This window comes from Monodelphis domestica, chromosome 1 (genome assembly GCF_027887165.1).
Source record: "Monodelphis domestica isolate mMonDom1 chromosome 1, mMonDom1.pri, whole genome shotgun sequence".
In the NCBI taxonomy this organism is placed as follows: domain Eukaryota; kingdom Metazoa; phylum Chordata; class Mammalia; order Didelphimorphia; family Didelphidae; genus Monodelphis; species Monodelphis domestica.
Genome location: NC_077227.1, coordinates 657,175,135 through 657,247,223, shown reverse-complemented (window position 1 = coordinate 657,247,223; position 72,089 = coordinate 657,175,135). Strand labels below are relative to the sequence as shown.

Below are 72,089 nucleotides of genomic sequence, written 5' to 3'. Positions count from 1 at the left end.
ATAACTACAGATCTCCAGATGAATCTCCTTCTTTCTTCAATGAATGCAAGCAATGCCTGACTTTCAGTTTTTTTTCTCCTCCACAACATATAGCTTCATACTAGGAAACTCCAACCTATATATTGACATTCTTGTAAATTCCCCAAACAAAACCCCTCAACAAAATCACTGCCCCTTGTCTCCTCCTTGATTACTTCAGCTACACATAGAGGTAGTTGGTTATGCCATAAATATTTATGTTGATGGGCTCTGAGATTCCTTCATCATATAATCTGTTGTTATTCTACCTTTCTATTTGCCTTACAGCTCCCATTCATGCTTTTTTTTTTCTTTTTAGTATTACCAACAATACCTCTGTACTTAGGAATTTCTCAATATATAATCCTTGAACTGGTTACGTTCTACTTTTCCTATATTAACTCCTTAGTATATCTGTTCACACTACTTTTTTTTCTTAAGTCTCGTGCCTCTTTAATCTATTTAAGATCTTATCCTGCTAAGCAACAGCTATAAGTTATTTTCACTACCTGTGCTCCAATTCATGTGCTGGTAAACAAAGTTGGAGAAAAAAATAAGAAAACCATGATTACCAAGTGATTCCACTGCAAATTTATGTATGTGATTTCAACTGGGCCCTGGATACAATAAGACAAACCTGCACTTCTCATCAATTTTCTTTTATTTGTTATAAATTATAATATTGTTTTATTATTATAATAAATTCATAATAATCCCACTCACCACAGAGATTTTCCTAAACCTTTTCATTTCTTTTCAAACCTCTCACAACTCCCTTTCTCTTCTACCCTTTCAGCTAAAGACCTTGCCTCATATTTCACTGAAAAAAAACTGAGGCATTGCCAAAAAATTCCTTATTGCATCCTCCTTCTTGTCTCCATTCACTGATATCTTTTGCCACCCTCTCTTTCACTTGTTTCACATGAAGTGTTGGCCTCTCTTTTTTTAGCAAAGCCAATAGCTATACATGAATAAGGAATCCCATTCTGTCTCATATTCTCTGGCAGATATCTCCTTTCTACCATACTCATTTTCTCACTTATATTTATTTTCTTCTTGTCTACTATATACCTCTCTACTACCTATAAAAAGTTATATCTCTCCAATCCTCAAAAATCCCTCATTTGATCTTCTTAACTATTTTCCTAAATGTCCCCAACCTTTATGGCTAAATTACTTGAGAAGACCATCTTCAATCCATAACTCCAGTATTTTCTCTCTCTCACTCTCTTTTTAATTCTTTGCAGTCTGATTGACATCTCTTTGTCTAGCTCTGAACTCTCCTTCCAGTCTGAGATCTCCAATTGTCTATTGGACATTTAAAACTGAATGTTTCATAGAATTTACTTAATGTATCCAAAGCTGAACTCAATTCCTTTATCTCCCAATTCTTTCCCTCTCACTATCTTTTCTATGACAATAGGGAATATCACCATCTTCCAAGACATCCAAGCTTAACATCTAGGTATCATCCTCAATACTTCACTCTTTTACCCCTTTCCCATATCCAATCCAATGGCAATCCCAATCCAATGCCTATTCTACCTTTGTAATATCTCTTAGATATGCTTCTTTTTTATATTACACTAATATAACCATTGGGCAGGTCCTTAGTCACTATATTTAGACAATTGCAATAGATGTCTGATTGTTCACCTTCCCTGAAGTCTCTCCCCACTCTAGTTCATCCTCAACTCAACTTTTAAATAGATCTTCCTAAAGTATAGATCTGCCTTGTTACCTTCGTACTCAGTGATCTTTAGGAATTCCATATCATCTCCAGGGTCAAATATAAAGTCATCTTTTTGCATATATATTTTTAACCTTTGTTTCTCAATGTCTCATTTTCAAATGAAATATTTGTAAAGCACTTAGCACAGTGCCTGTCAACAGAAACTATTCCTGTCTCCTCCCACTTCTTTGCATGTAAATTGTGATCCTTGACTCTGGCCTCCTTACTGTTCCTCCCACCTGACATCCCCATCTCCCAACTCTCCAAATTTTTACTGTCTTTCTTCTATGTCTGGAACTTTCTTCATTATGATGTCTGTTTCCTAGCTACTCTGGCTTTCTTCCTATCTCCACCATTTATAAGAAGCTTTTTATGCAACCCCTAGATGCCAAGTCCCTACCTCCAATGATTCTCTCCAATTCATAATGTATGCAGTTTGTCCATAGCTATTTGTATGCTTTATTCCCAAATAAACTTGATCTCTTTAAGTGCAGAGCCTAGTTGATATTGCTGTTTTTTTTTCTTTCATTGTATTCTCAGCACTTAATAAAGTGCCTGACACATATCAGATAATTAATGCTTGCTGACTGATTCATTAGCAAAGGAAAAGATTAGAATGAATACCTCTTACAGTATTTAAAATCTGACTTATGGAAGAGAAACAAATGTATTTACTTATAGTACTGAAGTAGTATAGAATGATGGAAAGTAAAGAGAAATAGATTGTGTCTAATTTTATGGGAGGGAAAGGTCTTATCAATTTGAGGTGGCCAAAAGTGAAGTCAATTTTCTCAGGAAACACTCTCCTAGTAATAGACATTATCAGGTGAAAATCTGATTGCTATGGCATTTTTTCTTGATTCTGAATAATTCTCTAATTATTTACTTCTAAATATTTAGTGACCTTTTTCTCTTTCTCTTATCTTCCTCATTCCACATGGGAAAAAAAAACAACCTTTTATGATATATGGCTAATAAAAACAAACAAATGAACAAATTTTCACATTGACTATGTCCAAGCAAGTGTGGAGTAATTTAGGTACAGATAATACTAGATGACCAGAAATGCTTCCTCCCACTCTGAGATTTTACTGTTCTTTCCCTCTCTAATACAAGACATATGAGTTCCAGAGTCAGAATAGGACTGTGGCAGAGGTGAGATGGCTGGGGAAGAAATAGCAATTGGCTTCTCATTAATTGGAACTTTTGAATGTCTATGAGGGGCTTCCACTTCTGGGAGCTAAGATGTTGGAGTAAGGAATGCACACAGCTTGTCAAAGCCATCTCTAGACAACAATAAAAATCTAAAAATTCCTCAAAATGAATTCTGAAGCAGTGGAACCAAGAGAAGACAGGGTGAAGCAGTATTCCAGTCCAAAACAGCATGGGTGGATAGCAAAGAGAACCCATATCAATGAGGTATATGGGGATCATGCAGTCTGGCAAAACTTGAATGTACCACAACACAAGCAGGAGGGGAAGGAACACAGCTGGGTTCATTACAGACTCAATAGAGGGAGAGTAGAAACCAACTGAATATGATGCAAGTGGTAGTAGGAGGACAATAGACCAGCATAATCTAGCTGTATCTGAGACCAGCAGAACCCAGGAAGGATAGCAGTGGGAGAAATTCAGGTTTCAGCCCAAAAAGATCTAGCTACAACAAAAGAGGGCAGAAAATCACTCAACCTATTGAAAAATGCAAATGGAAGGAAGAGCAGCAAGCCTTTCCAATATAGGCCAGCCAGGCCCATTCTTCAAAGTGCTCAATTTTGGCTGAAGAGGTCAAAGAGGAAGCTGAGCCAATCCCAAGCACTGAAGCAGATCACAACAGAAGTTCAAGACAGTATTTCTTCTATCCTAGTAATGGAGTTAAGCTTCAATATATAGGCAATTTTTAAAAAAGTCTTCCCAAATAAGCAAAGGACAAAAACAAAACAAACAAACAAAAAATCTGACCCTGGAAAATTACTTCAGAAACAGATGACCAAATGCAAGCTCAAAAGAGAAAAGCAATACAAAAATAATAAAAACATGGCAAACTTCAAAGAAAAATATGAAAGGATTTCATACTCAAAATGAACTCCTGGAAGAGTTCTAAAAGAGAATTTAAAAAAAAAAGAAAGAGAGGGAAAAGTAGAAAATAAAATGGTAGAAAAAATCAGCAGCTTGGAATAAAAAAAATTCCTGAAGAAATGGTTCCCCCCCCCCCAAAAAAAAGGAAGCACAAATCTTCAAACAGGAAAAGAACTTCCTAAAAATCAAAGTATAAAACCTTAAAGAAGAAAATAATTCTTTAAAAATTGGAGTTGGACAAGTGGAAATGACTTTAGAAAACAAGATAAATTCAAAAGAGTAAAAAAAAGTAGGAGAAAATCTGAAATATCTCACTGGAAAAAACTGACCTGGAAAATATACCAAGGAAAGTTAACCAAAGTATTATTGACTAAGAAATCTACAATAGAAAAAAGAGGCTGGAAACCATATTGCAAGAAATAATTAGGAAGATCTGTCCTGATATACTCAAATAAGAGGAGGGGAAAGAAATAAAAATAATCCACCAATTGTAAGCTGAAAGAGATCCCAAATTAAAAGTTCACAAGACTATTATGGCAAAATTCCAGAATTCAGAAAATACTGCAATAATACACCCTCCTTACCTCCAAAAACAAAACAAAACCAACAGTTATATTGTGGAATCATAGTTAGAATTATATTGAATGTAGTAGCTTCTACATTAATGAATCAAAGTAGAGCATAAAAAACCAGGGGAAGAAATTTATATTTATGAAAATAGAAGATTTCTGGGCATTCTTGATGACAAGGCCAGTGTGGAAAAGAAAATTCAGTAAAGTAATTTGACACTCAAGGGAAGCATAAAAAAGAAAATAAAAGAGAGAAAAATCAAGGACTCAGTAGAGTTAAAACTAAATATATTATTTTATGAGAAAGTGATAACTAGAATACTTAAATATCTATGTTATAAGAGATATGGCACTTATGGCACTTAAAATAATTAAAATACTTAAGGTACTCAAGGGAATCAATGGGATTACATTGATTGCATTACTAGATAGGAAGGTGTTATCAAAGTTATCTAAGATAGTTAAAATAGTTATGACATGCAATTGTACTTAAGGTGCTAAAAGTACTTAAGATATTTAATGTACTAAAGGAAATTAATGGGACCAAATCGATTACTAAATGAGAAAGGCAATAATTAAAACATTTAAAATATCTATGATACTTGAGTTAACTAAGGTACTTAGGATACTTAGAGTACTCATGATACTTAATAACTTTACACTATTAGGCAGTGAATAGAATCATACTTAGAAAGTGCAAGGGAATAAGATGAAAAAGATGGGATACTATTATTATAAATTAGCCTTGCTAGACCACTGGAGAAAACTCAAGGCAATAGAAAGAAATATACTTTTTTTTAGCAATATATAGCACCTTCTCAAAAACTGACCATATGAAAGGTCACAAAAGAATCACAGTCAAATGCAGAAAAACAGAAATATGAACAAATACTCTTCAGACCATAATGCTTTAACATTTACACTCAACAAAGGCTATATGATAATGATAATAGTAATAATAATAATAATAATCAATTATCTACCAAATAACCTTTTCATAAAGATTGAATGGGTCACATAACAAATCATAGAAACAATAAACAATTGCATTAGAGAATAACAATAAGAAAATAACATATGAACATTTTGAGGTTTCAAGTAAAGCAGTGCTTAGGAGGAAATTTCTATTTCTAAAACATTACATCAATAAAACAGAAAAAGAGCAGATGAATGAATTAAGCATGCAATTAAAATAAACAACTAGAAAAAGGAGAGTTTATGGTCATTTGGATATGGCTTGAAACTGTTCCCTGAATGATTGTATCAGTTCACAGCTCCACCAACTGTGTATTTGTGTTCCATTTTTCACACATCTCCTCCATTCATCTTCTCCCTCTTTGATCATATTAGCCAATCTGATAGGTGTGAAATATTACCTTAGGTTTGTTTTAATTTTCATTTCTCTAGTTAGTAGTGATTTGGAGCATTTTTTCATATGATTACAGGTATTTTAAATTTCTTCATCCCAGAACTACCTGTTCATATTTTTGGATAGGTGTTGCATTCATTTTGTTTGTACAAATCTTTTTTTAAATTTAATATAGTAAAAATTATCTATTTTACATCTTCTAATGTTCTTTATGACTTGTTTGGTCATGAATTCTTCCCTTCCCTTCCACAGGTGTGATAGTTAAACTATTTTTGGGCTTCCCTAATTTTTTATGATATAATCCTTTATTTATAAATTATGTATCCATTTTACTTTATTCTGTATATATGTATATATGGCATGAGGTATTGGTCTCTGCCTTGTTTCTGCCATACTCTTTTTCCAGTTTTTTCAACAGTTTTTTTTTGTTGAATAATGTCTATTTTTAAAAGCTTAGATATTTGGGTATGTTAAACATGAGGTTACTATGGTCCTTTACTACTATGTGTTGAGTGCTTAATCTATTCCATTGGTTCACCACTTAATTTCTTATCCAGGACCAGATTATTTTGATGGCTGCTGCTTCATAATGCAGTTTGAAATCTGGTACAGCATAATTTGTTATTATTATTATTTTTGCTATTCATGCTTAATAACAGTTATCATAAACTCTCCTTCAGCATCAATCGTGCTCTTTATTTACGCAGGTTAAGTCTCAAGGGTGTTGAAAGTATGTCCCAATTATGAAGCATTTGACTTTGGAGGTAGCCATTACTTAGCTACCCCCATTGAACCAGTTAATTGAGAGTGATGATTCTCTCACAGCACACCCTGGTAATGTATGTCATTCACCAAATAGAGAGTGTAAGTTGACAGCAGGAAGGAAATCATTTTAGTGATTATTTCATGCTTTCTAATATGCACACACCCTTATCTATGATGTGCTGACTTAAAGTTCATCTCTCAAAACTCTTAGTCCTCAGAGTTGGATCTAATGGTTGGGGGATGGGATGGGGATTTAATTTGGGCACTAAACCTTGAGGAAAGCCTAGAGATGGAGAGACTTCTTAGGTAGATTTCTTTGCATGTTGAGGGAACTTCTATGATCTTGTTTTGAATACATATGGAAAATATATAGGACTTCCCTTTGCTTTCTTTAATAGTGTGCACTTTACTGGATAAACATCTCTTTCTACCCATTTTATGATCTGAAGGTCATAACAATCAATAAATGAGAATTGTAAAATAGAAGAGTCTGTAATAGAACATTTTATTGCTTCTGAAAAAATCCCATTTGCTTATATTTTCATAATATCCATCTGTGTGGACTCTGGCTCCAGAAAGTTTTAAAAACTCATTTTTCCTACATCTTCTATTCTACCTGCCTTGACTGGACAGCCACATTAGATAAAAAAAAAAGGAGGAAGAAAACAAAGTGGGAATTGGAAATAGTTTTCTCAGGAGGCAGTAAAAACTACTATCCTAAATATATGGTATTTACTTGCTAAAGTTCAGAACTGGCAAATGGATTTTTGTATATGATAGCAAAGAGGCTACACTTCTCTACCCAAGAGCCCATCTCCTCCCTTTTGGAAGGTAAGTGCCTCCCACCTAAAGCATCAGTGGGAGAAAAAAGAGGATTCTCAAAAAAAAGACATTATTTTCCTTTCTTTGGTGAGAACAGGGAGTAGATTTTCTGAAAACTTAAGAGCTTAAGTTTTTCATAATAAAAAGTTATTTTGTTCTAGTCTTACATGGTATACTAGACTTCAGATAAAAACCCAGAAATGTAAGAGTTCCACATGTTTCTTGAGTATTTAATTCAAATTAATCCAATTCAATTAAAGAAGCATTTATTATCCATACACTGATACAAGGCATAGTGGTAGTTGTTGAGAATGTAAAGATAAAAAATGAAAATGTCTGTCTTCAAAGTCCTCTCATTATACTTAGGATTGCAAGAAACATACAATTTGTCTGTAGATGAGTAAATATCTTTCTCATCTTGACACCCTCTTTCCAGACAGACAAAATCCATCATGGGGCAATGGAAATTGTACCATTACTTTAGTGAGGAGAGAGGTATGGAGCAGAGCCAAGAGTTGACATTTAAGCCTGCATTTCCAATAACTTTCTATATTTGGGGGGGCAAATAACTTAAATAGTTCCTTGCTTTACACATGCTCTTAGTATGTATAAAGTTCTATGCCATGTTCTGCATTGAATATGATAGCTTAACCTTTAACAGCTACTAGATCAGAGCTAAGATATACTTAAGTCTTCTAGTTCTGTACCCTATTAGTGTTCTTCCCACTACAATGAACCTAAGGCATAGTCATTTCACCTACAGTGTAGTTCAGGAGAAAATTGTAAAACAACCCTATGAAGCATAATATCGTTGGGTTCAACATAATTAGAAAGAGACCTAAGAAATCGAGAGCAGATAAGGGGGATGGGATAGAAATGTTATGCATCAGAAACTGAAAGACATCTAATTTTACTATGCCAAGAGAAGGAAAGAGACTCCAGACAAGGAGACCAGCATGAGCACAAACCCTAAATGAGGAATATTATCAGTGTTATTTCCTTAGAGTTGGTTTTAAGTACTAATCCTTCCCCTACTCTATTCTTGCTCTAAACTCTCTTCTCCATTCTCCTCCTTACCTTTTGTTTCCCTCAATGGTAACAGTGGATTTTAGAATCCAGCTCTCTCTGTGTGTTTGTATGTATCTGTATTCTTCCCTCAGCCCAGTTTAGATATGAATGAGGTTCAAGGATCAGCCTCTCTCCATATCCCTCCTTTGTTTGTATAGATGTTTCCTTCCACACCTTGATTATGTACATCATTTCCTCTAATCTTCTTTTATCTTTCCCCAAACTGCCTAACACTGTGTATTTTCTTCTTCCTTTCTTTTTTTTCTTTTTAAAATATCAACAAGACCTACCAGAATCACTCAGATTTTGTCTAATTAGATACCTTCTAAGACCTCTGATAATGATAGGGTTTCATTTTCCCATATATGCAGTTTGTTCTTGTTTAGTTCCTTACAAAGGTTCATTTATGTTTCTTTTAAACAATTTTTCTCTTAATTCCTGTATTTGACATAATTCTGTTTCTGTGAAGCTCTAGATGTTCATAATTTCTTTAGAGGGCTATTTCCTCCTCATAGGTGAGCTTGGTAACTTTTTCCAGATTATAAGTCTTTATCTTTTGCTTTTTTGCCATATCAAATCCCAGACTTTCTGCTCCTTTATTTGGGGCTATTGTTCAGTTGTCTCAATGGTATATAACTCTGTGACCTCATTTGTGGTTTTCGTGGCAAAAATACTAAAGTGGTTTGCTAATTCCTGCTCCAGCTAATTTTACAGATGATGAAACAGAGGCAAACAAGGTTAAGTGATTTGACTTCTGTCACAGAGGCAGTAAGTATCTGAGCCCAGATTTGAACTAAGGAAGATAAATCTTGTCTTTCCAACTTCATTTCCAACTGAGCACAAGATAAGCATTATGAAAGGTATGGATGAAAAGAATGTACCTCCTAGAATTTGAATCCTTTCTTTTAGGTTGTTAGTAGTATTTTTTCCTTGACCTGGAAACTTGGGCTATAATATTTCTGCAAGATTTCATTTTGGGGTAACTTTCAGGAGGATACTGTAAGATTGTGCTTTGCTATCTAGTTTTAAAAGAACTGGGAAGTTTTCTTTTAAGATTTTGTAAAATATTATATTTGTGGTCATAGAATTCTGAGAGTATAATAACTAAAATTTTTTCTCCTTGATCTTTTTAATCTTTTCAGTTTTTTTTCTAAGAGATATGATACATTTTATTCTATTTTTGTTTCTTCTGAGTTTGATTTTAATATTTCTTTTTATCTTATGGGGTTGTTAGCATTTCTTTGGTTCAATTTAATTTTCAGGGAGTTTATTACTTGTGCCAATTTTTGTATCTCATGTCAAGCTGGTAGTTTTCTTTATAATTTTTTATTCCATAATTCTCATTCATTTTCCAATTATTCCTCTAGAGCACTTATTTCATTTACAACAAACAAACAAACAAAAACCCTAGCCTTATTTTTCTAGGAATTCTAAATTGAAAGGGTGGCAGGAGGGCCTAGGTGGAATTGGGAGGTTAAGGGAGGAGAAGGGTGGGAAATATCTTGATTTATTAGCCATTAGTGATCAATAGGCAGCTCCAGAGCAGCCCTCTAGCAGTATATATCTCTCCATTTATCTCTCATCTATCTCCATAACAAATAGGCATCCCTGAGGTTCCCCTAGCAGCTCTCTAGTCACAGTCACTGCCAGAGTATCCATTACCACAACCAGAAATTAGTCCCACACAGATTATCTATTTTATTATACTAAGCTGTTGATTTCTAGATGATTTGTAGAAATTATCTTTATTCTGAACTTGCTTCTTGAGCATCCCATACACCATAGTATCTTCTCATAGTGGTATATATTATTTTGTTTGTTTGTTGGATCATTCATCTAGGCTACTTTCTGACTTCAGATGATGTTAAGTTTGATGGTACATATCTGGAAGGAAGGTTCAGGCTTGTCCTGTTGCCATTTTCTGAAGGTGAATGCATTTTAAAAAATTAAATTATCTTACATTCTGTGGGAATATTCCTGAAACTAACATATCCATTTTCCATAAGCTTACATTACTCTACAGTTGCCCTGTACACAGAATAGGCCTATTTGCAGGAAAGAACCAATCAGGACCTTGTAGTGAACCAGAAGTCTTGCTCACTCCCAAGATGCCTTCATGATGTTCATGGGCTAACCTTGCAGAACCATCCATTGTAAAATTTACCTGAAGCAGACTAAGTTGTCTTAAACCAACCTTGTGGACTGCTGTTCCTACCAAACATCCTCAAACATCTTTCTTCTGTGTTCTACCTTTCCCTGAAAGAGACTGACTTTTCTCTAACCTTGACTCTTCCACAAGCTACCTCTTGTAGGTTGTAAGCATAAACAGTCCCATTCCCTCTTAGGCTTTGGGGACTTCATTCTGGATATCCACCCCCACAAATATGTCAAACACATTTTCTTTTAATAAATAAATGCTTTGAACTCATCCAAGACTCCTCAATATTTAAGGGATGAGTTTTTAAAGGTTGACATGTATATGGTATATATAACACATATAGAGATGCACAAATGGTTTGTGTTGAAGGAATGAGATGTTTTCCAGAGGAGATGACAGCTGTGCTGAGCAGATGATAAACATTATGAAAGGTATGGATGAAGAGAATAAAAGTATAGATAAGAAATATAATAATAAATTCAGGGAACAATTGTTATCCCAGTTATGTTGGAATTAAGAGTTTGACAGGAAAGAATATGAAATAAACATAGAAAGGTAAGTTGTATCAAGACTATGTAGTGTTTTAAATAGCACACTTGGGATTTTGCATTTGATCTTCTAAACAATAAGGAGCCACTTAATATTTTTGAGCAGAGAAGTGACTTGGTTAGACCTATATCTTAGAAACATGGTTTGGTAGTAATGGTGAAGATACATAAACAAAGGCAAAGAATGAGAATCAAGAGGAAAAATAATTGGTTATTAAAATAGTACCCCAAAGAGGTAACAAAGGCTTTAACTGAAAGAATGACAAGAAGGAATGACAAGAAAGGAAGCATATATGAAAGATTTAACACAGGAAATCATTGGACTTGGAAACTTGGAAACTTGGATACTTGGAGGTTCTGGTAGCAGAAAAGCAAGGGTTAAGTTTGGATTTAAGACTGAATTCAAGTGACTTGAACAGTGATGTCCTCAAAAGAAATAGTGGTTTATAAGAATGAGTTTGAGGGAGGAGAAAGATGTTAATGCTACTCTAAAATACCCAACCCTTTCACTGACCACACTCAATATCTGCTCCATAAAGAATAAACTGATTTTATCTTAATTCATTTTCTTTCATGTTCCTTCTGTCTTCTAGCACTCATGGAGAACTGAAGGTCTCTAAAGACACAGCTGGCTACTGTTTCCAGGACTGGTTGCATATACCAATCCCCAACTCACTGATAATAATTACTTCTTGCTCTAATTTTCCCCTTCCAGGTTCTCATCTACCACCATCATTAAGAGACTTCTATTTCTTTAAAGTGCATTCAATTCATATTTGCCTACCAATTAAGATTCTTGCAGTTATTGTCAACAGACCTCCAAGACCCTCTCCTTCTTATATCGAAGAGTTCAGTGCTGGATCATAGTCCTTCTATTCTCCCCAACTCCTGTCATCAAACTTGGGGACTTCCATACATATAATATTACTCTTTCAAAGACATTAGCTGTTCACCCATCCCATTTCTTAACTTACTTATCACTCCTCTACCGTACTATGGTTACACAGAGATGATTTTGTCTCTGATCTTGTCATTATTCATGTGTTTCACATTCATGCTTGTGGACTGTCATATTCCTTATCTGATCATAATATGTTGTCATTGTCCCTCTCCCTCCACCTTGCAAGACCAAACTGTTCTTTGTTATTATTACTACCCCGAATCCCTCCACTCTTCAATTCTTTCCCAGGACCATAACAACAATCCTGGGCATACTATCTTTTCTTCCCCATTTTTACCCCTTAGGGAATGAGTTCAATGCTTCATTCTAATTTTCTCAAGACCCTTGGACCTTTATTCAGTAGTAGATCTTACCTCACCAAAACTCAGCTTTGTATGACTCCCACCATTTGCTATTTTCATTTCTATTCATAAGCTGCTGAACAAAACTAGAGAAAACCATAATCCTGTACTTACTATGTCCACTAAAAGTTTATGTAACATTTTGTATACTGGGCCTTTACTGAAGGAAGGCAAATCTTTTTTCTACTTCCCTAATCAATTTACTATCCTATTTACCAAAGTATCTCTTCTTGTCCCCAACCCTCTAAACTGAAAACCTTGTCTCATATTTCAGTGAAAATATTGAAGACATTCAAAATGACTTCTCTTTTTCACTTCCTCTTTAATTCACATTATTCAGCTGGCTTTTCACATTTTCTTTCATTCCTGCTTCATTATGAAGAATTGACCCTTCTCTTTTCCAATGTAACCTCCTTTGAATTTACACAATCTCTTTCCATCCCATCTTCTCCAACAGATTGCTATCCACTATCTCATTAATCTTCAAATTATTTTATATGTACTGAATCCTTCCCAAGATGCCTACACATTTTTTCTGCCCTTTCCTCAAAATACTCCTCACTTGAGCTTTTTATTCTATTTACTTTCTATATCTCTCTTCCTTTTTATGACAAAACTCCTTAAGAAGATCCCCAAAGTTTTTCTACTTACTTTCCTCTTACTGTCTTCTTAACACTTTATGGTCTGGCTTCCAAATTCATAATTAAACAAAAATTACTCTTTCCAAAGTTAATGGCTTTGTATTGGTTATATCTAGTGGCCTTTTCTGTATCCTTTTCTGTCTTGACTTCAGAGCAACCTTTCACACTGCTAATGACCATATTTTTTTGATCCTCTCTAGGTTTACATAACTATCCTTCTTTTCATCCTTATCTTCCTGAATATTCCTTTTTCTTTTGTAGGATCTTCCTCCACATTACATTTGTTAACCCTGAGTTCTCCCACAGTTCTATTTTGGGCTCTCTTCTTTTTACCATTTAATTTAGTAATCTCACCACTCCCATCATTTCAATTATCATCTCTGTGCAGATGACTCAAATCTACTAGTACACTCTTAACTCTCTCCTAATCTCCAGTTTTCTAAGTCCAGCTAGCTGTTCATTAGACATTTTGAACTAGAGGTCATCCTCAATCCTGAAGTAATAAAAATTATGTACCAAGTAGCAACTAACTGAAAATGCAAAATGTAAACATTTTCCAAATAGATTACTCTCAATTATTTATCAGGAAATCCCTGTGTTATGGGTGGGAAGGATCCCTTTGGGGTTTGGGAAGGATACCTTTTGCAAGAATGCAAGACTCCAAAACTTGGCTTAAAAACAAAAAGAGAAGATGGGACAGCAAGATGGGGAGCAGTTCCTGGGAGGAGAGCATGAATGGAAAGGCTGTTCCCCATGGGGACAGCATGGGTGGAAAGGCTGTCCCCCCAGACGACATCAGTTCTGGAGCTTTTATCCTCTTTACAACAGATGCTATGTCATGGTGTGGACGTGACCTATTGAGTGTTAGTCCCTCAGGCATTTGGTGGTGTGAGGTGGTCATATGACTGGGGTCTGCCTGGAGGCATAAAGATTCATCTCTTTGTCCATCTTAAGTCTAGAAGACATTCAAAGGTAGATAGTCATCTCAGGGCCCTAGGTGCGGTAATTGGGTGTTTCTAGGTTGAGTCACAAGGATGCAGAGGCAAGGGAGTTTCCCTGATAATAGTTCCCCTGGGTTTCTGGGGGTACAGTGCCCATGTCATCTCCCCCATCTCCTAATATGTAAGGGAAAAGGGACAGTGGTCTCTGTATTCTGTAACTTCTTCACAGCTGAGAATGAGCGTAGAGTTGTCCCTGCCTATCTTTAGGAGAGAGAGGTATTGACTGTAGGCCATGTCCAGAGCATCAGGCTGGGATGTTTGCCGAGGTTATGGTGGCATCTGGCATCTGAGTGACTCCCATGAGTGCTTTTACCTAGAAGCAACTTGAGAGACAAATCAGAAAATTGTCCAGATGACTGCGTATGAATGATTTAAAACATAGAAAAAGACCCAAAATTTAAGGAAAGAAATAGTTATGATTAGGTAGTTAAAAGCTAAAGTAAAAGGGGTTGAAGATAACAGGGAAGGAAAGAATGTGGGCACAGGGTCTTAGGGACATATCCTCAGTGAATGCCTGGGTCCTAGGTAGCTGGGAATCTGCTTGGAGATGTGAAGGATGTCCAGCAACTGCTTCCCTGATGGGCAGACAGGTCACAAGGGGAGAGTCAGCCCCTAAGATAGAAGTATAGAAGCCAAGACTGGGGCAAAAACTAGAGCAACAGATAGAAACAGAGATTAATACAATACAGTACAATAGCAATTTGCATTACACATTTGCATTTGGGTATCTTAGCCAACAGACTCCATCTTCAGAAATCATCTTCTGACAGGAATAGGTCCCTTTAAGAAATCAGATTCCTGAGTTCTTTGCAGTGTTGGTATGTGATGTTTCTGTTAAAGAATATCCTTTTGCAAAGTACACATTAACTATAACATCTATAAACACTTGAGTAACAATATTTTACAGATGAATTTCTTTACTCCAGATTCTGAGGAAAATTCAGGAGAGCTTTGAGCTATTCCAAGCTCAAGATTCAAACTTCAATTAAGGCTGCAAATACAAGTCATCAAGTAATAAACCTCACCTACTTCTCAAAGTATGTTCCTAACAGTTTGAGAATGTTCAATTATTAACCTAATAGGTTTTTTTTGGGAAATGGAAACTTTAATTTTCTAATTTGTATTATGTGCTGATTATGGGGATGTCACGAAGGAAGAAGGCCCAGAAAGGGAAAATATCTCCTCATGTCACACAGGACACAGTGAGTGGCTTCATGTACCAAGCAAGGCTGTCACTGCTATTATTGTTTCACTCAAGGATTAGCAGCCTAAATGGTCAGGAAAATTCAGTCCAAAATGAGTCTTGGGCTGCCTTCTCTATAACCATTCTAGGACTTTCCCTCTCCTTAGAGCACTTGCCACTGGATTCCAGAAGCCTTCTTTTTTCCTTAAAGGACAAGTATCATCCATTATAGCTCAGAGAAATTCTGCTCATCAGCAAACCAGAAACAAATTTCCATACCCTCAAACAAGCTTTTCTGACCATTTGCCCTCTCTAAGGATTCCTTAAACCCTATGAGTCTACATTATAGCAATTATTCTTACATATTTTGGCAATAATTAATTTGTCACAATTTAGTCATAAAACCTGAACAGGAATGTTGAATTCATCAGCTCTATAGTAAATACAAATGAGGGCTAGATCATATCTTGGCCTTAGGCCATCTGAAGGAACTAAGACAAGACTAGTCAGGAATCTGTTTAAGGAATTTTCAGAGAAATTCCAGAATTATTTGTGATTTTCCAAAACTACATACATCAATTCTAGAAATTATCCCCAAGTTAAAGATCCAATTATGAGAGCAGAACATCTATCTCTTTTCTTTCACCTTCTCTCTCTCTCTTTTCCTTCAAAATCCTCTGCTTAAAAAGCAGAACACAACTTCCATTCTTCCTTCACAAATCTGCATACTCAAGCTTTATGGACTTTAGATCAAAGTTCCTCTTTATTCAGAATTCAAACCCAACATACCTTCTCTACCTTCTCTGACTTGCTTTTATTCTCTTGGTATCACTTCAATTGCTAATCAGTAACAAAAAGAATTCTGATTTAGAGGATTACATCATTGAACCATCTTTAGCATAGGGCTCAACATTATAAATTTCAGTTCATAGAATAAATAGGTAAACTGAGGTGACCACTGATTATTGAACAAAATCTATGGTAGAGTCAGGTTTATAATGACCTTTTGTTTACATCCAAACAATACTTAAAATAAATATTTCAACAGCAATTCACATAACATTAAAAAATTTCACAAAGCATTAAGTATTATCACAGGACTTATTTTAAATTTAGAGATTTGAAACCTTTTAAGGACCATAAACTTTAAAGCAAGCCTTTTGACAAGCAGGCTGATTATCTATTTTCAAGATCAAGAAGTTAAATGTAATAATAAAGTTAGTCCAACTTTAATATACTGGGATGAAAACCATTGAGATGAAAACCATTTGATAATCTTAAACAAAAACCCATTTTTGGTAAATTTAAACACTGCTAAAACCTATTTTACAAAACTGATTCATGGCTTTTCTATACAAACTGAAATTTCACTGTCTGACAAAATTAAAATTAGGATGTTATTTTCTAAACCCCTATAAATACATTATCACAATTTTGAAATAAAATACCAACAAATATTTCTAATAGACAGATTTTAAGCATTACTTCCTTCTGGCTAGCAGACAGGGAAAGGAAATTTATCAGGTCTTCTTATCTCTCTCTGTTTACCTCAAAACAGAAGATAATTAATAGGTTGTTCTACAAGTTGAAAAAAAACCCCTTAGTTTAAAAGTGTAAGACATTTAAAAATCCCCAAAATAGGGATGTCTCACCAGTTGTCTCTCTGTTCAGAATCAACCCTCTGGCTCTCTGCAGCAGAGAAGAAGTTAGATCCAATTAGTGAAATGAAAGCTTCCTGGTTTCCTTTCCCCCCTCCCCTCTCCAACTGGATTTCTCGGCAGGCCCTTGCCTTAAAATCCAAGTGAAGAGTAGAGTTTGGAGAACTGGGCATCTAGTGAGGGAATAAATCTAAAAGATAAGGAGCTTCTGTTCATAAAATATGTCCAATTGCCACCTGGTGTTAGAATTTAGGGTAACAAAAAGCCAATTTCCTCCTCATTTTTTTTGTTTGATGTTGCTCAGCTATTTAACATGAGAGAAAACAAACAAAAAAAATCCAACTGAATTTTCTCTCAGGCTGCTTAGACTTGATCTCTTCCCAAGAGGAGAGGCCTGCAAGCATGCTTCTCCCTTTGTCTTAATTGGGTCCCTATCTGGCTTGACCTCAGGCTGAAAAAGAAAACAATGGTATTACAATTTTAGGGTTCCATGGATAGTCCATGCCTCTTGCTTACCAAGGATGTAATGTGGCCAGTCAACATTACAAAAAGAGATTGGTTGCTTTTTCTTTAAGCTGTTTAGTGCCAATTTTTTTTCCAATTTTTAAGTATACACCCCAAAGGGGAATCTCGGGGTACTCTCTGTCTCTGTCTCATTTAGATGTGGAATGGCCAATTCCACACCAGAGGGTCAACAACTGTGAATCCACAGAGGTTGCCTGACCAAGAGCACTCAGTTCAAGACTGAGGAGAGCACTCAGTGTAAGACTGAGGGGAGACTCCCCACACACCAGAACATCTTCTAGTATCAGAAGGGGAAGCCGACAGATAGACACCAAACTCCAGTGGCCAGACTGATCTGGGGCTGATGAGAGAGAGAGCACGAAAGAGTTCTCACAAAGATATCATCCAAAAGATGGGGGTTTCAGGAGTCAAAGAAAAGGCTCCTTCCTACCTGAGAGGCTGTGTCCTTGTGGATGATCCAAGGCCAAAAACATTGGGCATCAAAATGTTATGGTGGTCAATGTGTACCCCTGTGGTTTCCCTCGTTCTTCTGGGAGCCAAAATGTTATGGGCAGGAAGGATCCCTTTGGGGTTCAGGAAGGATACCTTTTGCAAGACTGCAAGACTCCAAAACTTGGCTTAAAAACAAAAAGAGAAATTTATTAATTTAGAAAGTAATGTTGAGAATGGCTAGCAGGATAGCAAGGTGGGACAGCAAGATGGGGAGCAGTTCCTTGGGAGAACAGCATGAAAGGAAAGGCTGTCCCCCCAGATGACATCAGTTCTAGGGCTTTTATCCTCTTTACAACAGATGCTATGTCATGGTGTGGATGTGACCTATTGAGTGTTAGTCCCTCAGGCATTTGGTGGTGTGAGGTGGTCATCTGACTGGGGTCTGTCTGGAGGCATAAAGATTCATCTCTTTGTCCATCTTAAGTCTAGAAGACATTCAAAGGTAGATAGTCATCTCAGGGCCCTAGGTGTGGTAATTGGGTGTTTCTAGGTTGAGTCACAAGGATGCAAAGGCAAGGGAGTTTCCCTGATAATAGTTCCCCTGGGTTTCTGGAGTATAGTGCCCATGTCACCTGTGGTTACATGGTAGGTATAATGGAGAAGTCACTAAATTAGGATTGTTGATATCTGGTTTTTAGTCCTTCTACCACAACCAGCCATGTAATCCTGTTCTAGTGAGGCTTTCAAGGCTTTAATTTCTTCATATATAATGCAAGAAAATTGATTTATGATCCCTAAAGTTGCTTCTGCTTCTAAGTATTTATGACACTAAATTTTTATATCAAATCACCTTACCTCTATTGCTTAAAAGTGGATTTCCTCCATTTTGCTCCATCACTTTCCTGATTCTTGGGTACACGGGAGACATAGACCCTTTTAATGTTAATGTATGTAGTGAATGGAGAGATGATCTCAGAGTCAAGGAGACCTGGGGAAAATCCTATTTCTGATACATATTGCCTATGTGACATTGGGCAAGTCACATATCCTCTTGGTATTCTAATAAAATCTAAGAATACAGTCTGAGGAGTAGGTACTTACTTGCTTGGGTAGGTGCCATTTCATTGCAATAAATTCTCTATGCAAAAAAAAAATCATAATCTATCCCTATCCCCTTTGGGGGAAAACAAAGCAAAACACTAATCTGCCCCTAAACCTTATGTGAATGGAAAAGCAGCTCAAAATAAAAGTTTTACAGAATTTATTACAAAGAAAAATAAGTATCAGTGAAAAATGATCACCCAGAATAAGTTTGCTATTGGAAGCTTTTCCCTCTTGATCCATTTATCTCCATTTCTTATCCAGTGTCCCTTTTCTTTAGGGACTTGCTCTCAGTTAGGTGACAGAGAGGTAATCTGATATAGGAGTCAAGGCTGGGAAATAAGAAAATATTAAGAACTTAACTTATCTGTGCTTTTAATGTTGAATTTTTGAAGAAAATGCCTTAGGGGTTTCAAGCACTGTGGCAAGCTTGTGAGGAAGAGATTGTGTGACCAAAGCAGCCACTTGCTGGCAAATGTTTGACAATGAACTCTTAAGAAAATATGCATACAGTCATACTTTTAGGTTTAATATTCACTTTCTCCATCACTTTCTTCAGTCTACATAATCAACCAAGTAATAAAACAAGCCCTAATTTGTAGCCACTTCCAATTTCTAAGGTGGAAAATCAAAAACTGAAAATATTATAATAGGCCAGCACAAACCAGTTCAAGCAGGTTATGATACTCCTGGACAGAGGAAACTTTATGTTGACTCTCAAAGTACAGTATATCATAGAGGTATAATATACTTTTGCTGGTCCTGATCTAATATCACTGACATTTTGTTTAGAACATTACTTAGAAATTTTAGATGTTCAGACATTATAAAATGGTAATCGTTTATTCCATTTTAAATGTGATTTGAAAGCAACAGTTAGAAGGAAAATAATCAATCCACTTAATTTGTTTTCCCATTAACCTTTAGGGCAGTTGTGTTTTTTTTTAATTACAGCCCTTAAGAAGATTTTGCCATTTTTATTTTCATAAATATTTTAAATGTTAGTTAATTGACACTTCAAAAATTAATAAATTTTTGAAAAATGAAGAAACCAAAGAAATTAGTCTTAGAGCTAAAATTATGATTTAGAAATCTTCAGCAAATATTTGGATTATATTCAGAAAATTCTAAAGTTGGAAAAAAAACCTTAGCAACCACATAGTAGAACCCATAAGTAAAAGGATTCCTCCTCCTCCCCCTTATACTATTCCCAAGAGTTTGTCCAACTACTGTTTGATTAATTCCAAGGAAAGGGAACTCTCCAGCTTAAGGCAACTCATTACATTTTGGACAGTTCTGATTAGTGCAGGGTGTTTTTGCTTTGTTTTATTTTTTCCTGACAGCAAGCTGAAATCTGCCCTTTTTTCAGCTTCTACACATTGCTTCTAGTTGGACCCTCATGGGCCCAATGGAACAAATCCAATCCCTCCTCCACATGTAATGCCTTCAAATAGCTGAAGACAGTTATTGTACCTTCTTGAACTTTCTTTTCTCAAAGTTAAAACAAGCAGTTTCCTCAACTGATTTTTCTTTTTGTCATGAACTCAAGGACTTTCACAATTCTATTGTCTGTTTTTTTTGGTTTAATTATTTTTCAATAAGAAAAAAACAAACAAATTTCTCTGCTGGCCATATCCAAAAGGAAATGTACACACATATGTGTGTATGAATATGAGTTTATGTGAACGTGTGTATATATACATACACATATGTATGTATTATATATGTGTGTGTGTGTGTGTTATTGTTCAATCATTTCCTACCCTGTGTGGCCCCCACGTAAACATATGGGGCAACTAGGTGATGCAGTGGATAGAACATGGGGCCTGAAATGGGGAAGATCTTAGTCAAATTCTAGACTCATGCACTTAATAGCTTTCTAGTCCTGGGTATGCCACTTAACCCTATTTGTATCAGTTTCCTCATTTGTAAAATGAGCTTAAGAAGAAAATGGCAAACCCCTGTAATATCTTGGCCAAGAAACCCATCTTAAGGGGTCAAAAAACTCAAAAATGACAGAAACAACTGAACAACATATATATGTATATTCATCTTATATACATATATATATATACACATATACATACATATACATTTATATACACATGATTCTGTACTTCAAGTTTTATATCCATTAGGAGGTGGGTAACATATTTCTTCTTCTAAGTTTGTAAATGGTCATTATACTGATCAGTGTTCCTAAATCTTTCAATGTTTGCCTATACAATATTTTTGCATTGCAAAAATTTTTCTTGTGGTTCTGTTTTTCCTATATAGTTATTTTATATAGATTTTGCTAATCTTCTTTGAAACTACACCCTCATCATTCCTTATACCACAATAATATTCCATCAAATTTTAAAACCAAAACCTGTTTAGCTACTCCCAAATTAATGGATATCTCTTCATGTTTCCATTAAATGCTATTTCAAAGTTATGAATATTTTTATATTTCCTTTTTAGATTTTTCTTTGGGGTATTTTTTAAAAATTAAAACTAATCCCAATTTAACCAACTCTTCTTCTAAATCACTCCTTTTCCTTCCTTTTTCCTATTGTTTGCTCATTAAGGTAAATCTATTTTTAATCCAGCTGTTTTTAGGGGTAGCTTTGACTAGTTCATTTGAGAATGAGTATCACCTCTTTCTTTACTCCCTTTTTTGTGCACTTCATCTGAGATGAATTTCCTTTTTGTACAGTTCATCTGAGATGACTTTTGTTAAATTTCCCCCCCCCCCACCTCTCACTCATTACACCCCTTCTTGGGTATTCCTTTTTGCTTTATTTTCCATTCTTTTTTTTTAAAGATCATCAAAACAAAACAAAATCACTCACCGCCCTTCTATCTAATTAGATTCGATAGTTCTTAATGTTAGGATTCAGAGTGGACATATGCATCATTCCTTCATATTTCCATCTAAGCAGTTTATACTTGGTCAGTCCTTATGATTGTCCATTTTTGGTGTTTACTTTTTCATGTTTCTTTTAACCCTTGTGTTTTAAATTCAAAATTTCTATACAACTCAAGTGTTTTTGTCAGAATTCTTGTCTGTCTTCCAAAGCTGCATTTCTTTCCTTTGTAGGATTTTTGGTTAGAAGCCTAAATTTCTTACCTTTTTTGAATATCATATTCCATGGTTTCTTAGTCTCTACACTAGTAATTGCTAATCATATATGATCCTGTCTGTGGCTCATTGGCACTCGAGGTTTTTATTTCTGGCTCCTTGCAGTATTTTTTCTTGGATTTGGAAAAAGGATTTTGTCTATAATATTGTTGGAAGTTTTTGTTTTGAAATTTCTTTCAGGAGGTCATCAGGTGATTCTATTTATTTCTACTTTGCCTTTGGGTGAAAAGATCAAGGCAGCTTTCTTTAAGGTTTCTTGAAATATGATTTAGAGATTCTATTTTAATTTTTGTTATAGTGTTCAGGTAATCCAATGTTTCTATTTTTTTCTCAACTATTTGGCAGATTTATTTTTTGCTATAAGATATTTAACATGTTCATCTATTTTTCAGTCCTTAGGCTTTGCTTAAAAGTTCTTGTTGTCTCATAAAGTTTTTGGCTTATCTTTGGTTCATTCTAATTTTGATTGAGTGTTTTTTTCACTCTTTTAAAAAGTAATTAGTTCCTATTTCATGACCGTCTTTCATTGTTCTTACTTCTTTTCCAATTTTAACTCATAGAGCATTCATTCTATTTACAAAAATATTAAATTCTTTTTTAAACTCTTCATTTCTTCCAAAATTTCTAGTTGAATTTTGGTCCAAGCTGTGTTTTATTATGAAACACATTAGATGTTTTGAATCATTCTCTTCTTGTTTATGTATTGAATATCTGTGTGAACAAAGTATTTTTTATGGTAGTATATTTTCCATTTGCTCGTTATTCTGGTCTGTTTCCTAACTTAAGTCTTGTTTTTAGGATTTAGTTCTGTCTACTTCCAGAGGAAAGTTTTGGTCAGGTTCTACTATGGCTTTCTTGTGATATTAATTATTGTGTTACTCTAAGATCTCAAAGAAAGCTTAGGCTAGGTACCTACAAGCTTTTGATCCAGGCATAAGATTGATTGATGTCCTCTTGATCTGAACTCCTCAATTCCTAGAGCTGGGGTTAGTTTGAGCAACAGTAAACTACTGCTAGATTCACCCACTATCAGACAACTGGGAATATTTCTTGGTTCATAGGTTCAAAAGTATAGGCTCCCCTTTGGTCTTTGATTCCTGTCCTAATAACAGAGAATAACTCCTCTCAAGACTTCAGACTTAGCTAGAAGATATAACTAAGAATTAATTGTACCCTTGAGATCTGAGCCTTCACTACTACTATTTGCTTCTTACCTAACTGTTCTTTCTCCCAGGATCTCTATCCCTCCTTGCCTTGAATGTCATCCCTGAGTACTTTTTTACTTTGCCAAGGGTCTGAGACCTTGAACTGGATAAGGAATAACAGAACTGGCAATTTGTACATGTTCCTTAACTTTTCATGTGGTAGTAGAGTATTCTAACTATACTAGAGTGTCTTGATGAACTAAGAAAACACTATTACCAGTGTCCACAAATCATTCTATATCTCCCTATGATACTCATGACTGGAAAAATGACTCACTGTGACTCTTTTCTGCTAGGATCTTCCTAGGATCACAATCTAGGAATCATTCTTGACTTCCATTATCCCTTGCCTGGTCCTCCCATCCAGTTGTTAAGATCTGTTGGCATTACCTTTGCAAAGTTTCTGTTTCTCTCCTCAGATACTGATACCAGAACAGTACAGACCCTTATCATTTCATTTCTTGACTATTAAAATAGCCTGTTCTTTCTGCCTCAACTCTTTCTCTCCTCCAATCTATTCTTCATTCAGTCACCAAAATGATTTTCCTAAAATTCAGGATACTACCATGTCACCCCATTCCAACTCGATAAACTCTATTCATTTACTATTTACTCCTGGATGAAATACAAAATGCTCTGTTTAGATTCTAATCCCTTCATAAGTTCTACCTTAACTTTCTAGTGTTCTTACTTCTTATTACTTGCCACATACTCTTAAATCTAGGGACACAGTTCTCTTGCTTTTTTATGAACAAAATTCCATTTCTTGACTCTAAGCATTATTTTTAACTGTCCTCTATTCCTGCAATACTCTCCTCTATTCCACTATTGACTTCTCTGGCTTTCTTTGATATATCATTTGTAGGAAGTCTGTCCTAATATTCCTTAATTATGATGTCTTCTCCATTTTAATCGTTTCCTATTTACTTCACTTTGTATATATTTTTTGTATTTATTTGTTTGAATGCTGTCTCCCTATTCCATTGGAAGCTCTTTAAAGACAGAAACTGTCTTTTGCCTCTGTTTATGTCCCCAGAACTTTGAATAGTGTCTTGAACATAGTTAGAATTTAGTAAATGTTTATTTGTTGATTATTTCTCCATTAGTATTCAGTTTGGTATATTTTCCAAATCTGTTTGAATGAGACTCTTTTTATGTTCTTGTGCTACTTTTGCTATACTCCACCATCTTGATTCTATCCTCCAATTATCCTCCTCTGTACCTTCAACTTTGTCAAGTTCCTTCTTAAACTATGAATCCCATAGCTAGTTCCATAGCTCAATTATACTATGAAGCAACATTATAAAACAAACAAACAAACAAACAAACAAACAACACTTTGGTACCAGATAATAAATAGAAAGGTTGATCAATCAAACAAAGAAAGTACAAAACATATAGTAGCAGAGTATTTGATAATCAAAAAGGCACCAAGTATTTTAAGGACTGTAAGGGGTAAATTTAGGGTTGAAATTAATGTAAAAATTATTGGTAACGAGGGATTTAATTTCTTAAATCCCAAGTGAAGCACTCAAGTAATAATGGAATTTTATGGTGATTTAATTACAATAGGAGGAAGAAATTAAGAAAGAGAGAGAGAGGAAAAAGAGTTAATTTAAACTACTCTGGCTCAGGCTGAGCCAGTCAGGAGTTCAAGGCCTTGGCCAAGGGGGGCTCCCCTAAGAGCCAAGGGAGTCAGTCTTATAACTCATCATGTGAGCATCTCAAGGAAGCTGTCTGAGGGAGCTCCTCCAGGCTCGAGTTCCAGGATCAAACTGCCACCAAGCTCTCCCCACAGGAAGTCATGAGAACTCCAAAGGCAGTTCTCTACATCACTTCCTGTGTCTCACATGTGCCAATGGTGGCTCAAGCTTGACTTAGGATATCCCAAGGGACAGTCAGTTATTTCTGATTTGTCACTTGCTAGCACATGCCAATGTAGTGTGGGTGTGTACATTCCTGGGTGCTAGACTAAGCAAGATGGAAAAAGTCTAAATATCACAGAACTCATTATGAAACCAAAACTTTTGGGAAAACTAGTACATACCTTGATAGACTTAGATGAATATCTCATACAATATATCAAATAAAGTCCAGATGAATACATTATTTAGATATCAAAGATCACTCATAAATATAACAAGGTACCAAGGAAGAAAATGCCATTTTTTCCTATGGATAGGGCAAGAGTTAAAGATTGAAGAACTGATAAAAATCATAAAAGACTAAATGAAAATTTTGATTATTATATAATTTAAATTTTGTATACAACTAAAACCAGTGGAATTCAAATTGTAAAAGAAATAGTTGACTGGGGAAAAAAACCTTTACGCCAAATCTCTGCTAAAAATCTGATATCCAAGATGTATTAGGAATTTAATTGAATACATAGAATTAAGGACCATATCCTAATAGACAAAGGTTCAAAAGAAATGAACGTAGATATCTCTGAGTAAACAGTCAATCCATCAATTACCATTTTAAAAGTATTTGGTATAAGCTGGGTACTGGAGGTACTCCCAACCTATCAGCAACCATATGAAAAAAAATGTCAAATTACTGCTAGTTGAGGTAAAGGAAAGCAATTCTAATCCATCTCATAACTTAAAGTTGAAAAGGTTTGACAACAAGAAAATGATATTTGTTTCAGAGGCTACAACAATACAGTTTTACCAGGTCAGTATTGGTAGAACTATAAATTGGTCCAAATATTCTGGAAATATAATTGGAACTCTTTCCCAAAATCACTAATCTTTGCTTTCCTTTTGATGAAGAAAAATCATTCCTTAGAAGAAAATTACTCCAAAAATATTTATAGTAGCACTTTTAAAAATAATGTTTAGGAGCTGTAAACTAAGGTAATATCATCAATTAGGAGAATGGTCTAACAAAATAGGATATGTAGATGGAATGGAATAGAGTTACTCATACAAATGATGAAAGGGATAGCTTTGGACTTCCGGGTAAACATGGTGCCAATCTAGATGCAAATTGCTTCCTCTCCCCTGTACTGAACAAAACAGACTACCTCAAAAGAGCATAAAAATCATCTTTGGAAGGTCGGAGGGACTCTCCAGCAGCCCACAGCAATGAAGGTACGTGGGGTTTGAACATTCCCACACTATAAGACAGAGAGAAAGCTCGCTGCCAAGCATAAGCTGAGCTGACCTGCCCTCCCCTACCCCACCTATGGAACCAGAGTAGGGAGACAGCAAACAAGTGAGGTATGTCTCTGCAGTGAGTGGGGAGCACTCCAGGGACCTTGGTATCTAACGAGGACTCCCAGGGAACTACCCCTCAGAGTGGTTTCACGCAGACCATGGGGGGCTCCTGCAAACTGTGAATGCTGTGGAGGCTCTAGAAATGGCCTGAAGCAAAATCTCCTCCTCTCCTCACTGTAGTTGGGGAGAGGGCACACCAGGGTCCTTGGGAACTGACAAGGACTACCAGGGAAAGACCCCTCAAAGTGGTTTTACAGGGGAAGCCTGCGTACACAGGAGAGAAGAGACCACAGACCATGTGGGTGGGTGCATTAACAAATTTCAGAGGCTGGGAAGAATCAGCCTGAGGCAAAAACATCAAAATCCGCCCACCTCACCCAGATTCCTGAATAAAAAGGAAAGGGCAAACCACCAAAGGGATGGCTCAGAGTGCCTAAGATCAATCCTCCAAGAAGAAAGGGGAAAAAGTGACTATTGAAAACTTTTACAGAGGGAAAAAAGCAGGCTACAGATGAAAAAGAGGATGAAATGCAAACAAAATAAAAACACCCCCCCCCCCAAATGGAAATTATCCACAAGCTCTGGAAGAACTCAAAATGGAGCTTATCCAAAAGATGGAAACCTTCTGACTAGAAAAATGGGAACAAATTCAGAAAGAGGTCTTCAGCCTAACAGACAAAAACTCACAATTGGAGAAACAGCTGGAAGCCTCTAACAGAAAGGCAGACCAAACTGAAAAGCAAAACCAGCCCTTAAAGACCAGAATTAAGCAACTGGAAGACAGTGATCTTGCAAAACACCAAGAATTAATAAAGCGAAGTCAAAAAATTAATGAATTAGAAGAAAACATAAAATATCTCACTGACAAGGTGACAGACCAAGAAAACAGAGGAAGGAGAGACAATTTGCGAATCATTGGTCTACCTGAAAACTGGAGATTAACAAAAACCTCGATTCCATAATACAAGAAATCATCTGAGAGAATTGCCCTGATGTTCTGAAACAATGGGGCAAAATAGAAATCTAAAGAGTTCATAAAACACCCTCTATACTAAATCCCCCAGGACTGTAATCGCCAAATTCAAGAGCTTCTAAGCTAAGGAGAAAATCTTATGAGAAGCTAGGAAGAGAAACTTCAGATACAGAGGTATGTCAATAAGGATCACACAAGACCCAGCAGTGAACAGGCTAAGAGACCTTAAAGCCTGGAACATGATATTCAGAAAGGCAAGAGAACTGAGTCTTCAACCAAGAATCAGCTACCCATCAAAACTGACTATATACTTACAGGGGAAAGTATGGGCATTTGACAAAATAGAAGATTTCCAAATATTCATAAAGAAAAGACCAGAACTCAGTGGAAAGTTTGACATCCAGACACAAAGAGCAAGAGAAACATGAAAAGGTGAATATGAAAGAAGGGGAAAAGGAGACAAGTGGTTTTTCCCCACCTTTTATTCAAACTCTCTTCTTTTTTTTTTAAAGATTGAAAAAATGTTTAATCAGAATTACAGATTTTTTTCATTGGAAGGGACTTCAATAGTGGTCTAATATACCCCACACTCCCAAATCTCCACTATGATATACTGTAAAAGTGGTTCTACGTCATTGCCTTCTGACTTCCAGTGAAAGGAAATCTAGAAGAAGCTTGGTAATGAAATTCATTTTTCCAACTAATACAAAATCTTAATTATATATAGTATAGTAAGGTACTACCCACAATATTGTTAATATACAAATGCTTGCTCACAAAAATTTTAAAGTAATTTAAGTTTCAGATCTGACTTATAATTTCAATGATGTAATGAATTCATTCTGTGAATGAAAATAGGTGCTTCATCTGAGACATAATTTTTAGTCTTTTTTTATTCAAAGATATTTTATTTTGCCAATTACCTGCAATGATTTTCCATATACATTTTTTGAAATTATAAGATCCATATTATACCCCTCCTTTTTTTTCCCTCCTCTCTCTCAGAGAAGATAAGTAATTTGATATGGATTATATAGGTATTATGCAAAAAACTATTTTCATTTTGCTCATTGTTGTAAGGGAATACTCATAAAACCAAAACCCCAAAATAAAACCATAATAAACTAATGGGGAAAATAGTATGCTTTGATTCTGACTCCAACAGTTTTTTCTCTGAAAGTGGATAGCACTATTTGTAATTCATTAGTCTTTCAGAATTGTCTTGGTCATTGTATTGCTGAGAGTAGCTAAGTCTTTAATAGCTGATCATCATGCAATATTGCTGTTACTGTGAACCATACTCTCCCAGTTCTGCTTACTGTTCTCTCTATCAGTTCATGTAGATCTTTCAAGCTTTTTCTGAAATAATCCTTCTAATCATTTCCTTTTTTTTTAATTTAAACATTATTTTATTTGGTCATTTCCAAACATTATTCACTGGAAACTAAGATCATTTTCTTTTCCTCCCCTCCCCCCTTCCCACCACCTTTCCCTTTCCCATAGCCAACGCATGATTCCACTGGTTATATCACATGTGTTCTTGACTCAAACCCATTTCCCTGTTATTGGTATTTGCATTAGAGTGTTCATTTAGAGTCTCTCCTCAGTCATATTCCCTCAACCCCTGTAGTCAAGCAGTTGCTTTTCATCGGTGTTTTTACTCCCACAGTTGATCCTCTGCTTGTGGATAGTATTTTTTAGATCCCTACAGATTGTTCAGGGACATTGCATTGACACTAATGGAGAAGTCCATCACCTTCGATTGTACCACAGTGTATCAGTCTCTGTGTACAATGTTTTCCTGGTTCTGCTCCTTTTGCTCTGCATCACTTCCTGGAGGGTGTTCCAGTCTCCATGGAATTCCTCCACTTTATTATTCCTTTTAGCACAATAGTATTCCATCACCAACATATACCACAGTTTGTTCAGCCATTCCCCAGTTGAAGGGCATCCCCTCATTTTCCAATTTTTGGCCACCACAAAAAGCGCAGCTATGAATATTCTTGTACAAGACTTTTTCCTTATTATCTCTTTGGGGTACAAGACCAGCAGTGCTATAGATGGATCAAAGGGCAGACAGTCTTTTATCACCCTTTGGGCATAGTTCCAAATTGCCCTCCAGAATGGCTGAATCAATTCACAACTCCACCAGCAATGAATTAGTGTCCCCACTTTGCCACATCCCCTCCAGCATTCATTACTTTCCATAGCTGTCATGTTAGCCAATCTGCTAGGTGTGAGGTGATACCTCAGAGTTGTTTTGATTTGCATCTCTCTGATTATAAGAGATGTAGAGCACTTTTTCATGTGCTTATTAATAGTTTTGATTTCTTTGGCTGAGAACTGCTTGTTCATGTCCTTTGCCCATTGGTCAATTGGAGAATGGCTTGATTTTTTGTACATTTGATTTAGTTCTATGTAAATTTGAGTAATTAAACCTTTGTCAGAGGTTTTTATGAAGATTGTTTCCCAATTTCTTGCTACCCTTCAGATTTTCATTACATTGGTTTTGCTTGTACAAAAACTATTTAATTTGATGTATTCCAGATTATTTATTTTGCATTTTGTAACTCTTTCTAATTCTTGCTTGGTTTTGAAGTCTTTCCCTTCCCAAAGGTCTGACATGTATACGATTCTGTGTTCGCCTAATTTTCTTATAGTTTCCTTCTTTATGTTCAAGTCATTCAACCATTTTGAATTTATCTTGGTGTAGGGTGTGAGGTGTTGATGTAAACCTAATCTTTCCCACACTGTCCTCCAATTTTCCCAGCAGTTTTTATGAAATAGTGGATTTTTGTCCCAAAAGCTGGGATCTTTGGGTTTGTCATATACTGTCTTACTGAGGTTGCTTGCTCTCAGTCTATTCCACTGATCCTCCTTTCTTTCTCTTAGCCAGTACCAAATTGTTTTGATGACAGCTCCTTTATAATATAGTCTGAGATCTGGGACTGCAAGTCCCCCTTCCTTTGTATTTTTTTTTCATTTTTTCCCTGGATATCCTTGATCTTTTGTTCTTCCAAATAAACTTTGTTATAGTTTTCTCTAAATCAGTAAAAAAAAATCTTTGGAAGTTCCATGGGTGTGGCACTAAATAGATAGATGAGTTTGGGTAGGATGGTCATATTTATTATATTGGCTCGTCCTACCCATGGGCAGTTAATGTTCTTCCAATTGTTCAAGTCTTGTTTTAGTTGTGTGGAAAGTGTTTTGTAGTTGTGTTCATATAGATCCAGTGTTTGTCTCGGGAGATAGATTCCTAAGTATTTTATTTTGTCTAAGGTAATTTTGAATGGGATTTCTCTTTCTAGTTCTTGCTGCTGAGCTGTGTTGGAATTATATAGAAATGCTGATGACTTATGTGGGTTTATTTTGTATCCTGCAACTTTGCTAAAGTTGTTGATTATTTGGATTAGCTTTTTGGTTGAATCTTTTGGATTCTTTAAGTAGACCATCATGTCATCTGCAAAGAGCGATAATTTGGTCTCCTCCTTACCTATTTTAATGCCTTCAATTTCTTTTTCTTCTCTAATTGCTACTGCTAGTGTTTCTAATACAATGTCAAATAATAGAGGTGATAATGGGCATCCTTGTTTCACTCCTGATCTTAATGGGAATGGATTTAGTTTATCCCCATTGCAGATGATATTAGCTGATGGTTTTAGATATATACTGTTTATTATTTTTAGGAATGACCCTTCTATTCCTATGCTTTCTAGTGTTTTTAGTAGGAATTGGTGTTGTATTTTATCAAAGGCTTTTTCTGCATCTATTGAGATAATCATGTGGTTCTTGTTTGTTTGCTTGTTGATGTGGTCAATTATGTGGATGGTTTTCCTAATATTGAACCAGCCCTGCATCCCTGCTATAAATCCTACTTGATCATGGTGGATGACCCTTCTGATCATTTGCTGAACGCTTTTTGCTAGTATCCTATTTAAGATTATTGCATCTATATTCATTAGGGAGATTGGTCTATAATTTTCTTTCTCTGTTTTTGACCTGCCTGGTTTTGGAATTAGTACCATGTTTGTGTTATAAAAGGAGTTTGGTAGAACTCCTTCTTTGCTTATTATGTCAAATAGTTTGTATAGTATTGGAGTTAGCTGTTCTTTGAATGTTTGATAGAATTTACTGTTGAATCCGTCAGGCCCTGGGGATTTTTCTTAGGAAGTTCTTTGATGGCCTTTTGGATTTCTTTTTCTGATATGGGATTATTTAAGAAATCTATTTCTTCTTCTGTTAGTCTAGGCAATTTGTATTTTTGTAAATATTCATCCATATCACCTAGGTTGCTATATTTATTGCTATATAGTTGGGCAAAGTAGTTTTTAATGATTGCCTTAATTTCCTCTTCATTGGAGGTGAGATCCCCCTTTTCATTCTTGATGCTGTTAATTTCCCTTTCTTCTTTCCTTTTTTAAATTAGATTGACCAGTACTTTGTCTATTTTGTCTGTCTTTTCAAAGTACCAGCTTCTAGTCTTGTTTATTAGCTCAATAGTTCTGTCACTTTCGATTTTATTAATTTCTCACTTAATTTTTAGGATCTCTAGTTTGGTTTTCTGCTGGGGGGTTTTAATTTGTTTGTTCTCAAGTTTTTTGATTTGCATTTCCAATTCCTTGATCTCTGTCCTCCCTAATTTGTTAATATATGCACTCAGGGATATGAATTTTCCTCTAAGTACTGCCTCAGCTGCATCCCATAAGGTTTGAAAGGATGTCTCGCTGTTGTCATTTTCTTCAACGAAATTATTAATTGTTTCTATGATTTCTTCTCTAACTAACCGATTTTGGAGTATCATATTATTTAATTTCCAATTAATTTTTGATTTGGCTCTCCATGTACCCTTACAGATCGATATTTTTATTGCCTTGTTATCTGAAAAGGCTGCATTTATTATTTCTGCTTTTCTGCATTTGAATGCCATGTTTCTGTGACCTAGTGTATGATCTATTTTTGTGAATGTGCCATGTGGTGCTGAAAGGAAGGTGAATTCCTTTTTGTCCCTATTTATTTTCCTCCATATGTCTATTAACTCTAATTTTTCTAAAATTTGGTTCACCTCTTTTACCTCTTTCTTGTTTATTTTTTGGTTTGATTTATATAAATTTGATAGTGGTTCGTTCAAGTCTCCCACTAATATGGTTTTACTGTCTATATCCTCCTTCAATTCTCCTAGTTTCTCTATTAAAAATTTGGATGCTATACCATTTGGTGCATACATGTTGATTAGTGATATTTCCTCATTGTCTATACTCCCTTTTAACAGAATATATTTACCTTCCCTATCCCTTTTGATCAAGTCTATTTGTGCTTTGCCTTTGTAAGATATCATGATTGCAACTCCTGCCTTCTTTCTACCAGTTGAGGCCCCAAAGGTCTTACTCCAACCTCTAATTCTAACCTTGTGAGTGTCAACCCGCCTCATATGTGTTTCTTGAAGACAACAAATGGTGGGGTTTTGGGTTCTAATCCAATCTGCTATTTGTCTACATTTTATGGGTGAGTTCATCCCATTCACGTTCAAAGTTATGATTGTCATTTGTGGATTTGCTGGCATTTTGATACCTTCCCCAGTTCTGACCTTTCTTCTTTAGCTATCTCCATTTGAACCAGTGATTTGCTTTAGGTCAGTCCCCCTAGTCCCCTCCCTTGAGATGCTTCCCTTTCTAGCCCCTCCCTTTTTGTGCTCCCTTCCCCTCCCCCACCTCTTCCCTCTCTTTTTATGCTCCCCCCCTTAATTTTCCTTTCTTTCTTGCCCTAATGGATAAGATAGAATTCAGGATCCCACTGGATCTAGATGTTCTTCCCTCTCAGATTTAATTTTACTGAGAGTAAGGTTTAAGTAATTCCACTTCACGCTCTCTTCCTCCTCTTCTCATATGAGAGTTCTTCCCCTCCCCTTCCCATGTGTATCTTTATATGGGAAAGATTATTCTATTAAGTCCCCCCCTATTTCTTGAAGTACATCTTAGTATTATCAATGGTTCCCCCCTCCCTTTTCCTTTCTTTGCCCCCACTTTCCCCAAATCTTCTTAATGCCCCAATCTTTCCCTATGCATGTTTCTTCTAACTACTCTTGTGATGCATACAATTTTTGAGAGTTACACAAAACATTTCCCCACATATAAATATATATAATTTGATGTAAATGTAGTTCTTATAGAAGAGATTTTGACTTAAAGAAAAAGATAAGATTTATGTCCTTTTCCCTTTCTTTCATATTTACCTTTTCATGTTTCTCTTGCTTTCTGTGCTTGGATATCAAACTTTCCACAGAGCTCTGGTCTTTTCTTAGCAAATGCTTGGAAATCTTCTATTTTGTTGAATGCCCATACTTTCCCCTGGAAGTTTATAGTCAGTTTTGCTGGGTAGTTGATTCTTGGTTGGAGACCCAGCTCTCTTGCCTTTCTAAATATCGTGCTCCATGATTTGCGGTCTCTTAGTGTTAGCCGCTAAGTCGTGTGTGATCCTTATGGGAGCCCCCTTATATCTGAAGCTCCTCTTCTTGACTTCTTGTAGGCTTTTCTCCTTTTCTTGGAAAATCTTGAATTTGGCAATTACATTCCTAGGGGTTGTCTTTTGGGGATTTAGTATAGAAGGTGTTCTATGAACCCTTTCTATTTCTATTTTGCCCCCTTGCTCCAGAACGTTGGGGAAATTTTATTTTATAATCTCCTGTAGAATAATATCGAGTTTATTGTTTATCTCTGGTTTTTCTGGGAGACCGATAATTCTGAGGTTGTCTCTTCTCCCTCTGTTTTCCAGATCGGTGACCTTCTCAGTGAGATGTTTTATGTTTTCTTCTAATTCATTAATTTTTTGGGTTTGCTTTATTGATTCTTGCTGTTTTATGATCTCATTTTCTTCGAGTTGCTTGATTCTGGTTGTTAGGGACTGGTTTTGCTTTTCAGCTTTGTCTGCCCTTCTATTGGATGCTTCGAGCTCTTTTTCCAATTAAGCAGTCTTATCTGTCAGACTGCTGATCTCTTTCTCCCATTTATCTTTCCAGGTTTCCATCTTTTGGGTAAGCTCCAGTTTGAGATCTTCCAGAGCTTGTTGATAGTTTCCATTTTGGGAGGCATGTTCTGATTTTTTTTGGATTTCCTCCTCATTCTCTTCTTTTTCTTGGGTACTTCCACCATAAAGCTTTTCAATAGTCACCTTTTTCCCTTTCTTTCTGAAGGCTTGATTTTGGGCCATTGAGCCATCCCTTTCGTGGTTTTATTCCCCTTTCCTTTTTGGTCTGTGGTCTGGGTGGTATGGGTCGGTTTTCTGTGAATTTAGGTTGCCTCAGACTAGTTCTTCCCAGTCTCCAAGGTTTCTTAGAGCACTGGGCCCCTGATCACAGCCACACTGCCCAGGTGTTCAGCTCCGCCCAGATAATCAGCACGTGGTCTGCCCCTGGTGTTTAGCTCTGCGGAGATGTTCAGCACAATCTCCGCAAGTACAGCTCAGCTGACCCCTGTGCTCAGTGCCGGGTTCTCCAGTGAAACCGCCCTGAGACATTTTTTCCTGGCAGTCCCCAGATCCCAAGGACCCTTGAGTGCCCCCCCCAGACAGAGATGTTCCCCACTCACTTGCTGTCCCGGTGAGTGCTCCGGTAGCTCATTCTGGTTTGGTGGGGGAGGTGGGGGGGAAGGGAGGCTCAGTTCACGTTTCTGTGCCAGCTTTTTCTCCATCTTATTATAGTGTGGAAATGTTCAAAACCCACATACCTTTGCCTCTGTGGAGTACTGGGGGGTACTGGGGTGTCCTTCTGTTCCTCCAAAGGTGATTTTTATGCTCCTTTTGGTGTAGTCTATTTCGTTCAGTGCCGGGGAGAGGAAGCGTTTGGAGTCTAGATTGTAGCCATGATTACCCGGAAGTCTCTCAAACTCTATTCTATAAGGGCCATAATTAGATCAAATTATATATACTAACATATGGGGGAAATGTGATGTGCAAGTTTCAAAAATTGTATGCATTAATAGAGTCATCAGACGAATCACTCATAGGGAAAGATTGGGGCATTAACATGATTTGGATAGGGGAGAAAAAAAAGAAGGAAAAAGGAAGGGGGGAATCAATGATGGTTCTAAGTTATACTTGAAGAAATAGAAATAAATTAAATAGAACAATCTTTGTCACACAAATATACACACGGGAAGGGGAGGGGTAGAATTATCTTATGAAGAGAGGAAAAGAGTGCTAATTGGTATTACTTAAACCTTACTCTCAGTGAAACCAACTCTGAGAGGAAAAAGCATCTAGATCCATTGAGATCTTGAATTCTATCTTATCCAAAAGGGTAAAGGAAAAGGGAAAACCAAGGGGGATGGGGGGGAGGGAACACAAAAATGGAGGAAAGGAGAGGAGGGAGGGGAAGGGAACAAAAAAGGAGGGGCTAGAAAGGGAAGCATAACAAGATAGGGGACTAGGGGCACAGATTTAAAATAAACCATTTGTTTAAAAGGTAATAGCAACAGAAGAAAGGTCAGAATTAGGGGAAGATATCAAAATGCTGCAGAATTCACAAATGACAATCAAAACATTGAATGTGAATGGGATGAACTCACCCATAAAATGTAGGCAGAATGGATTAGAATCGAAAACCCTACCATATGTTGTCTTCAGGAAACACATATGAGACAGGTAGAAACTCACAAGGTCAGAATTAAAGGTGGGAGTAAGACCTATTGAGCCTCAACTGACAAAAAGAAGGAAGAAGTAGCAACCATGATATCTGACAAAGCCAAAGCAAAAATAGACCTGATTAAAAGGGATAGGGAAGGTAAATACATCCTGATAAAAGGGAGTATAGACAATGAGGAAATATCCCTAATAAACATGTATGAACCAAATGGTATAGGACCCAAATTTCTAATGGAGAAACTAGGAGAATTGAAGGAGGAAATAGATAATAAAACTATACTAGTGGGAGATCTGAACCAACCACTATCAAATTTAGATAAATCAAATAAATAAATAAATAAAAGAGGTAAAAGAGGTGAATAAAATCTTAGAAAAATTAGAGTTGATATATATGGAGAAAAATAAATAGGGACAAAAAGGAATACACTTTCTTTTCAGCAACACATGGCACATTCACAAAGATTGACCATACACTAGGTCATAAAAACATGGCATACAAATGTAGAAAAGCAGAAATAATTAATGAAAACTTTTCATATCATAAGGCAATAAAAATAATGATCAGTAAGGATATGTGGAGAGCAAAATCAAAAATCAATTAGAAATCAAATAATATGATGCTCCAAAATCGGTTAGAGAACAAATCATAGAAACAATTAATAATTTCATTGAAGAAATTGAGACATCCTTTCCTAGCTTAGGGGATGCAGCCAAAGCAGAACTCAGAGGAAAACTTATATCCCTGAGTGCAGATACTAACAAATTACGAAGGGCAGGGATCAATGAATTGGACATGCAAATCAAAAAACTTGAAAGCAAACAAATTAAAAACTCCCAGAAGAAAACCAAATTAGAAATCCTAAAAATTAAGAGAGAAATTAATAAAATTGAAAGTGATAGAACTATAGAAGACAGTGTGGGAGAGATTAGGTCTGGATCAACACCTAACACCCTACACCAAGATGAACTCAGAATGGGTGAATGAATGACTTGAATATAAAGAAGGAAATTATAAGTAAATTAAGTGAACACAGAATAGTATACATGTCAGACCTTTAGTAAGGGAAAGACTTTAAAACCAAGCAAGACATTGAAAGAGTCACAAAATGTAAAATAAATAATTTTGATTACATCAATTTAAACATTTTTGTACAAACAAAACCAATGTAACCAAAATGAGAAGGGAAGCAACAAATTGGGAAACAATATTCATAACTAAAACCTCTGACAAAGGTCTAATTACTCAAATTTATAAAGCACTAAAGCAATTGTATAAAAAAATCAAGCCATTCTCCAATTGATAAATGGGCAAGGGACATGAATAGGTAGTTTTCAGCCAAAGAAATCAAAACTATTAATAAGCACATGAAAAAGTATTGTAAATCTCTTATAATCAGAGAGATGCAAACCAAAACAATTCTGAGGTATTAACTCACACCTAGCAGATTGGCTAACATGACAGCAAAGGAAAGTAATGAATGCTGGAGGGGATGTGGCAAAGTGGGGACACTAATTCATTGCTGGTGGAGTTGTGAATTGATTCAACCATTCTGGAGGGCAATTTGGAACTATGCCCAAAGGGCAATAAAAGACTGTCTGCCCTTTGATCCAGCCATAGCACTGCTGGGTTTGTACCCCAAAGAAATAATAAGGAAAAAGACCTGTACAAGAATATTCATAGTTGCACTCTTTGTGGTGGCCAAAAATTAGAAAATGAGGGGATGCTCATCAATTGGGGAATGGCTGAACTAATTGTGGTATCTGTTGGTGATGGAATACTATTGTGCTAAAAGGAATAATAAAGTGGAGGAATTCCATGGAGACTGGAACAACCTCCAGGAAGTGTTGCAGAGTGAGAGAAGGAGAGGCAGGAGAACATTGTACACAGAGACTGATACACTGTGGTACAATCGAAAGTAATGGACTCCTGCATTAGTCTCAATGCAATGTCCCTGAACAAACTGCAGGGGTTAAGGAGAAAAAAAAACACTACCCACAAGCAGAGGACAAATGGTGGGAGTAAAAACACAGAGGAAGGACAACAGCTTGACTACAGGGGTGGAGGGGATATGATTGAGGAGAGACTCTGAATAAACACCATACTACGGAAACCAATAGCATGGAAATGGGCTCTGGTTGAGGACGCATGTGACACCCAGAGGAATCATGCATCACCAATGGAAGGGGTGGAGGGGGGAAGAAAAAAAGGTGATTTTTGTTTCTAAAGAATAACATTTGAAAATGACCAAATAAAATAATGTTTAAAAAATAACGCTCAGGAGCTGTAAACTAAGGTAATATCATCAATTAGGAGAATGGTCCAACAAAATAGGATATGTAGATGGAATGAAATAGAATTATTCATACAAATGATGAAAGGGATAGCTTTGGAGAAATGTCTAAAGCTTTGCATGAATTAAGGAGATGTGAAGTGAGTAGAACAATGAAGACAATTTTAACATAAACAACAACAACAAAAAACAATTTTGACTGACTTCAGAATGCTAATTCATGTAATGATTATTCATAGTTCCAGAGAAATGTTGTAGAAACATGTTCCCCACCTCAAAAAAGATAGATTGTCTATTTAAATTACAGGGTGAGAAATGCATTTATAGACATTGGGAATATTAGAATTATCTTTCAAATAATTTTCTAGATTTGAATGACTCTAACTTGTTTGATCATTTGGGATATATTTTACTCCAAAAAAGATCTTCTTTTCCATTTCCACTGGAGATATTCACTCCAGGCCTTCTTTCTTTTTCTTCTTTTTCTTTTTTCTCCTTTTACATTAACTAATTAATTAATTAATTAACAATATTTCTTCCATGGTTACATGATTCATGTTCTTTCCCTCCCTTCTTCCCTTCCCCCTCCCTAAGCTGATGAGCAATTCCACTGTGTTATACATGTATCATTGTTCCATATTATTAATATTTGCAGCAGAGTAATCATTTAAAGTAAAAATTCCTATGGAATCATGTGATTAATCATATGTTTTTCTTCTGCATTTCTTCTCCAACAGTTCCTTCTTTGTAGGTAGATTAGCATTCTTTCTCATAAATTCATCTGAATTGTCCTGGATCATTGCATTGCTGCTAGTAAAGAAGTCCATTACATCCAGTGGTGCTACATTATATCAGTTTCTGTGTACAATGTTCTCCTGGTTCGGCTCCTTTTACTCTTCAGTTCCTGGAGGTCTTTCCAGTTCACTTGGAATTCCTCCAGTTCTTTATTCCTTTCAGCACAATAGCATCCCTCACCAACAGATGCAACAGTTTGTTCAGCCATTCCCCAATTGATGGAGACCCCCTCATTTTTCAATTTTTTGCCACCACAAAGAGGGAAGCTATAAATATTTTTGTACAAGTATTTTTCCTTATTGTCTCTTTGGGGTACAAACCCAGAAGTGGTATTGCTGGATCAAAGGGCAGGCGATCTTTTAAAGCCCTTTGGGCACTAGGCCTTCTTTCTTGCAGTGACTCATTGGTTTACTTTTCTGTCTCAAAAATGTCCAAAATTAGCCTCTTTTGTATTTTTTTTTGGATTCTGATCTTCAATCTTCCTCCCCTTTCCCCTCATCAGGATTTATAAGCCAAATGATTGATAATTAAAAAAATAATTTTAATCCAATTTCATCTCAATTGGAATTCAAAATTCTCTTACTTATAAAGCCATCATGATATAGTAGAAGAAGGGACATCTTTGAAGTTCACATCCTGTGTTTTACATATTAAAATGGAAGGACCACAGGCAAAACAATTAACTTCTTAAGTGCTCCTATACAACTCTATGAATTTAAGTTAATAGCTTAGAGTTGCATAAGTAATTGGTGTTTCTGTCCCAAAGTTCACTTAAAATGAGAAAATCACAGACTAAAACAAAACAAAATCCAACCACACAATTAAACATTTTTTTAAATATTTATTTTTGTTTTCCTACTGGTAACTTCCTCTCTCACACCATCCCCAATTTCCTATCCCATTGTCTGGCAAGTCTTTTCTTACTTTAATGCATTTCTTTCCTTTTCATACTTGCTCTTCTAGATACTATTTTACCACCATTTACATATTCTTTTTCCTACTATTTGCTAGGTTAGAAGGATTCTTAATTTGTGACCAGGAATGAGACACTGAATTGTGAAGACCTGATGGACTACTGATGCACTCTGAGATTAGTCAATTTAGTTGTTCAATTTCCCAAGTGATAAATGAGGGACATAGCATTTCTTCCCCTTCAAAATGAGAAGATGATCACCAAATACTTGGACTTCCTTGAATTGTATTTTATATATAACATGAGACTGAGTTCCCCTTTAAAAGGACAGAAGAAGAAAGCTGATAGGATGGCAGGGTGACCTCTGAGAGTAGTGGATGAGCTGAGAGTGACTAAACTGAGAACATCAAGAAGGCCAGGAAAGGATAGTGGAGGCAACTAAATAGACAGACTCTAAGAATGGCGATGTATTCACAGAATTTGCTGTGAGGTGATATGTCCTCTGCTTCGTTTATTCTAAATCAGCTATTTGTTATTCCTCCCAGTGACCCTTTGTTCTTTCATTTGGAAAACTGGAGCACACCTAAGTAAAATAAAACAGAAACCTGACACAAATCTTCATGCTCTTATTCTTGAAGTGTGGAACACTGACATAACAACTTAAATATTCTTGTAGCCATCACCATCTTAATATTTCTTCTCTTACATTGATTATTCTCACCTTAGAGATGTAATTTGAAAGTGGATTAAATAATTTTAGAGCCCATGTTACTATGGTAACACAAGAAAGTGGTTGTGATATTTCTTCTTTTTGGATCTTGATTTCAAGGAACTCTGCCTATTAGATGCTATCCTTTATAAAAGCTCATGATGCAATGGAAAAGGTAATATAGAAGAAAAAAATCTAAATACAAACATAATGAATGGGAAGAAATGTACTATTGAAGCTGGCTTCTATGAGCCTCCCAGAGGGCTAAGTGAGACTAAGTGAAACCAAATCAAGCATGTCTTAAGGACCTACTACATGCCAGGTACTTCCCTATGAACTAGGGACATAGAACAACAAAAAAAAAAAAAAAAAGCAAAAAGTAGACCCTGATCTTAAGTATTTCACAATATAATGGGGAAGATAGAATTCAGAGAACTACATACTAACAACAAAATGTTGTTGATGGGATAAATTGGAGATGATCAACAAAGAGAAGGACCTAGCATGGATAGGTTTGGAAGACTTATCTTAGAGAAAGAGTAACAAAGGATGCTGGGGAACCTTGGAGACATAGATGAGGAGAGAGAAAATTCAAGGAATAGAGGTAGTCAAGGTTAATACTTTGATTTGGGAAATGGAGCCTAATATGGGAGGAACAATAAGAAAGTCAGTGTTAAAGTATAGTAGAGTTCATGCAGAGGGATGAGTTTAAAAATGCTGGAAAGATAAGAAGAAGGTTATGAGGGACTTTATTTTATTTTTTTATCCTAGTGTTGAAAGGGAACAATTAAAGTTCATTGAATAGTAGGCAACATGATCAAATGCATTGCAGAAAGACTGACAGTTTAAGGGAGGATGGACTGGAGGAAAGAGACAAAAAGGGAGACCAACCATCAGGCCCTAATAATAGACCATTCATGAGGTTTTAAGGACTTGAATAAAGGTTGTAGCAGTGTCAGAGGGAAGTGTGCAAATATGAAAAACATGTTGGGAAGACAGAAATGATAGGGCTGGATAACAAGTTGGATATCACCCTGCTAACTCAGAAGACGCAGTCAAATCTTAATTTCTTGGTTGAATATAAATTGAAATATCAATCCTGAGTCATTTAGCCCCAGATTTTTGCTTTGTTAAATATGCTATCCCAGAAAACACTAGAAGAAGGTCAATGTGTATATGCATATGAATATGTGTATGTAAATGTAGGTGACTCTGTGAGTTTGTGTGTACATTTTAAGTACATATTGAATACTTTTGAAGAAGCTTCCATTTTCTACACTTGAATTGAGCTTAATGTTATGGCATTTTCCTCATTTATGCTTGCACAGATATTTCTTTGGGTTTCTGTGACAGGGAGTTGTTTCTTCTATTTTCATGGAATGAATTTAGCAACATTTCCCTGAAGTTTCCTGTTAAATTCTCCCTGAGCTGAACAGTGATGACTGTTCACCTGGGTAGCCAATACTTCTCTTGACATCTGCGTGATTTCTTTTAATGATATCTCATTACCATATTATTATGCAAAATTATGCCATATTAAGCATAATTTCTATCAGTAGCCACAGGGTGGCATTCATGCTCTTTGCTATCACATTAATGACTGATAGATTACAAGGTCACTTTGAGTGGATAAATAGCTATAGATTCTTTCCTATGAGATTCTGTTTTTATCTTTCTGATGTCTCCAAAAAAACATGTGTGTGTGTGCTGTTAAACTTCTTATGCTATTTCATCTGAACTTAATTTTAGTTACTGAATCTCCATTTGTTTTCTCTAGAAATTCAAGATTACTATCTTAGAGGAGTTCTTGATCTGGAATCCAATTACACAAAAACAACTTTTCAAAATAATTGCTCTCCTCTGTAAAATATTACATTCAATTTAAATAATTTTAAATATTGTTCTACAGAGAGGTCCATAGGATTCTGGAGGCTCTCACCAAAGGGGTCCATATCACACACACAAAAAAATTAATTCCTGCTCTACTAAGATGGTCTTTTTCCAATATCTTGTTCTGAAGAGAATCTAACGAATGCCATGGCAATGCACAACTTCAATAATTCTTCCAACTCTGTCTTTATGTTCAGATTATGCAGTTATTTTCCATATAGGAGTCTTATGGAATGCTAAATAGTGAACACCAAACTGTATAGAATAACAACAGGAACTCCAGTGGGCTTATAAAAACTTAAGTTCCTCTGGTCATATCCTTGAGGCAGTAAGATGTGTTATTTAATATTTAACTATTCCTTTATTTAAAAAAATAAATCTAAACCCTAAACAATGTTTACTCAAGGAAATTCAACTTGGATGGAACATTTTCTAGAAGTCTAATGACATACAGGCCATAGTCATACCTTTTTTTCCTTACACAAGGATCACTGAGGCCCTTTTGCCCAAAGATATCTTTCACTGGGATGTCAAAGAGCCTACAGTTTTATTTCAGCATAATAGCATACTTGGATGGCTGTAATTGACCTTTCCAACTTCATTCTTTCCTCTTTAAAATAAACACTGTATATAGATAATAGGCCAGTCTTACTTGCATATTACCTTCATTAATCAACTGTTTTGCTCAAATTCTATTGATGACATCAAAGATTTTCTCCCATGTTCCACACATAGGAATTCATCAATTATGAGTTATCCTCAACTCCCCTAATGCAAGTACTGGATAAAGTGTCAGTTTTGGAGTTAGGAAAACTTGTCTTGTTTAGTTCAAATCTTGTCTGAAACACTTATTAGCTATATGATTCCTGACCATGTCACTTGAACCTATTTGCCTCAGCTTTCTCTTTTGTAAAATGAGCTGGAGAAGGAAATGACAAACTACTACCATTTCTGTGCTAAGAAAACCCTAAATGGTGTTATGAAAAGTGGGAAACAAGTGAAAGAGAATTTTCCTTCATTCTCTCTCTCTCCTTCCTCCCTTCCTTCTTCCCTTCCTCCCCCTTCCTTCCTGTCTTCCTCTTTTTCTCCTTTCCTCCTTTCCCCCCTGCCTCACTCCATTCTTTCCTTCCTTCCTTGCTTCCTTCTTACCTTCCATTCTCCATTCCACTATCCCTTTCTTCTTGGTTCAGTTCTAGTCCTTCTCTCATACTAATCTTCATTTAAACTCTTTTTTTTTCACCATCTTACATCTATCTTTAAAAAAATCAGTGATTCTTTGTTTCCTATTATATGCCAATATTTCAGGGATCAGTGACTTTATCTTCTCCAACTCTCATAGGTCTTCTTAGTCTCTCCACTAAATAACAATTAAGGCCTATAGTTTATAATTTAGCTTTTAATAATTAACCGCATTTTAACATTTCCTTTGCCTTCACTTGTGTTAGTCTTCTAATAGATGGGACCCAGAGGTGTTTAAGAATACTCATACCTGAGATTTTTGCATTCTATGTAGGATCCTAATTATGAAACAATATTCAATAAACATGAAGATCCTTTTATGAAATAATTGATACCTATCACTACACAAAATGATATTGTTAAATCCATGCCCTAACCCCAAAGTGGATAATGTTTTATAGCTAAAGAGCCTGATTCCACAAAATTTTAGAACTGCAAGAGCTAAGTCTTCATTTTACACATGAGGAAAATGAAGTTATGAAAGTGAGATTACTTGCCCTAATTATATATAATTAGTAGAAAAGCTAGAATTATAATACCTCCTTCCTGTATATTTTTGGAGTGGACCTTTGATTTAATTGAGGAATGAAGGCTATTTGAGGAAATTCATTTTACTATCATAAAGTCACTTACTATGGGTCTATTATGAGGTTAAATAATTTTTTCATATCAATGTAGCCAGCAAAGGTCAGAGATAAGTCTTGAACTCTGGATTGGCTGACTCTGAGGCTGACTTTTTATCCACTATGCTGCTCCTTTAGGAAATATCATATTCTTTATATTCCTTGAATGGCTACAGCATCTTTTTGACATGAGTATTCTCTTCATCAATAAAGGTGACAGATGAGATAACTGTTAATTTTTGATGTTCACAAATTATTTTGGTCAAAAATATCCATTACTTGATGAACCTACAAGCCATGAAAATCTCTAATTCAAATCCTAGCTATGCTTTGACTTACCTATATAACTTTTTTGGGGAAGTCATTAGAACTCTCTGAACTTCACTTTCCTCAAATGAAGAAATTGGATTAGTTGATGTCAAAGATTCCATATAGCTTAAACTCATTTTGGGTCTATAAATAGATAATATCATTAGGCCCATCATTGCCAAAACTTGCAAGGTTGGTTAGCTTTGGTATTATTTTCCATAAACAAAGAGTGAGTACCGTACTCTGATGAGAAAATACTCCTTCAAGAAATGGGATATAATTCAAATTATAATTTGAGATAGTAAATACAGCACTGTTATGGGTCAAGTCAGAATTTATGACTTAATCAAATCTATAGTGTTAGAAAACATTTGTGGATATACACACACCATATCCATTTTCTCTAATATGTTTCAATGGACAGTACTAAATTTTAAAGTTGTTTCAGTTGTTTTGGAAAAGGTAGTTTTAAAAATGAAGATATGCTCTGGATTATAAACATCAATAGTGGTATCATCTTATAATCAATCTATCTATATCTTCATTATTTTAGAAATAAGGTTTTAGATTATAATAAAATGGTGAGAAAGTTTTCTAAGGGGAAATTTTGGTGGAGGAAGGTTACACTGAATCTTAAAACCAGCTCATTCAACTGAGCCTTCTTTGGAAATAGAAGCAGACAGAAGGAGAATGAGACATATTTGAACCTTGCAGCCATATAGAACTTATTCTTGTCCTAAACCCTTATAACACTTTGTTCACACCCCTCTCTACACTTTCACACTATATTTTGAATTTAATTATTTGTGTACTTGTCTTATTTCCCTCTTGGTCTGAGGCTGTAGTGTTTTTGTTGTTGCCATGGAGAACAATCAGGACAGCAGCAGCCACTGGAGCTTTCCAGTTATAGGGAGTCCAGAAGAAATGAGATGGCAGGACCAACCACATGCACACCAACATACCCATAATTCAATTGTGGCACATTTGGATGAATTCTAAAAACAAGGATAATTGCCTAGGCCAACATCCTGGTACCTTCATCTGTAGCTTGACTTTTGCTCACTATCACTTAGACCTTGTTACAATTCTAGTTTTGACCCCTTTACTTCACTAATTCCCTCTTCACTCTCAAATTTCTAGTTGCACAATTCATCTTCCTTTTTCTTAATCTTATCTGTAACACTCTACCTCTTCAAATTGGGGAGGACTCATTCAACACCATGGATCCTACTAAAGCAAAACCTTTGATGCAGCTGGAGGAAATTATATGGTAGTACAATGAATTACAAATCTAGGGAAGGAATTCCTTACCTTACTAATTCTGCACCTCCCTCAAATCAAAAGTGTCTTTGTCTACAGAGCTAGACTTATATCCTTTGAATTCAAATGTATAAAACATTTTTGCAAATGGTAGTTTACTCTTGTATGTGACATGCAAGGAGAACTTTTGTTAGGTAGCAAATCAGCAGAACTTAACTCAATTTGCAAAAGTGATCTTCATCAATGAAATGTGAGACATCACAGCTTGTAAAGACAGGGAAGTAAGCTAGAGGTTCTTTCTCATTCATTAATGTTTCCAGGTAAGATGAGTGGACAAGAAAATTATTATTGAGAACAAGAGGGAAACATATGCCAGGAAAGGAATGCTTTTACCCAACAATAAGAATTTTTCAATAGGAATCCATCCCCAAATTTCCCTGAGCAAGGAAGAGGTCAGGGGGCAGCTAAATTTTAAGAAAAACCACAGAAATCAGAAACAAGGACAGTCATGAAGGATTAAAAAGATTTAATCTGAGAGAGAAACAGTCTTAAAATTCCTAATCCTAAAAAATGATATGTATTTGACGATGTACTCTGTGTTCCCACCTTATGTTATAAATTTTTAGTGATATAAAAGTAATATAAGATAAGGATCTTGCCCTCAACATAAGCCTGAAATTAGAAAATGTATTACTAATAATAACTTATATTTCCAGTATCTTACAGCTTAAGAAGTGCATTCATCACAATAACCTCATAAAAGAGATAGCATAAGTATTATTATTATTTCCATTTCAAAGATGTAGAAGCTGAGATTCAAAGAAATGAAGTGATGCTCAGGATCCTAAAGCTAATTCCAAAGTTGAAATTTACTGCTTCTTTAGGGGACTATACTTCTAAGTAGTTTGTTTTTGGCCACACTTATATAGTATAGGCATGAATACAGGACAAAAAAGTGGTATATAAGGGCTCTGTCAAATAACTTCCCACATTGAAATGTTTTGTTTTGTTTTTTCTTGGCTTTATTTTAGTGTCAATCTAAAGAGAATCTTGTAATTTTTGTAGTCTATTGTCCACATTTAAAAACATACTATTCACATAAAGGAATGAACAGAAATTTCAGGGATCCACCAACCTGAAATCAAAGATTTTTATGGTCCAAGGGGTACATGCAATTTAGCCACAGATACATGAATTTTAAAAATTGACTTAATTTTCAAGATAAAAATTCTACTGGGCATTTGTCTCATTTCTCAATCTGTGTCAGTTCAGATCAAATTTGAGGTTCTTGAGCATAAAGATTATTTGATTCTTTGTTTTTAATCCCTAGAGCCTTGTATATTTGCTGGCCCTGCATATGAACTTACTATATGCTTCTTGATTAATTGGGATCAGAATCAGATGTATTTTCTCTAGTTTACTGCTCAAAATTTACCTTTACTCTGTTTCATTTCCTTTTCTAAGTAGAAAAGATCTCTCTGAAAAAAGGGCTATCTTTGGAAACATTAATATTTATTCGTTGAAAATATGTGACTTCCATGTCATGACACATCACAGTTTCAAAAGAATTAGAGCTCCTGTTCTTATAGGTAAACAGAAAACGGGAGTAGCCTACAATGTGTTACCATAGAACAATGATGGTGAACTTATGGCACAGGTGCCAAAGATGGCACACTGAGTGTTTTTCTCTGTGGGCATGAGGCTACACTCCCTCCTCCAGAATTTGTTACTGGAAAGGCAGAGGGACTTAGACAGGGCTGCTCCCTTCTCTTTCTCCACCATGCCTGATGACATATTTTCATATCTCTTGTACCTTTGCCCAGCAGCCCAATGGGAGCTCACAGGGAGTCAGTTGGGCAGCTGACAAGCTGGAGTGGAATGGAGCACTAGGGTCACTCCCCTCCCCCTCTCTACACTTGCTGAGGATATTCCTCACTTCACCCACCTTTCCACCCAACAACCCTAAGCGAGTGCCTTATTCCTCCCCTGTATAGGGTAAGGGGGGGGGGGGGGCAGAGTGTACCCAGCACTCAGTGACAGGGAAGGGCATGTCATTTGGCTTGGGGATTTGGGTAGGGGCAGAGCTGGGACTCCTTCTCTAAAAGGATCGCCATTACTTCCAAAGAAGATGTGTATGGAGATTTCATTAAAACAGAGGTATCGAACTCATGGCAAGAGGAGCCGCCTCCCTGCCCAAGATACCTGAGGCAGTAGAAGCAGAATAAAATATAACTGGGAAATATTTAACAAAATAAATAAAACTATAATAAGACATAGATAATGATGACTTGTGGTTTTCTAAATCAATGTGGATCTTAAATTTGTTTCTATTTAACATTAAGGCCACTGATATAAAGGATGTTATGAAAATTATTTATCATCAGAATAGGAAGAAAGTCAGCCAGTGAATTATGTTAGCAATAATAAGCCATAATGGATGTCCAGCCTTCTTGTTCTATTGGTGTCTACAATATCAAGAGATCTAGAGGAAAGATTCTAGCATGCTGGGTGAATCTTTTAAGAAGAGAACTCTAGGCACACTACACGTTTGTGCAATTGTAAATTTGTTTTGATACAAATTTAAAAATACAATTGTAAAGACACGTTCCTCTGGATATGAAGTCACTAGTGAATTTAGCTGCGAGAGCTTACATTGATGGTACATTGATGGGAACATTGATCCATTGAAATACTGAAGCTTTAGTTTTGAAGTGGTATGGGAATGGGTGTATAGTGGAAAAAGCTTTGAATTTAAATTCCAAGAATCTGGTTTTAAACTTGATTTTGCTACTCATTACTTGGTGATTTCAGGGAGGTCATTTTGCCTTGGTAACCCTTAAGATCTTAATCTATAAAATGAGAATTGGAGAAGATGGTTAAGAACCTTTCCAGCTATAAGTGTCTTGATTTTTAAATCCCCAGTTGTTACCTGAATTGGGAATCAGTAGTTGTGGGTTTTTCCCCCTCTTCTCTCTATACTGTGTTTATATCAATAAGCTTATTCTTTGTAAAGGGTCATAAAATGATAAATCTAAAGTGAGAAGGGTTCAAATATGTCATCAAGTGAAACTGTTTCTTTTTAAAATTGAATGACTTGCCCAAACTTACACAGAAAGGGTCAGATTTGAATGCTAGACCTCTGACTCCAGAGCCAGGATTGATTTTTCTCCCATTTTGCCACAATGTAAAGTTATCATCAGTGTATTTATACTATACTGTAAATGACCAACAAATATGTTGGGGGCAACAAGGGGAGTTTTCTTTTAACAATTGAATAGCTAAATGTAACAGCATGTACCTGTAATAGTGAGAATTTAGATTTCAGTGAGTGGGGGTAAGGCAGATATAATTTTAGATGGAAGTCCTTTCCAACCCTACTAAAACTATACTACGTACTAGTGTCAGGCCATTACTTTGTCCATTTTAAGTAGTCCTGGATTACTTTTTTCCCAGTAAAGATACTGAGCCTTAAGATTGGAGGGATTTTTTATGGCATTTAATGTTCTTCCAGTTGCTGACGATAAACTCTGTTTCATCCTGCCCAATATTCCCCATTCCAGCTTCCAAACACCCTATTTTTAACCCTATTGTTGTTACTGTCAGTCTCTCTGTCTGTCTTTTTTATTCTATCTTTTTCTCTCTTCCTCTCATGCCTATCCTCTGGTAAAAGGAAAAGCAAATGAAATTACAGGAAAAATTTTCTTTGATTAACTTTTGGTATGCTGACTAATTTAGGCATCATCTGATTTCTTTAGTTATTTTTTCCTATCTGAAAATTTGTTTTCCACTCCTTTTAGTCTAGGAGCCACCTCAGTGTTCCTAGATAAATGCCCTTTCCTTGATTCTTGAAGAGAAATAATTCAAGCTATGACCATTGCCCCATTATATAATAGTCCCACTGGGCTTGGGGTACCTCTCATAGTGGTGAGTGAGTTTTAAGTGAATCCCTCCTTTATAATTCCCACCCATTTTAGGAGCTCAGGGAAATATTAATAGTTTTCCTTGTTAAACAAAACAAAGACAAAAACAGAAACAGCTAATGAATAACATATGCACAGCTATTGTATAGGGAAATTTGGCTATCAATAGTATAACTGGACAGAAGGCATGTGAACAAATTAAGAGCCAGATAAATATTACATACAATAATTCTGTGATTAGCTATAAATATGGTATGCTAAAGTGTATTGCCCTGGGGGTAGTACAGTTAAAATTGGGATAGAGATTTTGATGAGAAGAGAATCAGAACTCAACCAACCAGGACTTGGAATTTTAAAAAGCCCCTGAGACCAGTCCATGTTACAGAGGCATTATACATCACCAAGGAGAATTTCATTTTCCTGTGTCCCTCCCTTGAGGTTTTTGAGTGGAGAGGTTAAGATGATCTCTGGCTTCTTTGTTTCCTGAGGCAGGCTTCCTTGGGCTGTGATGTCCATTTGTGTTAAAGGGCTTAGCCACAGGCAATTTGGTCTTGTTGCTTTTTTTTATTGCTCATATGCTCCACTGGAGTCATAATAAGATTAGCTCCAAGAAAGTAAACATCATGACCCTACTTTTTGCTGCAACTTGTTCTACAATGTCAGGAAAGTGTAAATTCTGTGGCTAAATCCAGTCATTTTAAAAAACCCCGAATGCCTCAGAAAGTCCTCTCACTGCTAGTGATTTATGTTTTCTGCTTTTGTGAACCATGATAGAAATATGGTCTTCTATATGAGGATAAAGTGTAATATTCTCATGTTGGCAGTATATATCTTTGGTGCAAATTTTGCTGCACTTAGAAGCTATGTAATCTCAGCAAAGCTTTGGCTGTTTTTAATCTTGGAGGAAACTGTGTGTGTGTGTGTGTGTGTGTGTGTGTGTGTATGTGTGTGTGTGTACGCGTGTGTATTTTCTGGCAATGTATCAGATGAAGACCACACTTAGCATAAGCTGCTCTGTTTGCTTTCCAGGGAGATAAATGAACTTACAATTTTACAACACATTCAAAGACAACGTTTGGTGAATGGCATGGTGAATGTGGCACAATACTTGGAGGTGGAAAGACCTGGCTTTGAGCCCTGCCTCTGACTGTTCATAGTTGTATGACCCTGTGCAAGCCACTTAACTCCCCAGAACCTCTGTCTCTTCATGTGTAAAATGGAGCTAATAACAAAAAGGCAACACTTGTTTTACAGGATTTGATGTAAAGAAAGGGTTTTATACCCCTTAAAACATGATGGAAATAGAAACTGTTATATTATTGTGGACCTTCACAGAGTAGCAAACTATTTGTATGGAACTGAACTTACATTAACAGCTCACTTTCATATAGCCCTTTAAAGATGATAGAAGCTTGCCTCTCAGCAACCCCATTAATGAAGCAGAGCAAGTATCATTAGCCCCATTTTGCCCATGATAAAAGGAGTCTCAGTGAGGTTAAGTGTTTTACTTATAACCAATATATTACAAAGTTGTGTTTACGGGGATTCTAGTTCATAATCACAGAATAGCTGAGCTAGAAGGAATTTCAGAATTCATACAATCCAAAACTCATTTTAAAGAAGAAACTGAGTCATTGAGACTTTAAGTAATTTCCCTACGGTCACACAGCACACAGTTAATAAAGTCTGTCTCTGTCTGTTTATCTATCGATCTATCTATCTATCTATCTATCTATCTATCTATCTATCTATCATCTCTCTCTCTCCCTCTGTCTCTCTGTCTCATTCTATCTTTCTGAACACTATTCTTCTGACTATGAGTTCAATAGCAGAGACTAGGAATCTACTGCTGGCAGGTGAGTGAAGAAATATTCTATTCATTTCCCATCTTAAGTAGTTATTCTTATTCATCTCTTCCTCCACCACCACTGAGTTTTCTTTGATCTATCTTCATGCCCCGTGAATATCCCTGAATTCTTGAAGACCATAGAACTGAAGCATAGACTGTGGCAGAACCTATCAAGGTGGAAAGATTGCAAGGATAGTTTGGGAGGAAAAATGAATCTGCTTTCTGAAGACTGATCTAGCTAAGTACAATACAATAGGCTGGCTCCTTGGTGAAAGATTTGGCAACCATAGAAACAAATCAACAACAACAAAAGCAAATTCACAAACTTGCCAGTTATTATGTGTGAATCACTTCTTTTCTATCTATAAAGAGAGTGGCAAAGTAAAAGGAAAAGAGAACAGAGAGTGCTATGAATCACAAATTTTAGACCATCTGAAAACATGAAATGAGTTTATGCTCTAGTAATGACATTTTTTCCCAATTACCTAAAAAGGACATACCACTGGAAGAACTAAATTGTAGTAATCTTGATATTTTCTCTATAAATAAAGCCAGAAGACAAAAGGAATTTGCAGTGAAATGGAAGTTTGGTTCATAAGTTCTCCTTGAAGAGACAAATAAAGGAATTGGCTATGTTGGGTTTATTGTATATGTAGAGGCTGTTAGAAATAATATTTCATGGTACATTTGGTCATTTTGAGTATTTGAAGAAAGACCACCATACAACTTATATGCCAATTGTTTTTGTAAGGAATGAAATGATGGGGAAAATTTAAAAAAACACTAGATAAGAACCTACAAACCAAATCAATATACACTTTGATACTTAATGACTTCTACAAATAGATAGGCAGAGGTGAAGTTGTGATAAACTATCTTTAAAAATATGATCCTGCAGAAAGGAACCAGAGAAAACAAAGATTTGTCTATTATACAGAAGCTTCATGCCTTTGATTCATGACTATTTTCTAGGCTAAAAGAATTAGAGATATTTTTAATGAAGAATCACTAAAACATCACAAAACAAAATTAGTTAATATTTGACAGATGTGGGGATCATTCTCAAATTAGCTCCCCTTGTAGTCAGACCAATAACTTATTAGAGTAGAAATAAAATTCATATAATATTTGAAGAAATAATAAAATAACAGATATGATATGTAATTAAAACACCCCAACTTCATTAATTAAATAAGTTATTTATACTAAAATAGTAGGCATTCATACTAAAAAAAGAAGCAAACTGTTGGCATGGTGGATAGAGTGCTAGACTTATCAACAGGAAAATCTGAGTTATGGCTTCAGACAATTATTGGTCAAGTCACTTGCATCTGTCTGGCTCAATTTCTTCATCTTTAAACTGAGGACAAATATAGCACCTATCTTCCAAAGTTGTTTCGATAATCAAATGAGATAATACTTGAAAATCACTTTTTAAACCTTAAATTCTATAAATGTTAGTTATTAACAGAGAATTTATGGAGAAAATAACATTGAAATCAATCATGATAATTTCATGCACAAGTTTAACTGATGTAAATCAACTGTCAAAAAAAGGAGACTAAAAGGGACTTTAAAACTTAGTCAACAAATGCTTGACATACTTTTCAATCAAAGAGCAATGAGAGGCAAGAGCAACATTAGCTTAGAATATGAACTTGTCTTTAAAATCTTTTGGCAAAGGTTGGTGTATGATGAGAAGCAGTATTTTTTCATAAAATACCCCTTTGACAAGGATTTTCTATACCCACTGTCCAAATTATACAACGGCATCCAATAATAAGTGATTATAATAATAATAAATTATATAGATTTCTTGACTTAGAAACAATGAAGGGAGAAACAGCTTAAACAAAGACTCAGCTCAGCCATCTTATCATCTCAAATACATTTGAGTTTGCAGATGGAAGGAGAACATCACACAAGTGAAAAAATATTTTAATTTTTTAATAATTGATTTTTTAAGATTTTAAAATATAATTAAACATTTGGCTATCACACATAGAAAAAATCACTCAGACATCAGAGTACTGGTTATGGTTTCCAGAGTAAGTACAACTGACCCCAAAAAGGACAATGGGATAAGCAAATAGATTTGAACAAAGGTACACAAAAGAAGTCCGAGATGGTAGCAGCATAATTTTCATGTCATTGATAGATCTGAGGATCTGAAACAGGGAAAGATATGAAAACACAAAGCAAATCTTGGACTTTATTAGTCAAAAACCATGTGATGGAGAAAGTCTACCAATATATTTGCCTACATTAGCATGTATATACATGTTTTTTATAGGAATAATCTATATACACCAAAATTACCCTTGATAAAGATGTTCCAAACTAATATTCTGATTTTTGCAAGTAGCATTTTGTAGGAGACAACATCAGGGAAATTACAGTTGACTAAAAGATGTAGAAAATATGGGATCTAAATGTTTGCAATATTCATTATTTTAAAAATTATTTGATTAGTAGGACAAAAATTGCTTTTTAGAGTCTCCTCTAAACTAGATTTCTCTAAGCATACTATCTAAATAATATAGGATTGATTCATATAATATTGATAGACATTCATAGATATCTTGATAGATATAATTGATAATTATATAGTTACAGGATTTCTCATTAGCTATTATTAATTATTATCATTGAATTTATGCTTCACTTTAAGGTTTACAAAGTTCTTTAGATACATTTCATTTGATCATCACGGGGAGAAACTCTGAAAGTTCTGTACTCACATTTTATAGGTGAAGAAATGGAAGCAGAAAGAATCCAAGTGATTTGTTTCAGGTTACTTAAGTAGTAAGTTCTTCCTGACTTCAAGTTCCCCACTCTACTGCATGAAATAACTCCAGTATAGCAATAGTTGTTTGACTTCTCTTTAAATATTACTATCCTATGTGGATTAAACAGAGAGACATACCATTGTCAGATGTGTTCACCACTGATATGGAGAAGATCCAGTGAAGACAGATTCCCTGTGGATGTGGAGGTCCACCATAAGTTCCCAATTAAAGCTGAAATTGTGTTTATTCTTTTAAACCTTAAGCACTAAGGAGTTTTAAATGAGATGTATAATCACTAAGAATAGTTTGGCCTGCATACCCCCACAGGAAAAATCAAATGGAGAAAGAATGGTAAGCATTTAGATCCACAGCCTGTGGTGCTTGGTCAACAGTATACAAGTTTTTGGTAGATTTTGGATGCAGGGTTTTACAGGACCAAAAGAGTAGGCTTGATTGTCTTTTGGAAATGGTAAAGTTATTTTAAGGGACCTCCAAATTCCTCCCTGAAACAAAAGGCCATCTTTTCATCTTTTAAAAGATGATTTAATAGATTCTCTCCTGCACTTTTGAATCTAAGAATGCTACAGTCTCTGGAGATTTGAAGTTGAGAATCATCTGAAGAACAAGAGTGTGTAAGCGTTGTATCTCTCTGTATGGATGTGAATCTAAGTGGTAATAAAATATGAAAAAGGAATTATGAGGAAGAGGTATTCTTATCTTATAATCAAAATGGAGGATAATAGAAGATGCATATTTTAAATTGCTATCTCTGTGGTTTCAGGAAAAGTTATAGAAGGTACTCAGCCTACTTTATGGACTCCCCTGTAGCAAACCTCACAGTAAACATGGGCAAGAGACATAGAAGAGGGGAAGTTGTGGTTAGGTTATGATTTAATTCATGATAGGAATACCAATTTTTTTGCTTCAGTCATTTTAATTCATAAATGAATCTAGTAATCTGGAATTTATTTTTCACATATTGTATTAATTCATATATATTAGGGAGAATCACTATGTATTCCTGTGTCTGGGATCTGGGTCAGATATACCATATAGAAAACTACTTTTTTGCATTTTAGGAATATCAATATTGATGAAGTCATATATCCATTTGAATACTGGATATGTTCAGTTCTATTTTAAAAAAAGAAAAGGAAACTAGATATCCCTTTATGAATATAGATGAAAAGGGAAGACACAGAAAAGATCTAAACATAAATGAAACATTTGATTGCAAGTACCCATTTTAATCATACACAACTAGGTTATATCATTTGGATTTGACCCTAATCACCAACCAAAAAACTTTCATTTCAAATAAAACCCAACAAGTTTATTCCCTTTAGTTAGCCTTTATCGGAGCTCACCTTAAATATATCCATTAGCTGCTTCACCAATGCTTGTTAAATGAAAGACGGAGAGACTCTTGACTAAAATACAATTAGATGATCTCTAAACTGAATATATCGCCTGTGAAATGAAAGGTCTATACCAGGTGACCCGTAAGGGTCTTATGCTCCAGAACTATGCTCCAGTAATTCTATGTATTCTCCCAATTAATGTTCTTTAAAAATGCTCAGAGCATTTCATTGTTCTACTGTTTTCTCCAATACTTGGCACTTGGGAAACACAGAGGGCCAGAAACTCTCCACAGCAGAAAGGGGATCCCAAGAGAAAAGTGAAAGCAAACAACTGACTATTATGCCAGCCATCATACCAAATATCCACAGGGACTAAGCTATCTCTATAAGGTCAGGACTTAGAGTTCATTACTAGGTCTTTTTTTTTTAAACCAGACTTACTTTATTTGAAAATAAAATGCAAGAAAAATTGATGCAATGGGACTAAAAATTAGGAGGCCCAAGTCCAAATCTAATTCTGCCTTTACCATAGTCTGGAACCCTGAGTTAACTAGCTATGTAACCCAAAACAAATTATTTAGCCTCCTGGTGCCTAGTTTCCTTATATATAAAATAGGGACAATAATGCTTTTGAAATCTACTTCATAGTGTTGTTGAGAGGAGAATACTTTGTAAATCTTAAAATACTATGTAAAATGGAAATTATTATTGTTAGGTATTTTTAGTTGTTGTTAGTTTCACTTGAGGTTTACATAGGTTTGGGATGGCTTAATAACCAAATCCCTTTCAATAAATATCAAGTATTAGGTAAATACATAAATGAAGGGCATGTATTGGGTTATTATGCAATGATAGGGGAGTTTGTGGGGTATACTCTTAATGTTTGAGGTTGATCTCACCAACAGCAACTGTGCTCTCCTGCAAAATGTCCCCTGGTGTCACTTTCAGAGAACAAATGTGAGGATGGATGGTCTCAGTCAGTGTGGCATTTCTGATGTTCTTAAGAAAAATATGTTTGTTTGTTGCCCAAAATGACTAATAGTTCACACTCCAATAAAAACATCATTTTTAAGAGAAGAGATTGCTTTACAGCCAGTATACAGCAAAATAAAATATCTCACATCCACAGCGCATGTCCACCATCGTCTATAAAGGGGTTTTGTATAAATTTTTTTTCTTCTCTTTCCCCCTCTTCAAATGCACATTCAGTTGAATAGATTTCCCTGGAGTTTGATTCTTCACCCATCCAATGTTCTGACCCTTGACAGGCTGCAAGACATGGATTGGGATGGTTATTGGAGTGTTGAGAAATCACCATTTGAGCAAGAGAAGGCTGCATTTCATTGGATTGCAGGGCAATGGCAAGAAGGCTCACAGTTTTCCTCTGCCAAAGCCAGTCTCTCCTAGTCCTCACAACTTTGGTCTGAATAAGCTCAAGTGTACCCACTTTGGCATATACAGTGAGTCATCCTGGAAGTCTTTTTTTTATCTGTCCCTTTAAATATACTGGGATGGGGAATGTGAGGGCAGAAAAGGTTCTCATTTTAAATCATTTTTAATCTTTTCTCTGTCTCTCTGTATTCCTTATTACCTTTCTCCATTTCTCTTCTCTGCTCTCTTCCTCTCCCTCCATTTCTTCCTCCTTCATTTATTTCCTTCTGAGGCAGAGCTAGGTGAGACAGTGGTTAGAGTTTTGGTCCTAGAATGAAGAAGAAGAAGACCTGAATTCAGAATAAAATGATATGTTATGTCTAGCTTGAGGCCCAGTTTTAGAAATTTATTTTCTGTGTCATCCTGGGCAAATAATTTTGCCATCATTAACCTCAGTTATCTCAACTGTAAAATGGAAAAAAAAATGATAGCACCGAATTCATATGGTTATCATGAGACTAATGAGATAATATTTGTAAATTATTTAACATATACCTGGAACATAGTAAGTAGGTGCTGTTTAAATGTTTATACCCCTCCCCTTTTCCTCCAGGGCATCTCTTACTTATTCCATTTCCAATATATTGTAGTCATTCAAATTCTACTTTAGCATCAGAAAATTCAAAGGCTCAAAATAGATTACCAATCAGATTATGATGGAGCCAGGAGTCAGAGGCCCTTTTGGCTGACAAAGAGAGTTAATTAACACAGGATATCCTGCTTACTTGTCTGTGAGGCTATCTAATATCATGCTTTAATTTTTCTCCTTGATGTGGTTCTAGAAAAAAGTGAATACAACAGTCAATATCCATGTCCTCTTATCTGAATTACACCTGATGGTTTGCTTCGTTGGGACTGAATCATAGAATCACAGGCAAGGAAAGAAGCTTAGTGGTCATCTCATATTTGGCCTAATCAATTAATTCCCTCACAAGTTGTCCATTCTTTGATCAGATTTTCTAGTGTTCTTTGTTCTATATACAATCTGTTTCCCCAGATTAGACTTTAAGTTCCCTGAGGACAAGAAGTAACATTCATTCATTCATTCATTCATCTTGTAGACCTTAATTAAGTGTCTGCTATATGAAAAGACATCATAGTTGATCAGAAGGAGAAATGCAAAGAATAACACCTTTTTGCTGTTATTCAGTTGTCTTCACTCATGTCCAACTTTTCAGGATTCCATTTACAGTTTGTTTGTTTTGGCAAAGGTAGTAGAGTATTTACTACTTCCTTCTCCAGTCTATTTTACAGTGGAGAAAAGGGAGGCAGAGTTAAATGACTTGCCTAGAGTCAGACATCTAGGAAGTGACTGAGGCCAGATTTAAATTCAGGAGCTTGAATCTTCTTGTTTCAAGGCTCACTGTGCCACCTATCTGTATATGTTTTTAGTTTCCATTAAGCTTCATTGTTTTTATAAGGTGTTTTGTACTCTGGAATATGCATGCCTGGAAAAAAAATGCTTGTGAACTGAGCTACAACTTCTTGTGAAAGTGAAGGAATTGAGACCCTAAATACTCCTGAAGGTGTTTTTAATCTTAGCACAGATTCCCACAACAGGACCCTTGCTCTCCATGTATATTATTACCTTTCCATCTTTACCAATTTAGGAGAAAAGTTAATAATTATATATTTTGATAATAGTTTTGATGATGAAAGTATCTTGACTTTCTACTATCATTACTTTTTTTGGGACAATCTGATCTTTTGGTCCAATTTTTTGTCCAATCAAAGTGACTTCATTTGTATTTGGTCAAATCCAAATAGGGCATTCATGTAAAAAATAGGTGTTTTAGGTTTTTTTTTTCTTTCAAAGGTAATTCTACAAAAACCATTCTAGGATGTTAGTTCTCCGCTCAAGAACTTATAAGGGCTCTTCATTAGTTGATCCTGCTATTTAATTGACATGTGGCCTTGAGATGTCATTCAGCATCCTGAGATATTAGTTTCTTCATCTATAAAACTCAAGTCTTTTCATTCCAGTAAAGTTGGACTATCTCCTCCTTCTTCCTGCCACAGCTAAAAACAATACATACAAAAATGACATTTCCTAAGAAACTACATAGTACTGTTTTCCTGTTGAGTTTGAGGCATACTAATATCTATGGTAAGAAGAAGTGAAGTTAGTATAATTTGAATGCCAAACTGAAGAATTTGTCTGCTATTGTAGATTCAATAAGAAGAAGGCTTTGAAGATTTTTGTGATTAGTCCTTTGTCTTGGAAATATTAATTTGGTAGTGTGTGCAGAATAGATGGCAAAGAAGAGAGATTGGAAGGCGGAGAAAAGTGCATACTTTTAACTAAGAGACTGAGTTAAGCAATACTTTGTGACCAATATTCTAGTAGTTTTAACTGAAGTCATGGTCAGCATCAATCTCCTTGTCATTGCATCATCCAAATATGATAATAGATTATGTATATCCAGAAGAAACTCTACATAGGTAGTCTCTTTTTGGCACCTTTTTGGCCCTATTGTCTAAGTCCCTTGTTTCTGAAAGTAAAAAAAAATTGGAGTCTAGAAGATTGATGCATATATAAGGTAGAAACATGATTTCTTATTTCAGATGGCTCAGTGATGCCAAAAGAGTAAATCTTTCTCCCATGTATATTAGAGGTTCCAGGTTACAAATCCAATACTAGAGGAAATGAGGCAGGAATCCCAGTTTCATATGTTCAATTGTAGAGGAAGTTACTGGAATGGGAGTCTTGATGCATGTCAGCCCCCTTCTATGAGAGTATTGAGCAGTGATGAAAGACTGATAGAGAAGTAAAGAAACGTTCCTCAGCCTATAATTGGCTTAAAAGATTCTTCCTAACCTGGATCCAACCTGTCTTTCCAACTTGACTTCCCACTGTTCCTGAATATTAAAGCTTTTTCTCTAATAAAACTGCTCCTGTCACTATTCTAGCAGCATAATACATTCAATCTTTCCTCCTTTTCTATTCTTATTCTGTTGCCCAACATGGATTGCCCTCTCTATCTAAATCTTATCCATTCATTGAGGTTCATCTCAAAACTCCTTTAACTCTCTGAACTAACTCTTTCCTGATAATGAGCTCCAGTTCACACCAATCTTTTTCTCTTTCTCTGTCATCTTACAAATTGAGTAACTATATTACAGTCTGTTTTATTGGCATTTCTATTACTTCTCCAGAATATTAAGTTCCCTGAAACTTAGTTCAAGGAATAGCCTATCTTTTTTGAGCTCCCTAAAGCACATAGAGGGTGTTCAGTATGTGTCTATTAATTGTCATGTTATAGAAGGAGAAGTTTTTCCCATGCCTAATCTTACTTTTATCAATTTGTGAGTCCTTGGGTCTCCAAAAGGAAATCTTAACAGACATAAAATTTTCATGATGATAATCTTTATTGGGCTAAAGAAGTAGACCTAATCTCACCCAAACTCTCCAGCCGATTTTCTGAGTGTTTTAAAAAGAAGAAGAAATCAGGGCCATTTTACAGACTTAAAATTGCTGTATTAGAATGGAAAGCCATTATGGATGGCCAGCTTTTATGCTGTAGGGAAACAATTCTTTAGAAGCCTTTCATGGTAAAATAACAAGAATTTTCATTATCTGAGATATAGGGTTAGATAAGGCAAGAGTTTATACATCATGGTCAGCACTTCAGTATAGATATAGAAATCATATTTAGGCAAACTTATATCATAACAATGACTACAGGAAAGATTGCCTTCCATTGGAATGAATTAGTCCAGCCAATTCTCCCCACTTTTTCAAAGTCCTCCTTACTCAATGTTCTAGGACAACTTTAGATGATCAGAGTGACTCCATACTATTTCAATCTCTCCCTTTCTGCACATACTTTTCTTTTAGCTTTTAGTGTCTGTACACTTTATGTGGAATATTATCCCTTGCATTTCTGGTCATTAAAATCCTACTCACTATTTAATGTTCAAGCAACTTCTAGCTTTTACTTGCAAAAATCCCAGATACTCAGGCAAAAGTAACCCCCATTTCTTTTGAATCTCCCTCCAACACTTTGTTTATACCTCTCATGCACATTATTTCATTTTAATATACCTTATTTCCTCCTACTATAGTGTAAATTCCTTTAAGTCAAGGAATATTTTAGTAATTTAATTAACATTTAATTAATAAAATTAATAAATAATAATTAACCTTGTAATGCCCTAGTCACCTATGAACACATACACATTACAAGTATTCAATAAAGATTTGTTCAGTTTTTAATATGTTCCTCCAGTTGTTTTGCAGTGCCAGATTTTTCATGATTGCCTATTCTGTAGTCTTTCCACTGTGCCTATCCCAAATACGTATAATGAAGTACAATAAGGGGAAAGATGCACAGTAATATTCCAGATTTTTCCCTATTTTATGGTATTGATTTTTATTTACAATGATATACATCTCATTGTGTGCATGTTGTTTTTCTCATTAGACTTTATGTTCCTTGAGGTCAGGCACCATGTTTTTGCCTTTCTTCTGTACCCCAAGCACTTAGCCCAGTGCCCAGCATAGAGTTGTCAAGGCTTTGTTCTCAGAAGTCCCCAAACATCATGAGGTAATGTTTTGAATTTAAGGGAGGCAGAGCTGTACAAAGTCATCGATCTCATTTTTTTCTTTCATTGACATGGAAGTAGAGTGGCAAGACAAAAGTCTTATCCAGGTTACAGTGGATGACTTTGGCATCTTCAATATCTGACCAAATTCTAAGTGTGCTTTAAGACTTATTTCAGCCACCTTCATGGTCATTGAAACAAATTGTTCTCACCCTCACAGTCTTCTGTGGGAAGTTTTTTTTTTTTTTTTTTTAATGCTTGGACTAGAAATCCCCCTAACTCCTCTATGGGTTCAAGGCCTATTTGTTTCAAACAACCTGGTTTAGTCTGCCTGCCAAGATAGTTTTACAAGAGGATGGCCACTGGGCATGTTATGGGTTCTTGAAGCCCCGATGAAAGGTGACAGGTTGAAATAAAGAATAAATAATAAATAAAAGGGGGGATTGTAATAGAGACGTGTGAGAGAGAGAGATTTTGCAGGACTAATGTAGACCAAGATGCAGGGCTGGAGATCTAGCTCTAGATGTCTGTCAAAAGAGGATTCCAATGGAATGTCCCTGGTTGGTGCCAGTTTGAGCTGACAGGGAGGAGGGACTTTAGGGACTTTGTCTCTGACTGGGAGACATACACTCTCTCTCCCTGGAGGTTTGAAGCTGGCTGAAAGACTTTTGTGAGGCTGATTTGATTTTTTTTTGTTTTCTCTGACTCTGAGCAGTTGAAGTTGACACTGAGAAGAGAAACTTGGATTTTGGGACTTGGTCTCTGTCTCCCTGGCTCTGAGCAGTGGAAGCTAATCAGGGCAGAAGCCTTTGAGTTGGTGGTCTATAAGAGAGTTGAACTAACCAGGAGAAAAGGAGAGACTTTGAACTTTGTTTCTTTCTGGGATTAAGCTGAGAGACCTGACTGATTTGTGAAAAATAAGAAGATTTTTGAAAGGACTGCTGTCCTCCATTTTCATAACTGTCTAAGAGTCACAGTTGTGACTCCCCAAACCCTCAATTTTATCTCATTTAGATTAGGGAAATTCCTCATCCCTCTTATCTCAGTTTCCCATCCTGTTATCCCAATAAATCCCTTGACTGAGAAAGCAACTAGAGTATCATTATAGTTCACTCAGGAGGGAGGGAAGGAGCCAAAGACTTCAAGAAGATTTGGGAGGTGAGGGAGACAAAAGGGAGAAGTTGGTTAAGGGAGGGAGTGAGGGAGGAAGGGGGTTAGGAAATAGATTGATCAATCAGTAATCAGTTGGGATAAGTAGGCAAACCCCAGAAGAAACCCCAGAGTAAACCCCAGAGCAGTCCCTTATAAGTAGTTCCCCTGTGTACCAGCATCCCTGTGTGTGGCATCTTTGTCCCCCAGCATTTCTGTTCTATGTCCATTACCAATAAGCAGCCTCAGGTACCCATTAGCAGTCCTCTCTAGGCACAGCCAGCCAGAGAACAACAGTTATTGTTGAAGAAACAGTTTCCCCTCCATTTATCCTCTCTAATTCAACAAGTAATAAGTTTCCTTCAGTTTAATCTTTATTACAAGGTAGACACTAAAGGTGGATGAGAAGCCCTGAAAAGAGCTCAACACACTCTCAAACCAGAGTGCTAGTCCTCCCTGAATGCTCCATATACCCCGCCCCTCAGCATATAGTAAGTATATAATAATTGTTGTTGACTTTCTGACTGGGGATGGCTTTGTCATCATCTTTGAGTGAAGAAATAATGTTGGTTTAGGGAATGGTTTTTCCTTTCTTAATGTTTCCCTCCCCCCATAATCATTTTAAAATATAATATACATATAAAAACATTTATATATTTTTTTCTATTTCTGAGGCTTTTGTGATACGGTGTTGGCAAATCAAAGAATGTTTATATCACATGCATCTCACGGAAAATAAAAACATGAGGATGTTGGTTTATCAGCTTCAGATGAATAAAATTCTATTGAATTTTAAAAACCCAAACTTCATGTGTTAGAATTGATACTAACTATTGGCTTTAAAGCAGATGAGTGGTCAGGGCTAGGCAACTAGGATTGTGATTTGCCAGGGTTACCTAGCTAGGAAGTGTCTAAGATCAAATTTGAACCCAAGACTTCTCATCCCCATGACTTTCTTTCCACTAAGTCCATTAGCTGCCCCTCCATTGAATTTAGTAAGGATTGATTAAACATACTAGGTGCTAAGGACAGAACAACAACAACAAAAACAATCTGCCCTTGAGGAACTTATGTTCTTTTAAGAACCAGGAGTCAAGCTGTAAGAAGATACATTATATATTCCTATTTAGATAAATACATATAGATATGTGTATGACATGATTTTGGGGGAAAGATGGGAAACACTAATTGCTCATTCAGTCAAGAAAGGCTTTCTTGGCTGATGGCACATAACTTAAGCCCTGAAGGAGGCTAGGGATTACAAAAATAAGAAGGAAACAGAGTCTAGACTGGGATACAGTCAATGAAAAGGCATAGAAATAGGAGCTGGAATGTTAAAATCATCACAGACCAATTTGGCTAAAATAAAGAGTGTACTTAATGTGAAAGAAGCCTAGTTAATGGGAGTGGTGAAGAGATGAGCAGGCCAAACCACAATGTTTGTCTTTTACATGTCTTAGAAGAAATAGGAAGTCCCTCTAGGTCACTGAACCATGAGAGAGACATAGCTAAACCTATGCTTTAGAGAAAGTATTGTGATATGATATATGATGAGTGTGGAGTTCTGTGTAAATGAGAAAGCAAAAAGAATGGAAACAGGAATTCCAATTTGTTGATGATTTCAATTATCCATACAAAAGAAAATGAGGATTGAAATGATAATTAAATTAGGGGAGTGGAAAGGATGGTGGAATCAACAAGATTTGGCACAGAATTAGATATGATCCATGCAGGAAAGAGAAGAGTTGCATATGACTACCATACTACAAACCTGTGTGGTAGGATGATCTATCAAAAGAATTATAGAAATTTGGAGGAAATGTGGATTGTGATGGGAGGTAAGTGAAGATAATAAATTCTAGTTTGGATTTGGTAGATTTGATATTGCTCAGTTAATTCAGGTAGATATATTCAACAGGCAGTTGGTAATTTGGGATTAGAATTCAGTAGAGAGACTAACCATCTAGGGGGTTCCTTAGTCTGGAGAACAAAACAATAAGTACAACCATTGGGTATCAACCTGAACTAAGAAAATTCCTTAATGAATTATAAACCCAGGACATCGATAGACCAAAAACTGCCTTGACTCCTGGCATTGAAAATTGCGACCAGCTTTAACATAAGCTTCCAGAAACACATCTAAATGATGCTTCTTACTCCTTGCTCCATTGCTTCAGAATAATGGTGACCAGATTCATTGTTTCATAAGTTTTCTGGCACCAAATCTGACATTTAAACATTTCTGGATGGATTATTGGCTCCTACTTAAAAAGCACCTTTTGAGGTCTTTTACACATTCAAGTTGAGGGCATTGTTTCATCTCTTATCTATTGATTCCTTTATCACCTTGTCAAATATCAAGAATTCAAATCAATAATATATAAACATTTACCTTATAAATAGCAGGCAAGTTTCCTGTGTGGTACATCAACAAGGAATAGGATGGATTTTTGTCACTGTTTTTTCATAGGACCCAAGCACTTTATTGTCATAACTTTGTTTTGTTGCATTTTATGTTCACTTCCTCACCAGCTCTGTGTCTGACAACTCTCCCAAATGTGCATCATTTATTCTTATTTTAAAGTTAAATGAGTTCTAATTAATTTTGTCTTCAGAGTTTATTTTGAGAATTTCACAACTATCCCCCCTTCGAGTCCTGTTAAAGTCAGGGCTCAGAAGTGCTTCCATAAAGAGGATCAAATATTCAAATTCATGATAAAATGTGGGTAGCTGGAACATCCCACATCCAAAATAGTGAGGTCAAGAGAAGCTGTGAGGTGTCTCTCAGTTCACAATCACATACTCTGGAGGCTCTTGTTCTGTCCTGCATACCACTCTGAAGATGTGAGTCTGATGTGTGACTGGAAGGGAAAAGTGAGGAAGAGGGGAGGACAGGCCTTCCTGCTATCTACTGTAGCCAAAGAGTCTTGCCCCCAGGCCTAGAGGTCCCTACAGGACTTGAGTGATCTGCAGCTGCTGTCAACATCAATTGAATTAGCTGGATAACTGTGAATCCTGTCTTCACATTGTCAGTCTCTGACTCATCTTTCCCTCTCTGGCCTGGAAGGGGTCCAAATTGGCTTCCCTTATGCTTATAGAAGAAGGCACCTGTCTCTCTAAATTCCAGGATCTCCTCACACTAGTTTGGCTACTATTCTAGGACCAAAATGAGATACTCATACACCTGTCTATGTTAGTGCAATAACTTCCTACTACTAAAAAGAATAGAAAATGAGATATTAAACTGAAAGCAATTGAGTATTACATTTGGTGTTCTAGGGTTAAGAATAGAAAAGCTGAGGGAGGAAGGGACTTGGGGGAGAGAGACAGAGACACACAGAGAAAAAAAGAAAGAGATTAAGAAAGAAACAGAGACAAAGAGACAGAAAGAGATGGAAAAAAGAGAGGGAAGAAGGGGAAGAGAAGGGGCAAAGTGAAGTAAAGAGAGAGAGAAGGTGAAAATGGAAGGGGGAAAAGAAGAAAGAAAAAGGGGAGAGAGGAGTGGAGATCAAAAAGAGGAAAGATGAGGAGGAAGGAAAAGAAGAGTTAAAAGAAAGGGCAAAAGAAGTGAAGATGAAGGTAGAAGACAAAAGGAAGAAAAGAGGAGAGATGAAGAGAAGAAATAGTAAAGCCTAAGAGGGATATGAGGAAAGAATGAAGGAAAGGAGACAGAAAATAAAGACAGGTAAAAAGAAGAGGAAAACAGGAAGAGAGAAAATGAAGAAGAGAGAAGAGGAACAATTCTGAACATTATGAAAAACATCAATGATTGAATGTTCCTCTGAAAGACTAGATTTTTGGATTGAATTTTCAATATCACTTTGCTATGTGGTTTCTGTGCATTCGTGTGTGTGCATATTCACACACACACACACACACACACACACACACACACTCAATGTTTTAAATAAATAGAAAAATCATTACCAGAAAATGGGGTTGCTTAACCAGCCTTTCCTTGCCCAAGGGGGTCACAGAGGAAGTAAAATATTCTAAATTAAACATAATCATTATCCTTCACTACTACTTTGCAATTTACTTTATCTGAGTGGACTTTTATAAGACTTAACAACTCATATAACTAATAGGATAGATTGTAATTTGTGGGGATCCAGGCTACTTCCTTCACTGTTTGACTGAGGGCCTATTATGTGACTTAACATTATGCTAGACCCTAGACCCTATGAGGGATACAAAGATGTATTGCATGTTGTCTCTACCTTCTAGTTTAAGAGTTTCTAATTTAAATGGGGAAATAAGTCAGGGAAAGTTAAATGGGAATTTGAGACATAAATAATGACAAAGACAAAACAAAAAGGCATTAAGCAGCATATCTTTAAAAGCAAACAAATAGCACAGATAGGTTGTTATGGTCTAAGAATTCCTAACCTTATGTCCAGTGAACAAGCATTGAGCCTCTCTGTAAATTAGCCAGCCTGATATTTGGAAAGTGTAAATGATTTCTTGCTGAGACCCTACTTGAAGACTCTTCCCTGGGTACAATTTAAAATAGCTTGAGATATGTTGGCTTAGCCTGAGAAAACCCAGAGTCACCTCTATGCCAAAATGAAGCATGGGAATAGGATTTGTTAAATAATACAGGTCCTATAAATTCAGAGGAGGACATTGTGGGTGTGAATGTCATCCAGGTTTACAACTCTGAAATTATTCTTGACTCTCCATCCTACCTGACTCAAGACATCCAATCAGTCACTATGTCTCATTGATTCTCCCTCTGCAATATATTTTATTTCCATTCTTGTCTCATCACTCACATGGCTACCACCCTAGTTCAGGTCTTCATTTTGCTACTCAGCTAATACAAGAATTTTCTGATTGGTCTTCCTGCATCCCCTTTCTAGCCAATTTTTCTGAAAATCTGCCAAAGAGACATTGATCCCACCACAACATTATCCAGCTCGGGAAACTCCAGTAGCACTCTATTGTAATTAGAATGAAATGTAAATTCACAATATGCTTCCTACCCATGTTGGTCTTATAAAGTAAATCCATCCCTTTACACACTTTGTGGTCCATTTAAGCTGATCTTTTAAAATATTCCTAAAACATAGCCCATCTTACATTCCTGTACCTTTTCACAGACTGCCTTCCATACTTGGAATGCAATTCTTCTTCATCTCTACATTGTAGAAATCTCTAACCTTCTTCCAAGTTCAGCACATTTTATGTGAGACCTTCACTGATCCCCTACCTGGTGGTGCTCCCATCTGAAATGACCTTCTATTAGTTTCTATTTATTTTGTGTGTATATATATATATATATATACATATATATATATATATGCATCCTGTTTTCTTTCTTAGAGGAGGTACTATTTCACTACTATATTTTTATTCACAATGTATCTCATATAGCAGTAGATGGGAAATAGTCACAGAATATCTATACATATTCTGAATTGGATATTCCATGCTTCTCAGGAGGATGACCATCTTGGCCATTCATTTTAGAAAATGGGGTTCCTGGTCTAAGGTTGATGAATTTGATAACTATTTTTCAATACATTTGACTTCCTTTATAAAATTATGCTTTATATTTGTATCTAAAATATTATTCTGAGAAAGAGCCCATGGATTTCATCATACTGCTAAAAAGGAATATGGCATATATATATATATATATATATATATATATATATATATATATATATATATATATATATAAGCACCAGCAATATTTCCCAGATGAGATCTTTCCTGATCTCTAAGTCATCCTAGCTCCAAATGATCTCCCTAAAAGTACTTTCTATTTGCTCTATATAGGTATTATTTTGACTTATCTTTATATATATATATATATATATATATACATATATATATATATATATTGTTTCAGTGGAATGCAAGATTCTTGAGGCAAGGTATATTTCACTTTTGACATTATACCCTGCTGTCCAGCATAATGCTCTACAGATTCTCACCCAACAAACTGCCTCTAATACTTTTTCAAAATGTCCAAAAATCGTGCAAGGGATATTAATTGGTTATCAACATCAAACATGGAATAAAACATAGAGGTGTATGCATATCAGAATATTTTTGTCACTTGTATGGAAGATGTGCCAGTGCAGATTCCATATGGAACCTCTTGCAGACTCATAAAGGTAAGCCCATAACAAGAGTAAGAAATAACTATGGAGATTTCTTACATTCTATTGGTATCCACATAATATAAAGAAATATTAGCATTTAACAGAGAGTCTGGCACACAATAAGTACTTAATGAATGTTTATTGATTGGTCGACTGATTGATATAGAGAGAAAGGCTCTCAATACATTGATCATATCCCATGTAAAAGGACAAACAAAGAGACATACACAATAGGATTGAGTGGACTGATAAATCATGGATTGGTTGTGATCAGCATTAGTTGAAGTTTAATTTAGTAACAGTTAAATTAAATTGATAGCTAATAAATATTGATTGACTAATTGATTGATAAAAATGCATTAATGAAAGCTCAGACATCTATTTAAACATTTCCAGTGTCTACAAAGTACGTTGGTCATAAGTTTTTATCAATTTTATCAACTAATAAATATTTAATAAGAACCTCCTATGTGCCAGAGCTGCAAAGATAAAAACAAAACAGTCCCTGCCCTCAAAGAGCTTATATTCTACTGAAGCAAACAATAAGTAAAAGCAAATATAACAAAAATATATATGAAGTAAGTTCAAGGTAATCTGAGGAGGAATCACTGCTTGGAGGGTAGAAATCAAGAAAGTCCTCTAGCAGAGAGGGCAATTCAGTTAAGTTTTGAAAGAGGTTAGAGATTCTAAGAAGCAAAGGTGGAGAAAAAGGACATAATAGACCTAAAGGATAGCCTACCCAAAGGTACAGATAAGGGAGATTTAATGCCAAATGTGAAGGATTACAAGTCAGCTAATTTGACTGGATAGTAGAGTGCATGGAAGGGAGTCATAAATAATATATGTGCTTAATAAAATATTTGTTTAATTAAACTGAATTACTCAAATAAAAATTCCTTCAACTGGAAAAGTTCCAGGCTTCACTGTGGATATCACTCTATTTAGCCTTCTCTTCTTCCTTCTAAAATTTGGATATGGAAGACCTTTGAAGAATAGAAAAGTTGAGAAGGAGTGACAAGATGAAATGATATTGGGATCTTATTTGGTGCAGACTGAAGAGGAGGATTTTAAAAATCATTAGACAAAGAGGTTAGGAGTGGGGCATAGTTATAGCAATGGTCTTAGATTCAATCAGAGTTGAGTTCAAATCCTGATATTATACATAATGATTGTATGAGCTTTGTTAAGTTACTTAAACTCTCAGGTCCACAGGAAAAAAAAAAATTTAAGACTAAATTGTAGAGAAGATGTAGGTCTCTTTGGGTAGTTTCTTCTACTAATGAAATCACAGGCTTGGTCAATGCAAATAAATAAATAAACAAACAAACAAACAAACAAACAAACAAATAAATAAATAAACAAGTAAATAAATAAATGAATGAATGAATGAATAAATGAATAAATAAATGAAAGGACCTACTCCCATCAGATTTTGTTTGCCATTATCTGGCATGATGAGGAAAGGGGGAGATTTGGATGGGAAGTTTGTATGTCAGTCAAGGAGGAACTGAACAAGCTCATTCATTCAGGTACCATAGGAGAAAATGGGGAGTTCCCTTTCAACACCTTTCTCTGGAAATATGCTTAGAAGTTGCAATCACCCCCATCAACTCACTTTTCAAACTGAGGGAATTTTGACAGGCATGAGCACAGAACATTTTCCTATGAATAACATCCTAAATTCCTCTTCTTAGAGCCAGTTGAGAACTTGAAATTAATACTTCTCTTATTATAGTTGGGGTGGGGGTGTTACAAATCAGGGCATGGCAATTTTCTCATTTCTAGATTCAGACTTAAAACAATTATTCTACTCAGGAAAATGGCCCCAAGCCTGAACAGTTCAGGCTTTCTCTAGCTCTTACAAAAAATGGCCTAGAGGAGAAATGGCCTTTAAAGAAAAGGTTCGATTTCAATTTAAAATCCAGTAGGTACCCAAGGAAACTGAACAAAGATACTCTTCATCTCCTAACATCTGTCATCAGGTGGGCCATATGAGCTCTTCTTGGATGGAAAAAAAAAATTACCTTTCATCTTTTCTGCTTGTGAGGCACATTAAGTGTTGGGAGCTAAATGTAAGCTGCCCTGCTCGAGCTGTCAACAACTATGCACTCCGTCACCAATAATGCTGCTGCATATGTGGACAAAAGTTTGAGATCTTATTGCTAATTTACCAGATTTATTGAGTTATTTTCTTATTACTCGATTCTGAGGTAAAAATAGAAAAAAATCCAATTTCTGATGCAGCTTTAATCTAGTGGGGACTGTTGGAAGCTAATAGAAGTGAGGCCATAAATTCAGAATTCACAAAGGGGTGGAGGAAGCTGGGAGATTTGTTTCTGTCACTCAGACTTAGATATTCTGCATTAGAAAGCCAGGATCCCATTACAAATGATAAAGGCCTAAGTTAAGAAAGGCAGCTTGCATAAGTATAACACATGACAGGGAAAGTCATGGTCCCTTTCATTCATTTGCTTTAGACCCAGAGCAGTCATGAGCTGTGATACATCTTTTGTTCTTTCTTTATGAAATTTCCTCATAATGGGACTTACATGCAACCCAGTATACCAGTTACTCCACTATGTTCCCTAAGAACTCTCAACATTAGAGCTGAGTGCTAGTGCTCTCATTTGAGCCTAGGTACCAACTGATATAGTGATTCCATTTGCTTGGGTTTTTCTCATATACAGCAATTAGGTGTCATAGTGGTTAGGTGGGAGTCAGAAAAACTCACCTTCCTGAGTTCAAATCTGGTCTCAGACACTTACTAGCTGTGACTCT

General features: G+C 35.8%; 1 long non-coding RNA gene across 1 annotated transcript; it reads right to left on the bottom strand.

Moving 5' to 3' along the window:
* Positions 1-17,871: 17,871 nt before the first annotated feature.
* LOC103098610 (uncharacterized) lies at positions 17,872-57,772 on the bottom strand. Its single transcript, XR_459278.2, has 3 exons — positions 57,665-57,772; positions 54,665-54,822; positions 17,872-18,052 (listed from the first exon to the last, which is right to left on the bottom strand). It is a non-coding gene; the product is annotated as an uncharacterized LOC103098610 (long non-coding RNA).
* Positions 57,773-72,089: the final 14,317 nt, after the last annotated feature.